We start from the raw sequence: 71909 nt of genomic DNA on the forward strand, positions 1-71909 counted from the left end.
GACTTCCTTAGAAATGGATGTCTAAAGCAGTTGGGATCAAGCTGTCTTTTTATGACATGATTTTGGGGGAGCTGGATCAATTTATTTACATTTCCCTCTTCATAGTCCCCAACTTAAATCTCTGGAATCCAGCTCAAGGCATTCACAGATGTCTGCATCTTACTGGTCACCGCAGGATGGCTTATCCCAAAAAGGAAACAAGCACTTCTACGGCATGGCTCTTCTGCTTAAGAGTTAGTTTCATCAGATGAGTCTTATCCTAGTGGCCTAGAATGACAATGCTGGATCTTGCAAGGCATGCAGAATGAAACTCAGACCCTTACAGCAATATATTCTCCTCAGAGGAGGCTGTGGGTTCCTGGTCACTGGCTGGGGAGAAAGGGTGATGGTACCTTGGATGAAATAAGGAAACAATGCGTCAATGATTAAAACAATAAATCAACCCCTCCTCCACCCCCTTTATGACTGAAACTGTAAAACAAAGCTAACAGAATACATATTTGTGTGGCCAAACTGGTGATGAGGATGTGCAAAGCTCAGTTGTTTCAAGAGAACTGTCTAGCTTGGTGTTATCTGCAGATCTCTGAAGATCTGTGGATGATTTAATGTGCATTTCATGAGGCCCAAGACCACTCGTGCCAAAGGAAATGTGTCTGCTTTACAGCAGAGCTTGTTCTCAGCTCCTGCTAGAAACTGATTGGGTAGTCCCCTTTTGGAGCGAGGTGTCTACACCATCACTTTGACTATGCTCTGGCCAGTATGTGGGATCTTCTCTGATGTGAGCCAAATTGTATCGTCAGCAAAAATGTAAGCACTTCTGATGGATGCTCTGCCTCAGGCAGAGTATATGGATGAAAAGCTTGTCCTAGTTCCTCCATTTGGAATAGTCCTCAAAGATTATTCCAGCAAACTCTGCATTCCCAAATATCCCCACTTTATCTCATGCCCCGTTCCAGGGCACTGAGCACATACTACGGAAGCATACTGTAGTAGGCTGCTATGGGGACACACACACTTCACAGAGTCCTTCTCTTGGTCTGGAGTCCAGAGATGTCACCATGGTATGAAAACATGAAAATACACACTTGGTCTCACAGGAATATACAGAGTGCAATTAATCAGATTTTTAGAATTCCACAGAAGAGATGAAAAGTGTCCACACTTCCTTATATTTATCTTTTGAATATAAAAGGGGATTAGGAATTTAGTTTTGTGCAAATGCTTACTTTGTACCTGTCTAAGTATAGCTAGAAGAAACATCACCCAAGCTGGGCAACAGAAATATATGCTAGTTGAGAATCGTTACCAAAGGTTAAACACCCACCAGATCACTCCAGTGATTCCTGCTGTCACTAGAACAGCCAGTCCATGTAATTTAGTGATTCCCATGTTGTTGGTGTTGAAAAAAAGATTATGAGTCCTGGATTGACAGTAAAGTGACAAAAACACACAGAAAATACTGTAGTTATTAAATCTTAAAAAAGCATCCTGTTTTGGACAGCAAGTCTGGACATAATACAGAGAAAAATTATTCTTCCTAGAGGGAATGTTTTACATCTAGAGATTTATAGATACTAGGTATTTACAAGAGATATTCTACAGACTGAGCTCTCATTTGAAAGTGGTGGTACAGTGTAACATTTTATTAATGTGCAAACAAATAACTCTCAGTTCAGATTTTCTCTGGATCAGATTTTCTTCTTTTTCTGTCCACTCTGTTCTTTATCTTCTCTGTTCCAATCTCTCATTCATCCTTTCTTTCTGTCTAGCTCTCCTTTTTGACCTGAATTCCTTGGGTTTTCTACTATGTCTCTTATCTGTGCAGTTCTCTGTCTTTCTAAATTGAAGGTCGCAATCCCTTTCTCTAGGTCAGATTCTCTTCCCCATCCATTCTGTGGCTGTTCACAGCTGTGGTTCAGTCAAATCTTACTTTGTGCCAGCCTTCTGAAAAGACTGTTTGTAGCATTCTTTGTTTGTCCATATTACCTCCCTCTGCTCTCAGCAGCTCTCAAGTATCCCTTCCACCTGTAACCACCTTTGTTAGACACCATGCCCTAGCCCCAGCCCATTACCCTCCAACCACAGTACTCACCTATGGTGCTTTCAGTGCCTCCACTTCAGCAGTGTCTGTTCTCTTCCTCTTCTGCTTCATCTCTCCTCACATACCTGCTGAACCAGTATCATCACAGCAATTCCTTTCTGTACGTCAACCATGTATCAGCAGCTGGGCTCAGGGCCAAACGATGGGCCTCCACCCAGTTCTTTACCTAATGCCTCCTGAGTAATGGGGAAACAAGAAGAACCTTGCAACAATCAGTTATTCCCTAACACAGCAACACTGGGATTTCTGATGAGCAAGGAGATGCCCCCTTAGACTTCCAATATGGAGTTTTTTTCTTTAGAATGTGGGCATTTTTGTCAAGAATTATTTGTCCTAGCTGCAAATATTTGTAATGTAGACATTTCCAACTGCACTGAATTTAAGATAATTTTTGTAGTCACAGGAGAGAAATAAACATTTTCAGGACATAATTAATTTAATCTTAAGGGGGACCATTAGAGTCAGTAGCCTAGATTCACCAGAGCTAGTGGATGCCTAAGAAAGTCTGAGTCTTTTTGTTCATTTACTGGAGGAAAGGACAGTTGCCTACAAAGAATGATTCAAGTCCTACATAAGATGAGTCTGTTCTGTTGGTGCCAGTCTGTTCAATTCCAGTGACCGTATAGAAAACATGCAGCTGTGAATAGCATTACAGTAGCTGGATGCAACAGCCAGGGTTTTTTGAGTGAACCACAAATATTGCAGGGAAGGTTGGATTGAGAAATATATCTGTGAGTCACCTGCTGTTTCTCATATTTGCAGGTAGGTTCAGACTAGTAACTCAGGATCAGTCAGTAACTTGAAGTAAAGTTCCTTATGTCTAACTTTACATGATGAGCTATTCAACCAGACTACAGTTTGTTTATCATCAATGGAGATAATGACACCATTTTAGGGAGTCTTCATGTGACCTATTCATCTATCTGAAAATGATGTGACTGTGATCCTCACCCTTAACTATTAAAAGAATCAGGCTGTGAGGTTAGGTAGAGGTTTCTATGCCCTACATGCTTAAAATGAAGTGAGATGAATCTCACCCCTAATTTAAATTCCTGAAAGGTGTAAGAGAAATAATGAAAAGTGTAGTCTAAAGAAATGGTAGGGGAATAGTAACAAGAAAATAAGGCATAAAAGTGAAGTGATCACATATGCAAAATGACTTAATGTCTTGCAGAGTTCTCTTGCATCTGTACCGTTACTATTATACCCCTGAAGGTCCATTAATTAAACAGTACACTGGGAAGCAGGAAGAGAGAATGAGAACTAGCAGGTGACAATCAGACTTACAAATACCCACCTTTCCTGAATTTTATCTTCCCGCTTTGGTCTCCAGTCATCCAAAAGTACTGAGTTGGAAGTTGATTATTTATGACTTTAATCCTGTTTGGTACAACTCTAGATGTCTTACTATCATTCCAGCTATGGGCATGTATGCCACCAGTGCATCAATAAACACAACAAACACAAAGTCTGTCTACAAGTATGTTATTAATAACACCCCACCCTGATCCACGTCCCCCAGATCAAGTGGTACAAAGTTACTTGGATCTGCACTGGACAGGATTAAACCCATATAAAGTTGATTGCTACGTACACATCACATCATAGCACTTCACCCAGGTCTTCCCTGGGCTCTGTCTGGTGTCCTTGTGGCTCTTTGAGATTTCTATTTGAAGTAACTCTAAGTTGTGTTACAGTCCAGAAAAGTGTTGTTTCACTTGCATGAAACAGAGTGTGAGTTCTGTGTTCTGTAACTCTGCATGGAGCATACAGGTGTGTTTAATGGACAACACAAGGTTTCCTTGGACTAAGTCAGAAATTGAAGTTATTTGCCAATGTAGATACAGGCCTGCCTAAAAACTTAACTGTGGTCTCTTTTGGAGTGCTTCACTGTTCCTTTGTTACTTTTCTTTGCCCATTCTTTGAAAGAAAAGTTGGACTAGTCTCAGAATTCTGGTCTCTAAAGGAACTTTGTCCCATTTAAAAAATTTATTTGTGGCAACTTTGAACTTTAGCTTCTACTTGGGCCCAAACTTTCTGACTGCCTGCCTGGCTTATGCTTATTTGTACTCTATTTTTAATGAGAATCAGATATCCAGAGATGAAGACTTACCTTCTCAAACCAGTGGGTTTTCCAGCAGCACAAAACTGAATTGAATGTGTGGGCACAAACAGACAGAGGAGTCTGGGATACATCTGCTGTACTTTAGCCACTGAAGAACGGAACAGATGGTTAGTGCCTTGGGTATCCAAGACATCTGCACAGGTCTGGCAGATACAACTCAGAAAATACAGACCATCAGCTGAAGGCTAAGAAGAACATCTAACAGTGTTTGAAAAGACACACATTTCAGAAAATGAATCCCAAACCATTTGTCTACTTTTGAGTGAGGTGAAGCGCTATCCAGACTCTTTTATATTAATTCTTTCCCCATTGACTGTAATGGGAGTTCAGCCATGTAGTTCACATATGGATACTTGCAGTATTGCCACCTGCATTTAGGTATCTTAGTCTTCAAGTTGAATCTCACTCTTGAGTTTGTAGGCACGTGGTGGGAGCTGGATTTCTCTTCTGAATGGTGTCTTACATCTACAATATTATCAATACTTAATATTTGGGCATCACTTTCTCTGTGGAACCTCAAGCTGTTTTCAAGGCCAGTATAATCATTGTTTTATGTATGCAGAAACCAAGGCACTGGAAAGTGGAGAGATCTATTGGTCAAAGCTACAAATTATGATTATGAGCCAACAGCAGAGTAGAAATGCCCTGAGTTCCAGTCCAATGTCTTATCACATAAACAGCATTGACTTTGGAGAAAGAAAAACAAGTATTAATAGTTCTACCATAGCTGGTTAGCACATAAAAAATAAAAGGTAAACATGAAAATAAAAAATCCCCAGATGATCAACCTCTTCCATAAGGTTTAGAAAGAGAAGGTGAATTTATTTCCTCTAATTTTGTTCTTAGTTCTCTTGGGCTTTGAAGGATTATATACGGAGTGATATTTTCCATCCTGGGAAATCTTTCACTCAACGGAAGCTGCAGAAAGTCTGCAGGAACTGTGTGTGCTCACAGCATTTTACAATCCAGCATGCTTTCAACCATTCAGAGAAAAGAGAAGAGGTAAGGTTCTAGCTAAACAAAAAAGAGAAACATAGGCATAGATGCTGATCTCTTGTTCAGACAAAGAATGTTTAATTTCTTTTTCTCTAGTTTTTTTAAGAGGTCTTTCTTGTTGTCTTATCTCATCTACACTCTGAAATTACCAGCATAAGTTGGGAGAGTCTTCGAAGTTAGTAGTTTCCAAGAGAAACAAAGTGTGAGAGAGAAGAAAGAAGGGTTGTTCAGGAAGGAAAACAGAGGTGGATATAATGAGGGTCAAAAGGTTAGAAAGATGGAAGTTTCTTACTGTACTTAATGTGCTTTTAAAATCCTATGACCTCTGTTGAGAGATGGTGACAGTAGCAGAAGCAATAATATATTTCAATGTATTTTGACATTAATATTAAATTTTTAAATTGTTTTTCCCCTTAAATTTAAGGAGTATTCTAGTGTGAGCTAAACTTCCTGTCACCCCCTCTCTGTATTATATGCAACTGAATTTCTTCTGAAGATAGTGAAGGTATTTATGTGGTAAAAATTTGTTTATATTCCACTTTCAGTGGACTAGAATATAAAAAATATTCAGCATAATTTTTACCCAGAGAAAATTCATGTGACATTAATGATTCCCAAAATTAAACCTGGAAGCTATCTTTATATGTCACCTGAGAGTGATCCATTATTTGAAGGCAGCTAGCTGAAATACTCTAATTAATCACCCTTTTTTATTAAATTATTGTCAGTCGATATTATAGGGTACTATAAAGTAGTTTTGGAATTTTTAAAGTCTATATTGGAAAATGTAAACATAATTTTTATTTTCTCTTTTTGAGATGCTTTTCATTCATGCACTTTTCAATTACAGTTTATATTCTATAGCTTGTTAAAATCACATAGGTTAGGGTTTTTTCTTGTACTGCTTAGATCTCCATTGGCTATACTGGAAACCAAGTTACCTCACTTATTTGTCAGCATTTACCGCAGCTTAAACTAAATGCCACAAATCTCATGGAAGTTGCTAAAACAGGGTTGAGGAGTGCCACGTACAGTACAAGCTAGGAAATGTGAAAGACTTAGAGATAAAATTATATTTTATATTCTGTCGCTTTATTTTTTGGCAGCAGTTAGGTGCTTGTAATGAAACATGTAAGTTATGTAATTAAACTAATTCTCCATAGAGAATCCATATGCAAGAAAAAAAGGACTCAAATTTGAAATAGATATTTTAAAACTCTAAGACAAATAAATAATGAGATCAGTAAAATACATATTTCTTTTTCTGTGGATTTTTTTGTAACATTTCATAACATCAGTGTAATTTTTTTCTTAATGTTTCATACAAACAATATATTCTGAAGGACAAAGCATGAACATCATTCTAGAAAGGCAGTTGATTATTGAATATGAATGTGGAAGAATAAGTTAAAAAAGCTTGTTTGAAATCTTCACTAAGAAGTGAAAAAGAGTAAGAATAAACATCAAACTTCAGGTATATTGTAGTAAATCAAGACTAATTCTATCAAGCAATGCAGAAGAAAAATGATGGATGGGTACTGTAATTACTGTAGTCTATGAGACTGTATGAAAGCTCTTATTTGTGAGAAGTCACCTGTTTTAGTCAATCATCAATATATTGGAAATGAGAGAAATTTTCAGGTGTACAGGTCCTTCCCAATTCTGAAAGAAAATAATAAATGCAAATACCATAACCCTAGCAAACTTAATTAAAGTGCTATATTTGAGAGAACAAATACATATTTCCTTATGCATATAGTCAAGAGAAAGGGATAGAGAAAAACTGCTCAAGCCAAATTTCCCTTACATGAGTTCAGCCATTTAGCAAGACTGTGCTTTTTATCTAGCTGTCTTTTGGCATTAGTGGTCATCTGGGGAGTAGCTCGGGTCTGAAATGAAAAGCACATTTAATAATGTTTCCTCTACCCTTTGACTGTCTTTTAAGTGAAGTTAGGGGTAAGAAGGCCTATGAGGAAATTGGTGAAACCTGACCATTTTTTTGGAGCCAGGATCTGAATCACTAATCCTATAACGCTGCAGGACTCAAAAATTTTCAGGAGTGGTTAAATAAGAATGTAAATTAAATACCCAGTGTGAAATGTCTGTTTATATTTGGTATTTACAAGTCTAGTATGGAGAGGATGCTTGGAGGAGATAATACAAGGTGACTCTTATTTCCTTACTTTTTCCTCCTTACACATTCCAGGTCTTCAGGGTCATCATGATGCAGGAAAATGATACCCACATCCATGAGTTCATCCTGTTGGGATTCCCTACTGTCATAGAGCTGCAGGCTCTACTGTTTGTAATTTTCCTCACTGTGTATTTGTTGACTGTCCTTGAAAACATAGTCATCATCACTTTAATCAGAAGAAATCACCAACTTCACAAGCCCATGTATTTTTTCTTAGGCCATCTGTCTTTCCTAGAGGCCTGGTACATCTCAGTCACTGTTCCCAAATTGCTGGTAAACTTTCTGGTGAAGAATAAGAGCATCTCCTTCACAGGTTGTATGGCCCAGCTCTACTTCTTCATTGCCCTGGTCTGTACTGAATGTGTTCTCCTGGCTGTCATGGCCTATGACCGCTATGTGGCTATCTGCAACCCCCTGCGCTACCCAGTCATCATGAACCACAGGGTCTGCATGCAGCTGGCCATGGGCTCTTGGCTGGTTGGTTTTCTGATATCTGTGCTAAAGGTCGTCTTCATTTCCCAGCTCTCTTTCTGTGGCCCCAGTGTCATCAACCACTTCTACTGTGACATCAGCCCTTTGCTCAACCTCTCTTGCACTGAGCGGTTAGTTGCAGAGATGGTGGACTTTGTCTTTGCCTTGCTTATTTTGCTGATCCCCCTCTCTGTCATCATAATTTCTTACATGTGCATAATCAGCACAATTTTGTGCATTCCCATGGCCCAGAACAGGAAGAAAGCCTTCTCCACCTGTGTTTCTCACCTGACTGTTGTCATCATCTTCTTCTCAGCCACCCTCTACATGTATGCCCGACCCAGGAGTGTACATTCCTTGGACCTCAACAAACTGGTTTCCATAATTTATGCTGTAGCCACTCCAATGTTAAATCCATTCATTTACTGCCTGAGGAACCAGGAAGTAAAAGACACTTTATGGAATACCTTGTGTGGCGTGGGTGCTGTCTCCAGAGTTTCTGGGTCCGATCACTAATATAGTACTTTGAAGATAATCTTCCAGCTGAATTTGTCTGAGTCTTATGAATATCTAACAAGACTTTTACTTTCATAGAAATTAAAATTATGGTTTTGTTTAGACATCAGTTGTTAAGGATTACTTTACCTGAGTCAATCTGCATGTTAAGCTAAAATCAATGAATGATAACACTGTGTAAAAGAAGGTGTTTCTACTAAACATATCACACACTATTCCTGACCAGTAGAGAAGGCAATAACCATTGCCTTCTCTTAATGTATGTTTTTGGTCTGTACCAAAGAACACAATTGCATTCTGACCTTGATCGAACTTAATATGAAACTTGGATTCAAAGAACAGTTATGTCAAATTTCTTCACAGGTATTAGGATGGGAACTTCAGTAATTCAGATAATACCAGTAATTTTAGGTAGTTTTTATAGAGGAACATGAACCACCACTGAGAAGTTCCTGCTTCTTTTCATTAACTTCAAATAGAACTTTGGGAACTAGCTGAGATTTACAGAACAAACATTTACGTTTGGTGAAGAGGGCTAATTTACATAGTTTAACTTCTATTTTAAATGCTAAATGAGCCTCCTGATTTTCAAGTGTAATTTTCCTCTGCTCCTTCTGTATTGCATGAGGAGATATAAGCACTAAGAAAAGAATCAATTGTCTAAACATTCAGAAGGAGACGGACAAGAAGAACTTTAAGCAATTCAACAAAGACATATGCAAAATCCTGCACCTGGGAAATAATTACCCAGTACTTCAGTATAAGTTGGGCATTCACTGACTAGGCAACAGCTCTACAGAAAAGGACCTGGAGGTCCTGGCAGACAAATTAACATGAGTCAGCAGTGTGCCGCTGCAGTGATGAAAATCAACTGCCTCCTGGGCTGTATTAACAGTAATCTAGCCAGTAGGCCAAAGGAAGTGATCCTTCCCCTCTATTTGTCACCTGAGACTGCATATATTTGTGAGATTACATCTGCAGTGCTATGTCCAGTTTGGGGCTTCCCACCACAAAAAAACCCACATGGACAGAGTGTAGTAGAGAGTTATTAATAATGGACCACATGGCATACAAAGAGAGACAGATAGAAATAATTTTTAAGTGTGGAAAAGAGAACGTTAAGGAGGTATTTATTTGGAGTCTGCCACTACTTGAAGGGTATTATAGAAAAAATAGAGGCAATTCTTAGTTGTGTATACCTGAAAAGACAAGAGCCAGGAGGACAGTTGCAACCAATTAAATTCAGATTAGATAGTACAAAAAAGAAAGAAAGAAAGAAAGAAAGAGAGTGATTAAGCACTGCAACAGAGTCCCAGAGAGGTTGTGAAATCTCCATCTTTGAGTTTTTCAAAGCCTGACTAGACAAATCCCTGAAAAACCTGACCTAACTGAAATATGCTTTTGACAGCAAAATGAGATAAAACTTCCAGAAGTGGAACCCTTCCAATCTAGGTTTTTGTATGATTCTTTGATCTGGATGTCAGGTGGAAAATCCTGTGGCATCTCAAATAGCAATATAAATTGATGTTTAGGCAACTGAATCTCACTGTAGCTACCTACTGAATAGGTTTCAACATATGACTGAGCAATACATTCAATACAATCTAGGCAATACGTTCAATGGTTTATAGACACCCATTCAAATTTATATAGACAAATGGAGCTCAGTTCTGTTCTCCACTCAGAAGTGTCTAGTGCCATTTGACACATAGAATCATCGACTCAGAAATGTTTTTTAGGGACCTTTGAATATCACAAAATCACAGAATAGTTGAAGTTGGAAGGGACCTCTGGAGGTCACCCAGTCCAAACCTCATACTCAAGCAAGGAAAACCTAGAGCTGGTTGCCTAGGACATGTCCAGACAACTTTGGATATCACCAAGGATGGAAACTCCACAACCTCTGTGGGCAACCTGTGCCAGTGTTTGGTCACCCTCACAGTAAAAAAGTGTTTCCTCATGTTCAGAGAGAACCTCCTGTTTGTGCCCATTACCTCATGTCCTGTCAGTGGACACCACAGAAGAGGCTGACTACATCTTCTTTACACTCTCCCTTCAGAAAGAGTCGTATACGTTGATCAGAACCTGCCTGAGCCTTCCTTTCTCCAGGCTGAACAGTCCCAGCTGTCTCAGCCTTTCCTCATAGTAAACAAGCTGCAGCCCCTTAATAATCTTAATGGCCCTTCACTGGACTCTTTCCAGTATATCCACATTGCTCTTGTTCTGAGAAGCCCAGAACTGGGTGCAGTACTCCAGGTGTGAGTAGATCCATAATTTGACTTCCCTTTTGTAGCACAACACTCACCATCTCTATATTATGCCAGTTGTGGCTTGGTCTAGCTGAGAGTTGAAAACCTTCAAAGGCAGATACTGTAATCTCTCTGGACAACTTGTTTCAGTACTGTTCTGACCTCCTAATGAAGAAGCTCCTCCCAATGGCCTATTTGCAACTACTGACTTGCAAGTCATTATCTTCACTTCTTTTTATAGTATCTGTCATGATGAAGAACTGTTTGGCCCCATTGTCTTTGTAACTGTAGGCTTCTGTTAGACCACATCATAGTCTCCTGTTCATGACATTAAACAAATCTACGTATCTCACCTTCTTTTCATAGTACATGTGCACTAGGACACAACTTAACTTCTTAGTAGGGCTTAGTAAGAACTCTCTAGTTTCTCCACATTTTCCTTGAACTGGGGGAATCCCAAAACTGGACACGGTAGTCCAAGTGGAGCCTGACCAGCCCTAGAATCATAGAATCATAGAATGGTTTGGGTTGGAAGGGACCTTAAAGATTCCAAGCCCCCCTGCCATGAGCAGGGACATACTCCACTAGACCAGATTGCTCAAAACCCCATCCAACCTGGCCTTGAACCCTTCCAGGGACATGGCAGCTAGAGCTTCTCTGGGCAACCTGTTCCAGTGTCTCACTACCCTCACAGAAAAAAATTTCTTCCTTATAACAAATATAAATCTACCCTCTTTCAGGTTAAAACTATTACCCCTCGTCTTATCACTACACTCCCTGATAAAGAGTCCCTTCCCACCTTTCCTGTAGCCCCCTTTAAGTACTGGAAAGACACTATAATGTCTCCATTTCTCTGGGCTGAACAATATTCCTGCTTGACGAACCTGATCTCCTTCTACGACAGGGCTTATTTGATGAGGGAAAGGCTGTGGATGTTGTCTACCTTGACTTTAGTAAGGCCTTTGACACCGTTTCCCACAGTATTCTCCCGGCAAAACTGGCTGCTTGTGGCTTGGATGGGCACACGCTTCGCTGGGTAAAAAACTGGCTGGATGTTCAGGCCCAAAGAGTTGTGGTGAACGGAGTTAAATCCAGTTGGTGGCCAGTCACGAGTGGTGTCCCCCAGGGCTGGGTTTTGGGGCCACTCCTGTTTAACATCTTTATTGATGATCTAGACGAGGGGATCGAGTGCACCCTCAGTCAGTTTGCAGACGACACCAAGTTGGGTGGGAGTGTTGATCTGCTTGAGGGTAGGGAGGGTCTGCAGAGAGACCTGGCCAGGCTGGAGCGATGGGCTGAGGCCAACTGGAGGAGTTTCAATAAGGCCAAATGCTGGGTTCTGCACTTTGGCCACAACAACCCCCAGCAGCGTTACAGGCTTGGGAAGGAGTGGCTGGAGAGCTGCCAGTCAAAGATGGACCTGTGGGCTTTGTTGACAGTCAGCTGAACATGAGCCAGCAGTGTGCCCAGGTGGCAAGGAAGGCCAATGTCATCCTGGCTTGTATCAGCAATAGCGTGGCCAGCAGGGACAGGGAAGGGATCTTGCCCCTCTACTCAGCACTGGTGAGGCTGCACCTCGATTACTGTGTTCAGGTTTGGGCCCCTCACTCCAAAAAGGCCATTGAATGACTCAAGCGTGTCCAGAGAAGGGCAACAAAGCTGGTGAAGGGTCTGGAGCACAGGTCTGATGGGGAGCGGCTGAGGGAACTGGGGGGTTTAGTCTGGAGAAGAGGAGGCTGAGGGGAGACCTCCTGGCCCTCTACAACTGCCTGAAAGGAGGGTGTAGAGAGGGGGGGATGAGTCTCTTTAACGAAGTAACAAGTGATAGGACAAGACGTAATGGCCTCAAGTTGCACCAGAGAAGGTTTAGACTGGCTCTTAGGAAGTATTTCTTTACAGAAGGGGTTGCTGGGTGTTGGAATGGGCTGCCCAGGGCAGTGGTGGAGTCCCCATCCCTGGAGGTGTTTAAGAGTAGAGTCGACATAGCGCTGAGGGATCTGGTGTAGTTGGAAACTGTCAATGTTAGGTTAAGGGTTGGACTGGAGGATCTTCAAGGTTTTTTCCAACCTAGATGGGCTGCAACTCAGTATAGCTGGTTGCTATTCATCTCACCTAACTGTATGAATGGGGTTTGACTCCAGGTTTAAACATATAAGTGGGAGCAGAAGATGACTCAGCTTTCAGCATTATCAAGGATATTCTAGGACTTGAATTAATTGGACAGTCATGGGTGTTTCGTGCCTCTTGGAATGACCTTTCATACCCTGGCTGTCCTCTAGTTGCTGTTTTGGAAGGACACTGGCCTTACACAGAAACTGTGCCATATCTACCAGTGCTATAAGGTGCCCTGGATACCCTGGGGGGTTCAAAATAATAGTAGACATCTATCCTGGACACTGAATAGGTCTCTAAGCAATATAAAAACACTGTCTAGAGATCTGTTGAGATGATTAAATATAAAAGCAAGCATCCAGTTTCCTAAACATAACCATCAGGAGCCATTTCAGTAGAATTTGTGTATCTCACCTTGGCCACAGTTTACAGAGACTGTATTGCCCAGGGCTTCACTGACTATTATCACATCTTAGATACTTAGGATGGAAATTTACTCTAAAGGATCCACTAAGAGCCATGTGGACATATACCATTCTAGTCCATTTGTTCAGGGGAATAGAGATTAATCCCCAAGACAGGTCAAAAGTGCTTAAGAAGCATTACAAACATATATTAATGATTTAGAATGCTTATGTCAAATAACATGGGTTTGTTCCTGTATCACACATACCTTAAGAATGTAAATTCATTTGCAAGGTGCCTTTTGGAACTAAATAATTCTCTCTCAGCCAAAACTTATTAGGGTCTGCTCCTCATAGAATAGATAAAACTATTTTAATTTTGCCTCCTTCCTCTGTGGAAAAACTGTGGATTTTTTCAAGAGTTTCTGGGTATGACACGCTCTCAATTTCATACCATGAAACACCATTTTGGTAGGTTGTAGTAAAGCCTTCATGTTTTTTCAAACACTTTCAACTAAGCGCATTGAGGAAAAATGTAAAATATCACTATCTTCAGAGTTCAGAGGAGAACTGGAGTTTCTTCTCAGAGATTTAGATCTACACCTAACTACCCAAACTGTACTTATTCCTTTATTGAAACTCTCCCTAATCTCCTGTGCTATTGCTTAATTGTGCTAATTTGCATTGGCTCTATTAAATTATTCTCAAAATTTCCCAGCATGCATTCTGTCATACCTGGTCTCCTCATTCTTACTGTCCCACTTCATAAATAAGAGTCAAGCATGTCTGCATGTGTATGTTAATGTTTGCTAACTTCAGAATCACAGAATCATAAAACAATTTAGGTTCAAAAGGATCTCTGGAATTCCAACATCCTTCTCAGAGGAGTGCCAAATGTGCAGACAATTCAGCTTGCTCAACTATGAGGTTGAATTTTTATTGTCTCCAAGGAGATTCCACCACCAATGTGGGCATAAGTTCCATCCTTTCTGTGAAAATATAATCTCCTTATATCTAATAGGAATTTCTGGTGTTCCAATTCATTCTCTATTGCCTCTACTCCTGCCACTGGGTACCTCCAAGAAGAGGCTGTCTCCAACTTCTCTAATCCCACCCCCTCCTCCCACCTAGGGACCTGTAAACAGTGAGAACTTCCCTGGGCCTTGACCTCTTAAGGATAAACAAGCTCTGCTCTCTCAGCCTCTCCCCGTATGTCTTGTTCTCCAGACCCTCAACCAGCTTGCTGGTCTTTCACTAGACTCACTCCACTCTATATGTCACTGTCTTTTTTATTCTGGGGAACCTTAGACTGGACACAATACTGCAGTATTGTGCAAGACTGGGGTCTTGCAAGTGTTTAATAGAGGAGACAAATGTCTTCCACCATTGCACTGGCTACAGTTTTAGAAATACAGCCCATGATGAAGTTGTTTGTCTTTGCTGTAAGGGCACACTACTGACTCCTGTTCAGTTTGCTGTCAACCAGGATTCCCAGAAGTTTTCTGCAAGGTTATTTCATAGTCAGTCAGGCACCAGTCTGTCTTGTTGCATGAGGGGCCTTTTTTGTCCAGATGCAGGATTTTGCATTTTTCTTTAAAATGTCATTAGGCTATTTAAGTGTTAGAATCACTCATCCCAAGACCCCTCTGAAAAACACAGATTTTATCAGTAAGCATAATTTTTCACATGGAAGTAGTTTCTTAATTATAACTCATCTTATTTTTCCAGATCAAAGAACTCTATAAACACTAGCCATCAGCTCAATCCAACTGAGGTAAGAACACTATGAGGGTTTTAATGTACACAGAAGTCTATCAGTGGAGCCCACACTGGACTTGTGATTAGAATTTGAGATTGTCTGTTTCATGTCCTCTTTTAGTCTCTGGATCATATCTCAAATTTCTGACTGAGATCTTAAAAAGTGCAAGACACTTCCTGGTGTGATTTGAAATTAAAACTGCAAACATACTGTGATCTGGTCTCATTCCTTCTGGAGAAGGATAGGAGTCACATGCATATTCATACAAAACTCTCATGAATTTTTCAAAAGGCAATATCTTCTCAGTACTACCATGATTGTTTATTAATGAAGCTTTTTACCTAGTGTGATGGAATCAAAGAGTCTGCAGGCAACATCAAGCTGTTCAAGATACAGGATGCCAGACGGAGGTTAATGCCACCTTAATGTGAATGTTGGATGGAGACTTTCAAGAGAAGAGTTAGGCACTAAATTGTGTTTGAAATCAACAGACATTGGAAAATGAAAGGAAAGCAGGGACATTAGCGTCACTTTTATCCTTCTCTTAGACTGTCAACTTATGACATGAGATTCTTCTCACTCAGTTTTAGCCATTTAAAATTAGTTGTTTCACCAGAAGCCACTAGTAATCAGAGGATACAAATAGCCAAATATGAAGGACAGCTCATTTCTTAAGCAAAATGTTTCAGATGTTTAGATAATTTGGGGAACACATCTTTTGGAGGTAATTCTGTTTTTTCAATAATTATGAAAGGAGGGACAACTAGCTTTGACTTGACTCATAAACTTTTGGATTGCTAAAGTTATTTGAAGAGAATTCCACAAATTCCACAAATTTCAGCTTTACTATATGGCACAATAGTTGTGTGAAGGATCTTTCATGTGTCTTGATATTTGTTTTTCCCTAAATTTAGTATGTTAGGTAATACAGTATTAGATACCAGATGTATAGTGAATATCAGTCATGACTGAAATTAACATGTGGCTAGAGCCATGAAAAGCGCTCAGATTTCCTTTGTGGGATTCATCTACCTAAATTTAGGGACTGTGAGAGACAAGAAACCAGGCCTGTGAGAAACTAAGAAAAACATCCTGAGAAAGCAAAAGTTGAGGCTGATTGAAGAAATGCCTCAAACACTCGCAAGACAAAACTATGAGTCACAGGTGGATGCTGTGGAGGTCGAAGCTGATAAGGCTGCCCTGATAACACAAGGTGCAGCTGGAGGAGGGAGCCCTGTGGAGACAGGACAGCTCTGCTCTGGGGCACCGGGACAAATTTCAAGGGCCATCTGTCCGGTGAATGACCTTTGCTTCATTATCCATGAAATGCATATTAAAGTTAACACCCCTCAATATGCTAACGAGGGCTAACATGATCATGCTAATTACATCATCCCATGAAACACCTTACCCCTCCCCGTACATGGGATACGTGGGTGTGTGGGTCGACCTAGGGGATGGACCCAAGGAAAGTGGGTATAAATCAAGGGCGGGGAAAGAAAGGGGGGGCCCTGGAGAGTGCAGTGAAGCGAAGAAGACTTGGAGACTTGTTGTCCGCTCCACTGGGGATTTGCGAATCTGAGTCACTTGCCTCCCTCATCTGAGTGGGACGTGACAGGGACAGGACTCTGTTGCATAGTCATCTAGTGTCAACTCAGAGATAACTCCAGCTCTGGTTGTAAGAAAGGCGTGGTGATACCTGTGAACCTTATGAAAATGTTTTGAGACAGAGACATATAAGACACTAGAAAGCAACATTTATACTAAATCTTGCACTAGATGTTAGCATATTTTTCTGTCATCATCACAACTACAAGTCTAAATTTTCATTATAGTCAGTGGAGATACGATCAATAGTCAATGAAGTTTAAAGAATGGTTCATCTGAACAAATGTGGTAGCTAATTCAGTTGCTGGCAAATAGGAATTTAATGTCATTTGAGATGCAGTAGATCATCCAGATACACTCCACAAGGGTATAGGCATCATCTAGGTTGAGTATCAAAACTTCCAATTTCATAAAGAAGTCCCAGGTATTACCAGGAATCCCAAACACTACCAGTTTGGGAAACTGAAATGAGTCCAAGATAGTTGTCTACTTTTTGATGACATGAATGACTCTATAGACTCCACTGATGGCATTGACCAGGTTTCAGATGACTATAACAGTTGAGACTACGACATGTCCACTTCTACTGTAGAACTGGAATGGGACTCAAGTGACTGGTGTAGCTTTGGATGATCTTGGGTAATTTGTTGGCCTGTAAGTGTCAAGCTAGGAAAATATGTGTCTTCTAAAGTTCTTGTATTATATGGCAGCCTCACACAAATGTCTCATATAAACTTGGTTGCTTTGGGCCCCAGGCATTTAATTTTAAGTATTTAACCACTAAAATTAAACGTGATGAATTCTCACTGTCTTAGTCTGAACTACTGATTCTAGGTTTACTTTGTGTCTAGTGAAGATGAATACTTATTTTCAGGAAATATTCCATCTCATCCTAAAGTAGTTATATAATATAAACAAGACAGAACAGAACAGATGACACTAGATGACTATGCAACTGACTTTATCACCTGAGATAAAATGAGTTAGTGGGTAAAAATTTTCTATTGCATAACCTCTCCCAATTTCTTCTACAAGATATACTGTTTTAATATTTTACACAGTCATTTCCTGGAACTGTTTATGTCTGTTCATTGCCTATACTGCGATGCTAAGGACAATTACGCTCCTAATTCTTTCCCCAACTATGAGATTACATGACATGGAATTACCTTGAGCCACTCTCTTTTGGGCTAGAAGAGTGAGGTTTATCTTTGCTGTATTTATGCATACAGAAGTGAAATGTGTATACATAATATGTAGGTCTAGACTGTCTTTGAAGTCATTGACAGCAAATGAGACCTCCCAGGGCTACAGATCTGAAAATAATGCCAGATGGAGCATACCGTGGAAGTGTAAATTTCTCTCTATTGAATGTTAGAGCAGACTAGACCACTTGATTTCAAAGAGATACCTATACTGTGCAATTTTAGTTATGATAAATGCAGCCTGTAGATGGGATTTATCTTACCTTGCTTCAGATGTCTAAGGATTACCTAAAGTCTATGCTAATCATCTACAAACTCTACAGCATTAATGAAGAAAAATAGTCAGCTCTCATGTGCGATTTACCCCATCCTTCAACAGGTATTTAAGATAAATTAGATGAATTTACCTTCCTGTTACCAGATAGGAAACATAGCTTATCAGTTCAGACAACTACCTTTTAGATATCTAAATCCAGATGAAATGAATTCCACTTCATTTGACACTGTTTTATATACAGCAACTGGTATCCATGTACCCCCAGTAAGCTTGGAAGTCTCAAATACCTCTCATAAGTCTCTATTATAATAGAGTAAAATTCCTCTGAAAGTAGTGAACAATGTCAGACTCTGTACTAGGTCGAATGGTTATCATTATTTGTTTTAGAGGAGGGAAGGTACCTCTGCTCCATTTCAGTCCACTCCATCCAGCAGAAAAAAAATCATGAACCAGCTTTTTTTTTTTTTTTTCAGAAGACTAGTTTATTTTCACTTTAACCTTACTTGTTGACTCAGTTTTCACAGTTATTTGACAACTTCTGCTTTTTTGGATTACTCTTTCCGATGAATAAAATAGCAATTTTCCCACTATGCCTTAAACTTCAATTAAACTCATGAGCTAAGCAGTTAATACTAAACAGCTGAGTAGAATATGAGGCATCACCAACCAACTTGTACTGCAAAATGTGTACTGTAAATTAAATAGGAATCTAGATTTATTTTCCAAATTTCTTGAATAAATAAAAGAATATAGTCAGATATTAACAATGTAGATTTTTTCTCAATTTTGTAAGTCATAGAATAGCACGAATACATGTATATAGAAAGCATTGAAAAAAATAATATCCTAATCACATGTACTCAGATAAAGTAACAACAACAACGACAACAAAGGATGTGAGTCATCAGAATATGAAAAAATCAGGAAAAGTTCCTCACAGACAGTGAAGTCACTCATCTGTGGGCTGTCTCTGGAGTGCTTGTGGGAGAAAAACACTCTCCTCTGAAATGATACATGTTATTCTAACAGAAGTATTTAAGGATGACTCTACATTATCAATAACTTTACCACCACTTCATTCCCAAATTGTGATTCCCAACTGTGATGCCAAGTCACTGCGAATGTTTATTCATATCTGAACAATCTTTTGGAGTGATATAACCATTTCCAGATCTAGGGATTATATATGTAAAGGCTCCCTCCTTTTAGGCAGTATAGATGAAAATGTGCTGATTTGTTTTCCATTATACTAGACTGAATTCTAGCCCTATTCCAGCAGAATTGATACTCTCAAATATCCCTATATACAATGCATAACACTCACATCATGCAATAAGAAACAGTATACTGGTCGGATGAAACACAATTCTGTAATTATTCCAGGCAACTTGAGGTGGGAGAAAAGAATGGTAATAATAAGGAAGGACTTCTTCTGAGATCCTCAGGTCATCAGAGAGGCTTAAGAGAAGATCTAGAAAAAATGCTGTGCAGAATTGTCCTGGACATTTTATTCTAAGGGGAACTAGTCTTGAGCAAAATGAATGTAATCCCTCTGCACCCCTTGGCCTGTTTTTTGGGAATCAATCCCTTTAGCAGTATAGAAGTAGCTAATAATGAGCAGAACAGATCACTATGAAGATGTCAATATCTCATTGTTGACACATAAGAAGATAAGTGACTTAGCAGCTCAGCTAAGCTTCTGAATTTAGGAAAATATATAGTCATGATTGGGATTCATCTCATCCAACCCTAACAGCACCTAACAATTACCTTCATTTGAGCTAATTGTACAAGATTATTTTGTAATGGCTCAATCCCTTCTAGAGCACAATTCAAGTAATTTTGTCTTAACTGTTTTCTTTGGGATAAGATAAATCCTACCCAATGTTCATTTATCTCCACTGTTTAAGTTAAGACAACCAGCTTATACAAGTACAACCTCATGACAGGTCTTTAAATGTGGGATAATAATATTTTCCTTGTCATATCTGCAGTGTCAGGGAAAGACAAACCCTATAGAGTATGAAGGCCCAAATCCCTTTTTCTCTGCTGAGTAAGATAAACTTTTTTGTTACATGCCTCACATTGATTAGAGGAGAAGCCTTTGAAAGGATCTGTTTAATGAGCAGCTGTACAACTTGTTCAGCAATTTAATCAACAGTTTTAGTCAAAAACCTCTGAAAAAAGAACTCACCAAAATAAGAATGCTGCTTATTTGCCTAATATGCTTCTGGCTACTGGAAGATTACCAGACCTTCTGTTTTCAGAGTTCAGGTGGTTATTTTTTTTAAGCTCAATGACAAATACTATTGCCAAGCTAAGGGAGAGAGAAGAAATAATTTGTTTCTTTAATTGGTCCCTTTGGAAGAACAAGTCAAATGCACAGATGAAGTCTTCAGGAAAGTGAAGAAATAATAAACAGATGTCATGGCACAGTCTCTCTGAACTTCAAACAGTCCATTCAACGTTGGTACTAGGACTCAAATTTGTAAGTGAAATAGAAATATTTACTAATCTAGTATTTCTTATCATAAATATTAATAACATGTTTTTTAAGTCTGCTAAGTAGTACATTGGCTAATGAAGCTAGCAAAAAAAAAAAAAAAAGACAGAAAATACAGGTTTTTAATTAAATCTTTTTAGTGAGAAGCCACATAATAGATCTTATTTCTCACAAAACAACTGTGAATTTTCATGCAACAAAAAGAAAAAAAGGGAAGCAGTATCTTTCAGCAGTATCTTTTTGTCAGTCCCTTCCCTTCCCTTCCCTTCCCTTCCCTTCCCTTCCCTTCCCTTCCCTTCCCTTCCCTTCCCTTCCCTTCCCTTCCCTTCCCTTCCCTTCCCTTCCCTTCCCTTCCCTTCCCTTCCCTTCCCTTCCCTTCCCTTCCCTTCCCTTCCCTTCCCTTCCCTTCCCTTCCCTTCCCTTCCCTTCCCTTCCCTTCCCTTCCCTAATATAACGTTTTGTTCAAATAACTCTTAGAAAAAGGACCTACAGTTACAAAAGACATTATTGTAGGTCTCTATAGTTAGGCACTCGAGAACTAAATGCATTGTTGATGTTAGCATAGTAGACTAAAAGAATAGGTAGTTTTGAAACTTTTTCAATAAATTATTCATGGTATTACTTGCATGATTTTACTTCATTAACAAAAAATTTGTGCTTCAAAGCCTTTAGAAATTAAACATCAAAGTTTGGGAAATCCAACCCTGGCTTTGTCATAGTTAACAAAGAAAACACAAAAGAACCTCAGGGTTGTTCATCCAGATATATGTGTCATTGGAATTTCACTTCACTGGTGTCTCGTTTTCCCCAGCGATTAGATAGCAGTGATGTGATTCAGCTGACAGATTAAGGGTTCTTAGTTTTTGTGTCTCCATGTAGAAGTGTGAGATAGGAGTTAAGATTCAATTACCTACATGTAAGTGTCTAGTACTCCTTGAGATATCCTAGATGATATCCTCCAAATATTGTTTCAGAAGGTCATCTACCAGCTGATGAGCTATATATTGGATAGCCTAGGCTATCTCAAATAACAATAAATAACTATATTTAGACCGAATCAGTCTGTTAGTCTCTGAACTTGTACTGTTAGTGAACGGGATTACATCGGTTCACAAGTCAAGATACCAATTTAATGTAACAAAATGGACTTGAATAAGTCATCTACTTTTGAGATGCGAAAAAATACCTTTCCCAGCCTCCAGCTGTCATTTCAGAAGGACAGAGGTCCTCTATAGATCCTGTGTTATGTCTACCTGGAATTAATTGATAATTCAAGTACCACATGGTATGTCAGCTTCTAGTAGGCAACTATTTATGGGCAAGTGAGTCAATATCTTAACACACAATTCAATTGCCTGAAACAAGACTTAGATCTTAGCTATCCCACTTGGTTTCTAACTGCTATTCCAGAAGTGCACAGGGCTACTGTACATCTTGTGTATATGACATACGTATTTGGACAGCTCAGATAGACTGGGGTATCCAGCTGAATCTTGCCCTTATCACAGGAAAGAGGACTCCAACACTTATTAGTTATTCAGGCTTAAACCCTGCTTACACAAGAACTGAAATATATTATACAAAATGGAAACAAACTGGCAAATTTCTCAAAATTTCTGAAAAATGTGAGACAATGTAGGGAATTTTCAAATTGGATTTTGGATCAAGACCACAATTTCTGGACACATGGGCTATAGAGTAGAAAAGCTTTATTTATGCTTATTATTTAAATGTTGTTAAAGTTACAGTTTGAATTCTGACCTTTATTAAAGTTTCAACTTTACAAAATAATAATGCATTAATGATGATTATGTAAATACTGCTATTGCTGTTGATAATATTTTATTATTTTAAGAAGTATCTATGGTGACAGATTTTCTGGCAACTGTTTGCAAATTCACAAATAAGTTCATGGTACAGTTTAGAAAATTACTAGACATAATAACAGATAATGCCCTCTAGAAGACGTTAGACATGTCACTGAGAGAATTCAGAATTATCATTATTTTGGTGTAAATACCATGACTTAATAGTTAATAAAACTAGTAATTATAGCACTATCAATGCTAATATTGACTGCAGTGTGAAAGAAATGTTAAACAACTGTAGAACAAGAGAAAGAGAGAAAGGTATTCTAATGTATTATAATCACTAATAGTAAGTCATTGATGTCATTGTCTTTACAGAGTTAGACTGGAGACATGGACATGAGCAATCACAGCATGGTCAAAGAATTCATTCTCCTTGGATTTCCCATTGCTCCTCGCTTGCAGATTCTCCTATTTGCAATATTTCTCACTGCATATCTCTTAGTTTTAGCAGAAAATATTATCATCATCCTGACTGTCTGGACAAACTATAACCTCCACTCCCCTATGTATTTCTTTCTGAGTAATTTGTCCTTCCTGGAGATCTGGTATGTGACAGTCACACTCCCCAAGACAATGCTGAGCTTCGTGTCAGTGACAAAGCAAATCTCCTTCATGGGTTGCATGACACAGCTGTACTTCTTCCTCAGCCTGGGTAACACTGAGTGCCTCCTCCTGGCTGTCATGGCATATGATCGCTATGTTGCCATTTGCAAGCCTTTCCATTACTCTAATATCATGAGACACACTGTCTGTGTCTACCTTACTATGGGGTCTTGGATGACTGGTTTCTTAGTTTCTGGATGCAAAGTATTTTTTATCTCTCAGCTAACATACTGTGGACCCAATATAATCAACCATTTCTTCTGTGATGTTTCTCCTCTCTTGAACTTAGCCTGCACAGATATGGAAAGAGCTGTTCTTATGGATTTTGTGGCTGCCTTATTTATTCTTCTGATGCCTCTCTCTATAGTAATCATATCCTATACCTATATTATTTTCACTGTCCTTCACATTTCATCTGTACAAGGTTGCCAAAAAGCCTTCTCCACCTGTGCCTCCCACCTTATAGTGGTCATTGTCTTCTATTCGACAAGCATTTTCATCTATGTGAGGCCCAAAACATTTCCAGTTCATGACACAAACAAAATTGTGTCTGCTCTCTATGCTGTTGTTGTTCCTCTCTTCAATCCCATCATTTACTGCCTGAGGAACCAGGAAATCAAGGATGCTCTCCAAAAGGTCTTGTTCAGAAAAATAGTTTCCTTGCAGAAACATTAGCAGATTTAATGACAGAAATTAAGAGATTATATAAGCAAGAAAACCACACAGAAATAATTGGATTTTATGATTAAGTCACTTCGTGAAAAGCTCTGGTTTGTACTTCAGAAGCTGAAGCAAGACAGTCCAAGTATTATTTTCTTGAAATTTGGAAATTACAGGGAACTGATTGATATGAATGAAATAGACATACATGACCTTCTGTCCTTTTGAGTCCCACCAGAGACTTGTTTTAAGGAAAGAAAAAATTAAATGTTGTTTTAAGTGCCCTTAGTTTTGCTTTAACAGTCAGATCTCCTATATAATCATAGATAAAAGTTTATACAGAAAGACAAATTTAGGCAAGATTATCTGAACTTTTCTCTGGAGGACCTTGCATTTTTTCACTGAATACATGAGGAAACCATTCCCATTTTGTCTAGCTGAGGGTGAGAGCTACCCTAACTTTAGGAGTAGAGTTATCTACATGAAGACAGAAGGAACAAGGCCAGATAGCTATAAATATATGAATATGCTGTCGAAATTATGTCTCTCTAGCCCAGCCTGAAGCAATCACCTCTGGGAAAAGAGGTCTTAGCTCAGATTTGAGATTCAAAGAGAGGATGAAGCACTTCAGGTTTCAGGCAATTCCTATTGTCTCTTGCTGAAGCTGGAAGATGATGTTTGTGCCTGTCAGAGGCATATGCTGGTTGAGGATCTTTGTCAGCACATTAAGGATCTGTAGGAAGAGGTCAGAAGACTGTATGATATCAGAGATGATGATAAAATCGATTGAAAGGATGTTCTGAGAACCTGCAGCTACAAGAACATGAACCTGTACAGAAGGAGGGAGAGCCATAGTGAGTCCATGTCAGGTTGTGTAATGGAAACATGGGTAATGGGAGCATCATGACAATAACGACTGTAACCTTCTGACTTCTGTCAAGAGGAAGAGGGCTGTTCTTCTCCTTGCAGATCTACAGCTACAGAATGGTTTCAATGCCCTCAAAGTAGATAGGTGGCTGAATGCTCTATCCAAAGAAGAATCAGTGCCATCTGAGCCTGAACCACACAGCAGTACCAGAAGGATGTGGCAAGTCACAGTAATAGGGGAAGTCCACTCCGTGGGGCACAGAGGCCTGACCTGTCAACCCGAGGAGCTATCTAGAAAGATTTGATGCTTGCCAGTGGCTCAGTTCAGAGGATGATTTGGAGAGACTGCTGTGGTGGCTTCGTTGGCTGCTGGATGCCTCAGCATTACAGGGGGAGAAAATAAGATGAGAAAGCTTATGGACTGAGATAAAAGGACCGGGAGATCATTTACCAGTTACCCTCATGGGCACATCAGATTTGACTTAGGGAAAATTAATCTGATTTATTGCCAATTAAAAATAGAATAGGATAGTGAGGAAAAAAAATACAAAACTAAAAACACCTTCCCTCTGCCCCTCTTCCAGGCTCAACTTTACTTCTTAATTTCTGACTCTTCTACATCCTGCCTTCCAAGTGGTGCAGTGGGATGGAGAATGGGGTTGCAGTCAGTTCATAACACTCCTTCCTCATACTTTTCCCATGCTCTATCATGGGGTCCCTCTCACTGCATACAGTTCTTCACAAACTGCTCCAGCAAGGGTTTTCTGCACAGTGTACAGTCCATCAGGAACATACTTCTCCAACATGGGTCCTCCACTGACTGCAGTTCCTGCTAGAAGCCATCTCCAGCATGGGATCTCCATGGGCTGCATCCTTCTTCAGTGCAACTCCACCTGCTGCAGCCTGGGGTCCTCCATGAGCTGCAGTGTGGATATCTGCTCCAAAGTGGTCCTCCATGGACTGCAGAGGGACAACACACTTCACCATGGTCTTCGCCAAGTGTTTCAGGGGAATCTCTGCTATTGTGCATGGAGCACCTCCTCCTCGTTCTTCTTCACTGACCTTGGTGTCTGCAGGGCTGTTTCTCTCACCTTTTTCTTACTCTCTCTCTCAAATTGCCACACAGTGTTTTTACCCTTTCTTAAATATATTATCACAGAGGTGCCACCAGCTTTGGTGATGGGCTCAGTTTTGGGCAGCAGTGGGTCTGTTTTGGAGATGGCTGAAACTGGCTCTGTTTGACCTGGGGGCAGACCCTGGTCTCTTCTCACAGAGGCCACCCTGCAGGACCCCCGGCTACCAAAACTTTGCTATGTAGACCCAATACAACTGCCAAGCTTGCCCAGCCCTTCCAACTCAACAGTTCTATGATGCTGTGATTCTGCAGCCTCAGATACGCTCCTCTCTTTAAGTGAAGTCAAAATTTATTTTGAAATTCTTTTAATAAAAAGTTCATCTTTATTTTAACTATTTGAAAACATTTGACTTAAATATTGTAGATGGCAATTCTGTTCTTGCTAGATGGCCCGGAATGCTCAAATTTTATACTGTTCATCACTCATCATTTTTTTAGAACGGTCAAGCTCTGTCTGCATTGCATTACAGGAGTTACAGGCTTGGGATCAATTAATTCCTCAAGCTTTTAACTACTCACTGATCTATCTCCTAAGAAGACAGCTGCATGCCACACACATCATTTGGCTGCTCCACACTTGTAATTTCACCACATTAGTGGTCACTGTGAGCATATTAGTGTTCATTTCCAATTCTGCTTTTTAAATGACAGGTGTACTCCAGCCACAAGAGATGAAGCTGCTCTGCTTTGTCTATACAGGTGGTCACAAAGCTTCCTGCACTTAAAATCCTCATCTTCTGCCTATCCTGGGACTAGAGAAGGTCATAGAACACAATATGGATGAAAGCTTGTAGTTCTAATTCTAACCTCACATGGCCCGTCTAAACCAGAGGCAGTCTGTTAGGAAGTTCAGTTTGTTCTCTGTTCCTTTTGGGAGTTCTCTCATCAGCACTAGAGACCTCTGACAGTGAAAGCAAGCCAACACACATGATATGATCAGAATAACAGGTTTATTGTCCTACACTAGGCTGTACTGGTTAAGTACAGGGCTGCTCAGCATAGATCCCAGAACAGCCCTAATGATATTGATTGCTACCCCTCATAATCCTTTTTACTCCCTTTCCTTCCTCCAAATAAACAAGTCAGCCTTATTTATTTTTTTCAACATTAGCTTTGGTTTTGCTGATTTGTCAAATTTATATGGTAGCTACATCCTTAGTACGTGACACCCTGTAAGCCAGCAGCCCTCTCTCAGTATCTTTTAATATCTTTCACCTAGGGAAGTTCCAGTACTACCTTTTTACTGCCTTAGAATCAGGTGTCTTCCCCCATCATTATTCTGTTGTCTGGGCTTACTAAGCACTCCAAAAGAAGAACAGGCTCTTTAAACTTAAATGACAGACTTTGTTGCAAAATATATAATATCTATAAGCTTTTCTTAGCAGAGAAAGTCTCAAAATGATCTGCATTAAATAGAAGTACAATGTGTTTATAAACAAGTCCTTTCACTGTAGGAGACTATGTTTGTGGGACCATCTCTGTCCTAGTGTTTGTTTCAGGTCATTGTCCCATCTTTCTTCATAGGAAGTCCTTCTGTCCCTGGCATCAGAGGTTAGACTGTGTGTTTACTCCTTGCTCTTCTCTGCAATTTCACAATCTTTGTTACGCTGCAAGGTGTCCCTATGTTTTTTGTTTCATGTCCCCTTTTCCTTTCTTCTCTATGGGTCATTTAGCTGTGTGGAAACCTCTCTCTTTACTGTCCTCACCTGAATTCCATGTCAAGAGGAATCCTCCCCAACATACTGTCTGTCAGAGAGCTTTTCTTAAACAACAGTCCTTACTTAAATAAACACAACATAATTAGCAATAAGTAAAGAAAATAAATGTAATTTATTAAATCAGAATGCCAAAGTCACCAGATAAGTGATGGTGCTAAGATTAAGTTCCTTCATGTTTCTCTTCAACTTTTGATATTTCGTCTGAATACCCACACTTCCTTTACAGTCACTAAAGCAACTCAGGTGAGACACCTCCTTTGAGAGGTGGCATGAAATATCCATAGCTTCTCAGCTGCTCATTTCCTCCACTACAGCAGACACCTATGGGGTATGGCTAGCTGAGAGCTAGGAAGTTATTGTTCTCATCATATGGTAGATGTGAAATAAAGGTAAGACAAATTACATCATAGGACTACTTTTTTCCTTCTATCTTTATCTTCTATTTTTTCCCTCTGAAGATCGAAAAGAACTCTAGAATGATTAATTGAGAGATAAACATCTCCCTTTTAGTACTTTATATTTACCTAGCTAGATCAGAGTTCTCCAGTATAGAAGTCTACACCTAAGCTTAGACACTTACATGTAGGCAATTGAATCTACAGTGTAGAAGTCTACATATAGTTTTTGGTGGTGGTCTTTTTTTTTTTTTTTGTCAATGGAGAGAAGTGAGGGGAACTTCTATGGTGCACTTAATCCTTTCTTTATGGTAGACATCTGAAACTGAAACCTTAACAGTGTGGTACAAGCACATCAACAGAGGTATCTAGCTGAGATGCCCAACCTCAGCTCCTTGACTGGGAAGGTGCATTTCTGCAGAAGGTCCTCCTTCTGTCAGTCTTAGTAGGCATCTAAAACAATGTGGAGGGGAAAAATCTCATTTTTCATCTCAGTCCTTATTGATTTTACCATGGATACTTATGTGGTTTACTACATGTTCTGTGTGAAACTGATCAACAGACATGGTATCAGGGTAGAGATTATATATTTATTTAATTATTTATTTCATATTAGATGAAAATGTAAAGAAGAAGTAGGAATTATTTACATGGTTTGCATAATGTTCTTTATTCCAGGTCTGACTGACTATTCTCACTTAAAAGATGTTCTGGTTATGATGATATAAGCAACAGCATTAATGCTCAGCCACATATCTTACATCATTATCCCAGCAGGTCTTTGATCTGCCACACCATCATGCAATGCTAGTGTCCTAGACAGACATCACAAACTGTAGAACTGTACTCAGAAGCTGAATTACTGTCTAGATCTGCTGTATACATGCCTTTTGCCTATTATAAGAATTCAGATAGGTAGCTCAAACACAGATGAGAAGTAGTTCTGACATAAAAGGAGCAGATGAGTTTATCTCAACATAGACAGTTATTGCTGTGTAGAAGGCAAATATTTAATAAGCTGAGTCAAAATCAGCTGCCCTCCAATCCCTTTATAGTCCAGGTCATAAATAGGTACTTATAGAGGGAAATTCCTCTCATCATGAGGCAAGCATCTGCTTTAAAAGCAGTTTATTTTCCAGAAGTGCTGAGTTGCCCTCACTGACTGTAAAATAAAACCAGGCAGGCATGCTGCTTTTATGAGTTGTCTATATTGCAGACAGATAAAATCAGGTGAGATCAATCCTATGAAAATCTCAGGTTGCAGAGAGCGTAACTGATAATTTGTAGATCAATTAATTTGAACTGCATGTGTGTAGGGATTCTGGCTTCAACTCTTTCACCCATGTATAAGGATCTAGAACCATTTGACTGCTGCTTGTTGTTCTGTTTGGCATCCATCATAACTCTCAGGTCTTTTTTATCAAGGGTGCCACAATGGATTCTCAGCCTAACTGAAGTATGTCGTTATTCTGGCTTAGGTACAGAACTTTGTATTTTCCACTCTGAAAACTCTGTATTTCCATATGAGGTTTCCTTTGCTCCAGTCCTGCATATATGCTACATGCTTTATAGCATCCTTTCTGGTTTCCAGCTGCAGCTGCATCTGTCTTCTGTAGGTCTTGCAGAGTATTTTCTGGCTGACTGGAGATGATTTGGATACCATAGAACATCCAGTATGCCAGTAGACAGCAACATATACTTACCCGATCCAGCGCTTTCACTGTACCTTAGATGTTAGGAGCAGGATTAGTCTAACCTAATTTGAGGGCTCTACAGTGCAGATGCAGATACATGAATGTGCATGTTTACGTGTGTGCTGAGGGTTTTGGTTGCAGTTATATGAGCACAATCCAACTCAGTACAATGAAGAGAGTTGAAATAGATACCTAGCTGAACAAATAAATTAACTGCCTACTGAAACTGCTTTCTGGACTCCTTTGTCTCTATTCTTTGGGACTTCTGTAAGTGGAAGCCAGTAAGAATAGAGAACATCCCAAATGTCACTAGACTGCTGTGTTTAGGCAGCTGAACTCCATCTTAAATATTTACATATTAGGTGTTTAAATTGGGACAAAGTAATCCTATATCTAACATAAACCTAAATGTAAATATATGTATAAAACTCCATTTTGAAGCTGAGGCTTTAGTTGATAATTATTGTACATGACTGTGAGTACTTAAATCAGGCATGCGGGTACTGAACAGAATTTCTGTATGTCAATGTCATCAGTCAAGATAGACAGATGAGGCAACTTGAGAAACTGGTTCAGTCTATCTAACAGAGGCATTTCACACTATTGGAGGAATCATTTCAACATAATATTTCTACTGTGCTATTTTGAAAATACATAGCATGGCTTTTCATAACTCCAGTGTAAGAGAAACTACTTACTCCAAAACTGATTGCCAGTTCAGGTTCTGGATTTAGATTTAGGGCACTGAAACCTTTTTCTAGTTTAGTCTTTGGTAAATGACTGCCATATCTCTGCTTCAGGTCTTTTTGGTTTTGGGTTTTTTTGGTGTTTTTTTTTTTTTTTTCCTCTGCCCTATAAAAATGAGTAGCTATCAGCTGGTGTTATTTCATTGTCCAGTGTCTCAGAAAATATCAGACATTGTCAGTTTCTTACTTCTACACTGTATGGAATCACAGAGGAAACAATAGCATCCCTCTTTCCGTGATTGCTTCCACTGGGAGGCTATCTATAATTTCTAGGTCAAATCCCATGAGACACTGAAGGTAAATAAAGTGGTTCATTCATCTATGCTGGTATAAATCATGCATCTGACACAGCAGTCTACACTTCATCTGTTCCTTATTGATCATATTCTCCAGGATCAACTAAGGCAGTGGATTCCACTCTGAATTCCCACTACAGAAGGTTGAGAACAATTTTGTTTTTCATACTACAGGCTGAAGTATTCTTATTATTGAAGGAACAATCTGAGTTAGTGACAGACAAACAAGACCCAGAACTATAATTAGCTGCAATTACACCATAACCGGAATGCTATGTGTACCTTTGTACCTCAATAAGGTTTATGTAGATGTAAGTCTCTTCAGAGCTAGCCATAGAAACCTCTGATGGGGTCCTTCAGATCTGTTTGGAGGTTTTTAAAATCAGATTGTATATATCCTTATGTTACATTGCATTTCCCTCACAGTTCTTGGGATATACGTGATATAACTTTAGAAATGTATAGATGTAGAAACTAAAAGTTTGGTGATGTAAATGTCTATGTATTAGCTCATAATCCAGCATTTCTTTATACTGATGGACAATATGATAGTATGATTCATCTGGCTTATTTTAAGCCTGTGTCTTAGATGAGATAGGACTGCTAGTGCCTATTTATCTCCATGAAGTATAAAGTAAAAAACATTTACCTTTTTACAATGAAAAATTCTGAATTGATTAGATGAATTTCACAAAACTAATTTCTAGAAACCCAGCAACAAAGCATCTGGACTTTTAGAATGTCTTAAATGGTGGTGTAACCCATTGCTATGAATTTAAGCCTGTCTGGATAGGTTTCATTGTATTAGTTTATTGTAGGTGGATAAGGTTCATCTTTCCCCTACAGAATGGGTGGGAGGAATGAAACCAGTGTCATGTATTTCATTCTCCTGGGTTTTCCCACCACTGCTGAACTGCAGCTGCTCCTCTTCTCTGTTTTACTTTTGGTTTATTTATTAACTGTGTTGGAAAACTTCCTTATCATTCTCATCATCCAAACTAACCACAGTCTGCAAAACCCCATGTATTTCTTCCTAGGAAATCTGTCTTTCTTAGAGATCTGGTATGTTTCTGTCATTGAACCAAAGATGCTCATAGATTTCCTTTCTCAGGACAAACATATCTCATTCCAGGGGTGCATGACACAGTTGTATCTCTTCGTGACTTTTGTTTGTACTGAGTATATTCTGTTAGCTGTTATGGCCTGTGACCGTTTCTTGGCCATATGCAAACCTCTCCGATATTCACTCATCATGAATCATCAGTTCTGTGCTCAGCTGACAGCTGGCTGTTGGATGTGTGGTTTGATTACTTCTTCCATCAAGCTGAGCTTTATAGCCCAGCTCTCGTTCTGTGATGTAGACAAAATCAATCACTATTTCTGTGATATTTCACCTCTACTGAATATGTCCTGCAGCGATTCCTCTTTGGCTGAGCTAGTGGACTTCATCTTGGCTCTGATTGTCATCATGGTGCCTCTGTGTACTGTGGTCACCTCCTATATTTGCATCTTATTCACCGTGTTGAAGATCCCTTCTTCTCAGGGGAGGCAAAAGGTCTTTTCCACCTGCAGCTCCCACTTAACTGTAGTGATATTGTTCTACTCCACCACTCTTTTCACTTATGCCCACCCTAAGGTCATGTATACCTACAGTGCTAACAAGTTGGTATCACTCTTGTACACAGTAGTTGTGCCACTTCTGAATCCTCTCATATATTGTCTTAGAAACAAAGAAGTCAGGTTTGCCCTGAGGAAGACCTTTACTTGCACAAGACACACCTAAGAATGGGCTTTGCTCATGAATATCAATTGGCAGTGCTGATGAACTAAAGTCAGGAGTCCAGACCTTATTCCATGCTGAAGTGAAACGCTCCTATTCATGTACCCAGTAATCATATTTATTGAACTAGACCTTGATAAATCTCAGTTTGATCTATGTATATACTATGGGTTTGGGTTGGGAGGATTTTTTTGCTTGTGATTCTATGCTGTCTACCTTTCTTAGAAGTCTTCAGCTGAATGACTGCTCCAGTTTTAGAGAATGTTTGGCAATGCTAGAAACTACACCCCAGATTTTGTTTGCCTTAGATAGATTACTAGGTCCAGAAAACATTGGGTGGGATTGTAAAAGCCATGTAAAATTCAGATATCTACATCTGATTTATTTACCCTGGGATTTTGTTATTGTCCCTGGAAAGAAATAGGCAGCAGAAAAGGATGAGTAATCTTAACTGTCTTAGATACCTAATTTAGGATAAAATGAAACATCCTCTGAAGGAGACGACTTTTCTAATATAACAATAGAGGGAGTATAATGTGAGTAGTGCATGCTGTGGTGTAATTACAGTGTAACTTCGACTCAGTCTGCTTCACACCAGGACCCTGGTACCCTGAATAACTTTATTGTGCCCAGGGCACACCAAACAACTCACTCCAAGAAGAAATTCAGACACAATCCACAGGATAGATCACTTCGATGTTTCCTTCAGGCTGCATGAGTTTTGGATCCAACAGTATACCAGCAGGACTTAAACTCTGACTCACAGACTACGGTCCAAGTCTTCCCATTGACTATGAAGGAGTCTAGAGACACACCTGATGCATCTGAGTTAAATATTTAATATCTGTGAGAAAATCTGATTATTAGTTAAAAGCCTGCCTGCATAAAAGGTGCCTCTAAGAAATCTACTCCATGCTCAGAATATCACAGTGATTCAAAATGTTTAATACTCTGTAACAAAAAAATAAAAAAGGTAAAAAACTGTCAGCTGAGTGCATATCTATATGACCATGTTAAATATGGGTTTGAGTTTATAATTGAGACCATGGTATGTGGTACATTCTATACCCTGTACGAGCAGACAGCCTTTTCAGATCTTGCAGTTAATGAAACACCTAGCTTTCCAGGGAGGAAACCTTAAGACACTTGCTGGAATAACTTGTTCTGTGTATACTGCTGCCATGGGTACAACTGCTTCAAACAAGATCTTTTGAAGACTTAAGCACATTTTAAGAATCTGAAACTCCTGCTGTCTGACAGTGAGTTAGGACGATTAGGAGCTCACTAACTGTCTCTGAAGCTCCTGTTGCCTGGAAACTTTATCTAAAACTCCTGTTGTCTAGATCATAGCCCACTTTGGAAGATACCAGAATTACCTGACAAGAATTGTGGCCAAAATAGCAAAATACTGACCAAGAGAACACTGTGGCTCTTTATTTTGGCTGCTACAGCTTAGTTTTCTGTTAACCTGTTTAAAAAAGCCATTTAATTAAATGAGTAGTAATTGTTATTTCAACAAAATGATTTTTAATAGGATATAGGTTACCTTTCCACTGCAAAGGTGTTTTATTATGATGAAGTTTTTCATGTTTGTCTCTGTTACATTTAAATCATTGATGGTTCCACATAAAACCAGAGTAAAAATAAAGATTTAAAAATAAGGACAATTAGGTCAAAGACTACACATCCATGAAATGGTTGGCCATACTGACACAGTTTTGACATTTTCCTTTACATTGTTATGCATAAAGGTATCTCTTTTTTCTTCTTGTTTTCTTGCTAGCTTGATTCCTTTTCTAATGAAGATAGATATCTCTAAGGGACTTTTCCCGCACCCTGTTTTAAACAGGTATGTTAGTACTAGAAGAATAACACTGTGGATGCAGCTATTTCTCTCTTTTGACGACAGAGGAAGATTTGACAATAGAAGAAGCGATAGACAATAGGCCTAGACTGGATGAGACCTTGACTGTCTAAACTTAGGTTCTCTGTACCTAAATCCTAAAGGAAACTAGACAAAATATTTTATGAGCAAGGTTATGCAAAGAGAAGTTCTTTGAAGTTATTTCCTTTTCTAAGATAATTGAACAGAATAAGAACAAAGAAGAGGTAAATTGTGCTTCTGAGGGTACATTTCAAGGATTATAAAGAGACGGCTGAAGTAAAGTGTTAAAAATTCATTCACTGTTTTAAAAATATTAGGTACATGAGGGTTATAATGAGGGTGTCTAATGGAAATGAAACAGAGCAAAGAAAATACCAGTAACTGGATGGATATTTGTATCACTCAGCTTTATACATCTATATACATCTTTATACATACAGAATAGACAGCTATGACCGAGGTGGACGTCCCTTTAGGTCAGTGGAGAGAAACAGAAAATCCTAGAATGTTATTCATACTTTCTATGGTAAATATTCTGAAGTGGGATTGTTTATTTCTATCCACTGAATTTAAAGGTAATCTAAATTATTAGTTGTAATATAAGCATCAACCCACTGTATATATCCAAGCCTCGGTGAGATGACACCTAATTTATGGAAACAAAATGACTAAATGTAATTGATAAGGAGTCACTTGAAATGTTATGTCAATTAATATTATTTTCAACATACTGTGTAAAGTAAACATTTTAATAGAGAACATTTAAGTAAAAATCTCAACATTTGAGGGTTTTGTTCCCAGTACTTTTAAAAAATAAAAAACCCCTCAGTTTCTCACATAAAGAAGTGTTTCCTTTTTTCTTAATAATAGGTGCTTTTATTTTTTCACAATTATCCATGCTTCTTTTGTGCATTTCTTGGCTCATATGGTTTTTTAATTGTTTTGTATCAGCTGAAGAAGCATATTCATTTGTTCTTTTGTTGAGGGGATGGCAGCCTTTTGTAGGTTAGCTGCAGTCTTAGGGTGAGATTTTGCTCCCCAGTTACATCTGAACTAGTTGTTTAGACTAACTTTAGAATTAAATGCCTGGTTCCCGATTGATTGTAAAGTAGACCTTTAAACTAGTCTGGATGAGCTGCATGCAATGTTCCTTTACACTGAAGAGAGTATAACAGGGTAATTGGTTCATCTGCAAACTAATACATTAGAAGAATCTTCAGATATGTCAGATGAATCCCTTTTCTGTTTTTTTCCATCTGTCTTTATTTTTCATTGTTCTTATGTTTCATATATCTTATTGCTTATCTTATTCTTCTAATTGCTTCTCCAGACAAAGTATTAAGTCCTACTTTCTTATTTAAACATCATCTGAAAGGAAACATGGAAAACCACACTGAGGTAATTGAGTTCATTCTGGTTGGGTTCAAATCTCATCCAGGATCACAACTCCTTCTCTCTTCTGTTCCTAGTAATGTACGTTGTCCCTGTGGTAGGAAATGCCTGCATGATCCTCATCGTTAGAATGGGCTCCAAGCTGTACACTCCGATGTACTTTTTCCTAGAGAACTTCTATCTTGGACATCTGCTATTCCTCTGTCATCACTCTCAAAGCAGCACTGACATTCTCATTGGGCAGAAGAATCATTTCCTACAATGGCTGTGTTTCTCAAATGTTCTTCTCTATTTTTGGCACAACGGAAGTCTTCTTCCTTGCTGAGATGGGTTATGACTGATTCACTGCCATCTGCAATCCACTGCTGTAAAAGTCGTTATGAATAAAATACTTCATGTTTTCACAGTGGTGGGCTCTTAACTGTCAGGCTGCATCAATTGCACCATCCAGAAAGGCTTTGTCCTTTTGTGGGCTCAAAAAAATAAACCACTTCTGTGATGTTCCTGCAGTGATGAATGCCTTCTGCTCAGACACACTTTTCAGTGAAATAGTAATGCTGGATCTATGTGGATCAATTATTGTGGGCACTGCCTTTGTGCCTTTTATCTCCTATGGTTATGCAGTCATCACTACTGTCCAAATGCCTTCAGTCAAGAGCAGATGCAAGGCCTTCTCCACTTGCTCTTCTCACATGGTGGCCATCAGCTTGTTCTTCAGGACTGTTTTCTTCATGTATGCTCAGCCTGGGAACACATCACCTCACAAAAGCAACACCCTCTCTATCTTCTACACTATTGTTATTCCCATGCTAAATCCTTTTATCTACACCCTGTGAACCCTGTGAAACAAGGAGGTAAAAGGGTGTCTGAAAAAACACTTAAAAAGAAAAGGCTTTTTTAAAATACCTTTGCGAAGGATGAGAATGACCATGGTGTCCGATTTGCTACAGATATTTAGAATGTAAAACAACAGATATCAAGGGACATCAGGGCTTGCTTTCAAGAGACTTTTGGGATTATAAATGGTCAGTGTCATGGATGAAAGCAGGAGGTATAAAAGAAATCTAGGAGAGTTAGATCAGATGAAGGTGTGGATTCACTTAATGAGATTTAGACATTTACAATCTATCTGAGCTGTAAGACAACCATTCAAAAGGCACAAGCATTTTAAAGCCATAATTAATCCAACTGTGTAGTAGACAGCTAAAATAGGACATAAAAATTGGACTCTGGCAGTGCCTTATTTCTATGCACTGGAACACAGCCAGTTCAGGTGGAGACATTCTCACTGTAAACATCCAAAGATAAATTAGGTCAATAAAGAGTGAACTGAATTATTTATTTGTCCTGAACTCCTCATTTTTTGTAATATATATCTGAATACTGGTTTCATGTGTTTGTGTGCATCTTTTCATGAGTGTTTATAACAGGATAGGAGCTATTTCTCTGTGATAGATAAGCTTAACAATACAATCTGACATAGTATGAAGATAATATGTTTAAGTTCAACTTCACAGTTGCTTGCAGTGGTTCAAAATTCTGGTAAAAAAATGCACATTTCAAAAAATACCAACTTGAAACTTTTGCATCAAGTGTCTGAAGCATGACTTCTTGAGTTATCATGGAAGAACTATCCTACCAGAAGATTGCTCAGTTCTCATTATATTACAACATAAGATAAATGCCAGGGCTGACTAGAAATCAGAAATTACCTCTCAGAGAAACTAATTCTTTAAATGAATTACTTGCTCACTTCCTACTCAAAAGAAATTATATCATTTTAAAATAAATGAATCACTATCCATAGTTACCTCTTTCTCTCTTTTGATACAGAAGGTATACTATAAGCTCAAATGCAGACGCTTATATTCCCATGCATGCAGAACCATCCTAAACTGATGGAGAAAATACCAGAGCAATATCCCTCTGTGTAGACCATGTACCATAGGTATTTCTATGAGCGTTTCCTACTGGTCACTATTTTAACTTCAGTGACCACCAGCCTTCCAAAGGATCTCAACTAGTAGAAAGCATCTGTAAACTGTGTATTTAAAGGCATTAGGGTGGAATGCAGCTCCACTTTCAGGTATCTATGTTCAGGTACAATGGAGGTCTCTGCACCTGAAGGTTAGTATTTTCTAGAAGCTATTTGGCTCACGCTGCTATAGACAAGCCTCAGCCAGGGATCTTTTCTAGTTACCCCTACATTTCATAGCTAAAAACCATGAAGTGGTATGCACAGTTCATGCCATTTGACTTAGGCACCACAAACACTCCTGGTGTTGTTTAATTTAATAATACAAATAGAGCCTGTGCACACAAATCCTAAATGCTACTTCAGTCAAAAATATGAGGTTGGTATTTTCAGAAATCTGATTTTTGACTGATCCTTTGCCAAATAGTAAGCTGTTGGTCTAAACTGAATAGTTTTTAATAGTATCTAAGCCATTTCAAATCATAGTACTGTGAAGGAGAAGGATGCTGATGAGGATGTAGGATCCTAACTGGGAAATATATATATTGAAATTTCAGAAGAAAAGGGCAGTTAAAATTTCTAAAGGGGCTTTAGTGCAGCTGAATGATGGAGTTTAACATGCTGCATATTACAATTATATGAACCAGGGACACTTCTCTAAAAAAAGGAGTCATGTATCAAAGAAATGTCACAGATTATTCCACTAAGACTCAGAAGGCCTTCACCTTTTGATCGATCAGAAGTCTGTTTGACAAAGTCAGGTTCCTCCTGTGTGGCCATCAAACAGCTGCCCCGCCTCTGGTTATCTAAATGATACATGAATCCAACCTCATCATTAGGACTCTTTTCACAGTGAATGGAGAGAGACAGTTTCTCATAAGAGTGAATCACTTCTATCATCAAATGTATCTGGAAACAGTTGCTAGACTCTAGAGGACTTTTTTTTTTTCCCCTCAGATCTGAACATATAAACCTTATAATACTGACCAGAACTTTCTTTCAAGACACTCTTATAGTCCCTATGTAGAACTTTCATTAAAAAAACTAAAACTCGGATATTACTCTAGAGTTTGTCAAGGCCAGGAGGTTTAGGCACAGGATTCATCTTGTGTTTAGATAACATCCCAGTGCAAATGCATTATAGTGATGTTTTCTCATGAAGTAACTAAGATATAAGAAGTTAGAGAATAAAAGAATAAAACCACATCAAAGCTCCAAGTTCAGTCAAAACAGTGAGGGGAGACTTCAGTCTCTTTAAATTCAAGGACTTACTAAAAATGCTTAAAGTAGAAGTGTATGATTCACTTGGTTTGGTTTGGTTTGGTTTGGTTGGGTTTTTTTTGTTTTGTTTTTTTTTTTTTAAAATACATTAAAAAGTTATGTACTTTCCCTAATGTAACCATACAGCTTTCACTAATAGTTAAAGGAAAGACATAAGCATGGCCAGTAATACATATATAGCACATAATTTAGAGTCAGCTTTTCTGATGGATTGATTTCTGCTGTGAATGTAGTTTTAGAATCATAGAATAGCCCAAGTTGGAAGGGATCGCAAAAGATCTGGTCCAGCCTTTCATGGGAAAGGGAGCCTAGATGAGATTATCTGGCATTCTGTTCAATCACATCTTGAAAACCTACAACAATGGGGACTCTACCATGTCCCTGGGGAGGTTGTTCCAGTGAATGATTGTTCTTACTGCAAAAAATTTCGTCTTTATGTCAAGATAAAACCTCTCCCAGTGCAACTTGTGTCAATTGCCTTTTGTCTTCTCCATGTGACTCCTTGTGAAGAGAGAGCCTCCATCCTCTTTTTTGCCTTTTAAATACTGTGATGAGGTCCTTCCTGAGCCTTCTTTTCTCCAGGGAGAAAAGGTCTAACTCCTTCAGTCTTTCCTCAGGGGGCACGTTTTCAAGCCCTGTGATCATTGCCCTTTTCATTGCCTATTAAAAGAAGCTCAGACTATAAAACCAACATTTAAAAAGATGGAGAGTAAGTTGGTGTAAAATTAAGACAACTGAATTAAGAAAAAAGAATGTAGTTACGTACATGCTATATGAACATCAAGAGAGACATTTCAAAGAACAGAGATCCAATTTACCTCAGTGAAGGTGAACTCAGCTCACTTTGAAGGAAATGCTTATAAGCTGATAAATTTCTCCCAGAATTAAACTGACCGTATGGACTAGATATGACAGGTTAGGTGCTCAGAACAGCTTCCACACGTAGATGCCACATTCACTTTGGCATGCCTTAGGGAATATGGGACATCAAGATGGCATTGCTGGATGTGATAGGAGTCCTGTACCTTTCTGCAATGACAGATGGAGACCAGTTAAGATATCCAAGGTACTTGAAAGATCACTGAGAACCGACGCCTAGGTAACTGGAGCAAGTCTCATCCTCAGATTTGTTAAGTTAGGTGCCTTATTATCAAATGTCTCTATAAGTCAGTTAAGTCAATGTAATTCCCTTCCCCCATCTGCCCACTCCCAATTCTCAGTCCACAGCTAAGATATCTGTGCAGCTGCAGCACTCAGGAGATAGCCATGTCCTTGAGAAGGATTTAACCTGTGATAACTTCCTGGATGTCACATGAACTGCTCCTGGCTTCCACCCTAAAGTAAGATGTGCTAGGCAGAGCCTACATTACTGCAGGAATGACTGAAGCTTTGATACAGTCTCAGTCCTCCAACTTAATCTCATCCTTAGTTTCCTGCATTTCCATGCAAGCCTTTGCATAGACCATGATCACCTGTTCCCTGTGAAGGTAATTCCCTGAGAGAACATCTTTAAGGAACAAGTCTGTTTCCTCCCCTAGAGGCAACTTGTCAATTTCTCCAAGGAATTCTCGCCTCTTAGTTGAAAGCAGAGGAAGCAGAAATAACACTTCTCACTACAGGAGGAAAGGTCTAGGCACTAGAGCTTTTCAAGTAGTCTAGCAGTGGTAGTGATATGGACAGAAAACTATTTTCTATTTCTGATCAAAGAGAAGGTGTGCTAGGGCAACGCCTCTCTTTCTTCCACTAGATGCTCAGCAAGAATCCTGTCTTTCCCTCATCTCCCAGTGTCAAGATCTTACCTTTTCTTTCCTTTCACATAGGTAGGTGTGCCCAGTGAAGGGATGGATGACAGGACTCTGGACTTAACTGTGTAAGGCATTTTCCATGGATTCTGTACAGTTCTAACTTTCTCTGCTGTATGTTGGAGTAATGCTGTGCTGTCTCTGCTTAACATTTATTATGTCTTTAAGAGCTGCACAGGGGAGTCCTTTTCAGTTAAAAGCAGAGACAGAATTCTCCAAAACATTCCTGAAGATTTTATTCCTGTGAAACATTTCTTGAAATGCTGTTTCTGTATTTATTTGTTTTGGTTTATTTCTTTTTAAGTGGAAGTGCTCCCTTCACCAAACAAGCAAACCAAAAAGAAACAATCCAATAACTGGACAGACAGAATATTGAGAAACCAGACTCTAAGGGACAGAAGAAAAGACAAGGAAAGAGTGGAAGGAAAAGAAAAACTCTGTATGTGGGAGCACAGGGACCGAACAATTACTCGGTTCACTTGGCTTGTGTCTGAGATATGTATTGACAAAGGGTTAGTGTGGCGGGATTCACCAATCTGAGTGGTTTGCAATGTGAACATCCTCAGCTGAGACTTAGGTCTTGTTTTGTTATCTAAAATAAGAAACGGGCACTCCTTGAGGGTCATTCATTTGATCCTAAAATGGCTTCTACAAATGATAAAATAATTCATGCTCAGTAATGTACCTGCTCCTCTCCTGTGAAGAAGGTAGATCAATCTGTTGAAAAGAACTTTTTGATAGACATCAGCTCTAAAGTCCCCATGTCTCCATGCTCCACCCAAGAACATCCATGGTTCTGTAGCACTGCTTTGATTCAACTTCTGTCAGCAGATTATTGAGCTGCATTGAATCAGGGATTTGTGTTCTCAAAGGAACTTTCAGGAAGTTTACATTCACTCATTCTGGAAAGTTCAAATGAGTTACACTGTTGCTTAATGTGCAACCTCCACTTCAAGGACACCTTAGATTAGCTTTTCCTTCAGTAACAATGTCATCTTGGATCATCTCTTTGTGCTTAAAATTAATTTATCTACATCTCTCTCTCACACACTCATACCAAAACACAGTTCATCCAGTTCTCTAACTAGATAGATGTCTTTCTCTGTTAGTCTGTCTGTCTAAACTTAGAATCAAATAGAAAATCACACTACAAGAGAATCTGACTGTCACAGACATCTGCTTTAAGGCCATTGCCATGTCCTGTCTGAGCTCATAATTTTTTTAAGCTGTTCTTAGACACCTGCATTCATGGCAAGAACAACTTTTCCCCAGTTTTACTGTAATTTCTTCCCTGTAATGATAGTGTGAAGGATTTTGTCCTGTCCAAGGGAACAAAGAGAATTGTGATGTCCATTTTTAGCAGCAAAAATCATCTGACATTAGTAAAGGATCTAGCACACTGCTTCTCCCAACTATTTAAGAAGGGAAAGTGGGTGTTTTCAAGTGGGCTTCTACAAATTATTTTTCCATCCCTCCAAAGTCTGTCTTTAAATTGAAGTTGGAGATGATCCAGTCCAACCCCAATACATTCTGGAGGTGTTTGTTTCTTTTCTTAGGTGGTCAAGATAACTAAAATGGTTGTGCATAGGCAATCCCTTCTTTGACGTGAAGGGAGGTGAATGGGAGCAAACAGTGCATTCTGCTCAAAAAAACCCCAGTATGCTCAGATCAAAAGAGAAGCAGATATTGCTATACCCTCTTCCTGAGAGGAAGATGGGCCACAGCTAAGAAATCCTTTTTTCTCTTTGGTTTAAAGGTAGTATGGAGCCTTGCTGACTCAAGGTTTCTCTAGGCAAGCACTTCTAGAAGTCCTCCTTTCCAAGAAATACAGGTGTATAGGGCTAGATCTGAAGAGGGTCATCAACTCAGATCTCCATATTTATGTTTCTTTCTGCATTCCTAGCCCATCTTGGAATTAGAATAGTTGTGCATGTCACCTTCAGCCTGTAACAATTTCACTTCTCCTCTTCTCTGGATTTTCTGCTGTAAACCTGCTCACTGTGGAGAATCACACTACTCCAGAAGAATTTGTACGTCTGGGACTACCCCTGCATGCAAGTTCTTACTTTCTTGTTTATCTTGGTAATCTATACTGCAGCCATGGTGGGGAATATGGGCTTGACCACAATCATCATCAATCCACAACTCCACACTGCGCTGATGTACTTCTTCTTTGGTAATATTGCCTTCATACATGTCTGTTATGGCAGCAGTGTTGCCCCTAAAGTCCTGGTCAGACCACAAAGGCATTTCCTATAATGGCTGTGCAACTCAGTTTTTCTTTGGAAGATTCATTGTTTCCACTGAATGCTTTCTTCTTGTGACAATGCCTTATGACTGCTTCACCACCATCTGCAATCCTCTGCTCTACCGGATTATCATCTCTCAGAGGGTGTTTCCTGCTGGTTCTGGTTTCCTACCTTTGTGGCAGTTTAAACACTGCAGTACACACGAGTTTAATCTTTCAGCTGAATTTCTGTGGGCCCAATGAGATTGATCACTACTTTTCTGAGCTCCTATCACTCCAAAAGGCATCTTGCAGTGAAAATTATGTCAATAAGTTTGTGCTGTTCTCCTTTCTCTTTCTTTATTATCACTTTATGCTGTGTGATCCTGGTATTCTACTGCAACACTACTTCCACCATCCTGAGGATCACTTCTCAGGCAGGCTGGAGAAAAACCTCTCTACTTGTGCTTCCCACTTTACGGTAGTAGCAATGTATTTTCACACAACATTTGAAATGTATGCCATTTCTTCTGACTCTTCTTCACCAGACCAGATCAAATTATTGTCCACTGTCTTTTTCTCCTCATATTAAATGCCATCATCTCTAGCCTGAGGAACAAAGATGTGAAGGATTTTCTGAAGAAAACACTAGAAAGAAAATTATTCTAAGGAATTACACCTATGAAGTCACATGCTTTCAAAGAAAGCATTTTCAGAAGCAGAGAGGAACAAAGAGGAACAAAGTAAAAGTCTCACAATGGATTTTTCTAATCAAAACTCAAGTTCTCTGTTCATCTCATTTTGAAAATTTTCATCACAATTTCAAGCATATTTTCTTCAAAATTAGTTTGCAAAATACTGCTGCATATTTCCTTGAAGTAAAGTAGGTTTAGCCACTACTAGAAGTGCTTCAGTACAACTAAAAGGTTGCTGATACTTTGTAATGAAGTATCATTTTGTAATGATTTTGAGAAGCTTGCAGCCTGAAGAGTCGTTAGTCAACAATTTCTTTCAGTTCATTTGATGTGGAAACATAGGAGAAGGGGGCAATTGCTGCTATATGCCTCCATATCTCTTTTATGGCACCTAATATGGTGCCTCTGGGTGCAGGAGATGAAAAAGGGAGGTCGATGGGAGAGAAAACTTCTGAACTTCAGTGGTTTTGATGGAAAGACAAAAACAGTTACAGACAACAGCTGGGGTTTTTTTGAGAGTGGCTATATCTACCATTTCTCTCTTCTTCATGACCAACAGCAGAAAAATATTCCACTATTTTGTTTTTCCAAGGATGTAACAACAATTTTTGGGGTTTATTGATAATTGCAGAACCAGTGCAAGGATTTGTCTCCACTTGTATATCTCCTACTCTTTAATTATTCCCTGGTTGTACAATATCAGTGTCTGAGATTGTAACTTTACTGAAAATCTTTGATTTATCGAGATTTCTGTTTGGAACATTTGGTATGTTTAAGCTGGGAGTCAAACTACCATCTGGTTTTCTAAGTCAACAAAAGTAATCTCCCTTCAGTTAAGTCCTGCTGCTCACATGCTAGGCTTACACTGTTCCTTCAAGCTTCAGAGAGAATTTGGTCCACAGAAAAGGAAAATGAGGCCTAAGATAGACCAGTAAAGCTTCAAGCTGTGCAGACTGACTGCAGCGAGTTTAATCCATTTGGGTCTGGAAAAGTGAGCTTGCAGAAGAGAGAAAAAGTAGCAAAAATTATAAATACATAACTGAAAGAGAAAGAAATTTCCCAAAACTGTTTCTGTTGCCAGAAAGGTGACTCATAACCTGGAAGTGTCTGTCAGTTACCACTGTACATGAAGTGAGATTATATTCGTAAACCAAGCATAATTATAAACCTAGGTAAAAGAATGTAATTGCTGAACACCACAAGTACTTTTACAAAAAAAAGGTATTCTTTCTTTGATTGTTCTTTTGGAGATGACACAATAGGAAGTACACTAAATACTGTACTGATTTTAAGGTTTGGTACAAATGGTCTCACCCTTTGCTTATAAATCTTCCACCAAATCGAGTTTCACCAGTTCATCATTCCTAAGCAAACAAAATCTGAGCATTAAACACTTGGTGGGGATGAAACTAAGCCAAAAATAAATTGCTGAAATTTATGGGGGTAATGTTCTCCTGCATTTGCAATAGGAATCACACAATCACCATTGCATGGAGTCATTGGAATATTCTCCATATGAGCTGCTGAAAAAGTGGATATTTATTTTTATATTTACTTAATGATTTATTAATTTTCCCCCAAAAATATATTTCTAGGAAGAAACAAACCCAAGAAAATTGCACAGGCTAAGCTATGACACAGGATCTAGTATTCTTGAACAGCAGCAGGAGTCAGACAGACTACCATACAGCCGTAAAATGCTATTACACCTTTGTATTTTGCCACCTCTATTGGCCCCTTTTAAGTAACTAAAGGTAGGCAAATGCAAATTAATTCTGAGAAATATAAAATTCAAATTGGTATTATCTGTTTACATCTAGATACCATAAGATTACATCTGAAGCTTTCATGTACTTCTACAATAAATTTGACATTTCTTAAAATCACTACACTTCTAATAAATCAGATATTTACATAACTTCTCTGGAATTGCCTGTTTCTCTCTAATAGCCATACAGGGAAGCCAGACAGTTGCCCAAGATATGAATGTTAACAATACAAAATATACATTAAGTGGATATACATCCACTGTTCTACCTCACCAAGATGTCAAAAGAGATGCCATCAGCTTGTGTTGGCATCCTACACCCTACAGACTGCAGTTCTGTATGGGCAGCTTAAAGAATCACTTCTTTTGTCATGTCCCAGCTGTTATGATTTCTGCACTTAAAGGCAATTTAATTGTGTCCATCAGCATGGCAGTGATAATCACCTCATACACATAAGTTATCTCCACTACCCTAAACTCTGAGATAAGTCTGAGTAAAATGGGCAGCAAGTCAGGAAAGACCCATCAGCTGGGGCTTGTCTATCTCAGTGTGGGTATTTATAATACAGACATCTCTGTCTGAACTTGTTTAAAATTACCTTTGTATACATACACTTATTGCAGGATAAAATTTCAGGTTCTATAGCAAGCAAGTGCAACTCTGGCTACCAGATGAGGTGAACAAAAACCAGACGTGCTTCCTTTGCTACAATATATTTTGGGTGTAATGTGAACATCTTCAAAGGACAATGTGAGAAACTACAGACCATTCAAGCTCCTCCCTTCTGTTCCTGGGAAAATCATGGAGTAATTCTTCTTAGAACACACTTTTGGTCACATGAAGAAGAATAAGGTGACTGGGAGCAGACAGCATAGATTTATGAAAAGTAAATCATTCCTGGCCAGCCTATATCTGTCATAAAATCACTGGATTTGTCCAGTGAAGGAAGAGAAGCAGGTGCTATTTACATGAACTTTAGCAAGACTTTTAACACTGTCTTCCATCATATCGTAGCCAAGTTATGACTTTACAGTGTGGATGGATGGACAGCTAGGTGGGTCAAAAGGCTGGTTGGATTATCAGGCTCAGAGAGTCGTGATCAATGGGTCATACTCTACCTGGAGTTGTCAATGGGTCTACTCTACCCTGAAATACTGCAGCAGGAGGTGAAGGAGTGCTTACCCATCAGGTTTACAGATGACACCAAACTGTGGGAGGGAGAGGGGAATGGCACTCAACGGCATAGATTGGCTGGAAGATTTGGCCAATAGGAACTGCATGAAATTTAACAAGGATCCAAACAAATGCAAATCCCTGCATGTGGCGAGGAATAACTCCTGTCAATGACACAAGCAGGGGACTGACCGCTAGGTAGAAGCTCTGCAGAAGAGGCTCCAGGAGTCTTGGTAGACAACAAGCTGAACATCAGTCATCAGGGTGCCCTGGCAGCAAAGCAGCTGAACTGTATTCTGGGCTGTTTAAACAGCACCATAGCCAGTAAATCAAGGGAAGTGTTTATCCCCCTCAACTTAGCATTCATTAGACTGTACCTGCTTTGATCAAGAAGGTGTACTTCAGATCTCCTGAGGTCCCATCCAGCATAAATTACTCTATAGAAGGTAAGGATAGGGTTCATATGCCTATATGACATTAGGTACTGACATCTTAGGTGCCCCAGAGCATCACACGTGGCTCTTGCTCCCACTAAGGAAGGGTTTAATTTAATATATGTCTTGTACAAAAGTGTCAAATATCCTAAGACATAGAAAATATTACTGTATGCCTGTGTTTAGACATCTCGCTTGCTCCTTTAGTATATACCTGGCTAATCATGGTAGTTTGCTTTCTAGTCAAGGGACAGTCACTACAGTCCATGGATTCTAAGAAGTAGTCAAATTCATTGTAATGCACCTATTCAAAACAGAACAGATAAAGGGAATTCTTGGTTACTAGGTCATGTAAATACACAAACAGAGGAGCCAAATCCTGCCTGTTGTAAGTATAAGCTAGTGTTTTCCCCTTGGTACAGATTCTGTGTGGATCTGATTTGCTTATGAGTTCTCAAAGTAAAAGTTCTTGTACCGCAACTTTGGTCTAGTTGAAAACAATGAAAGCAGTGTCACTAACCACAGGAGGAATGATTTTTTATGCTCTCATGTTGGAGAATGAGGAGCAACTCAACCATACAGAACTCAGATTGGTCCCTAAAAGACAGAGCTTCATTTTTTCCATGCAACAGAAGAGAAAACAATGCTCTCCTAGCCTTGTCTAATTCTTGATCTCTAATTTCCATAGAAAACTATTTCAGATTTTTTTTACATGAAACTTCATTTTTTTTCCTGCAAATTTCTATTTTCATGCTTTAAATAATATTTTTCAAATGTCTTTTACACATTTGTAAAGAATAGAAGCATCAAGAAAAAACTAGGCTGGTATGTTCATCTTCATCCTCTTCTCTCAAGTAAGTATCGGTTTGTGTTTTATCATTTATGTTAATGCACATTTATTACAGAAATAGCTTTTCTCACTCTTTGTCCTTCCAACCTTCTTTTCTTCCTCCCCTCCTTCCCTCCTCCCCTCCTTCCTGCCTTCCCATTTTTTAATTTTTCATTTTTTTATCGTTTCCCTTCTTTCCTTTCTTCCTTATTCCTCAGAGTTGGGTACTATGAGATTAATTTCCCCTAAGTGTATGTAAATACCCCTAAGTGTATATAAATACCACAACACATCCCCTTTCAATAGTTCATCTCTATTGTCAATGTCTCTGTTGTCAAGTGCTCTTTGAATACAATTCACCTGGATTATTTTAAAGTCTACTTCAGGCACTTCATGCTGAAGAGAAGAATCTTCTGTAGAATTCATTGATTAAAATCTGCAGTTAATATTTGGATTGGTGAGACTCCTCTTATGAGTAAAGTTTATCCATCTTGAAATTGACTTCACATGAGATTTTCCCTGCCTCTGACTTACAATAGAGCAGGCTGTTATCAAATCTCTCTGACAGTTTCCCCTGTGTAGAGGTTCATGGTTCATTGACACTGTAATGATTTTGAGTACAGTGGGCAAAGTTTTGCCTAATTAAGGGATGGAATCAGACCTTCTGATCTGAAATGGTACTAATCTATGAGAATCACTTGTCATTTTTTGACAATCACATTTCCTTAAAGTGTCTTCAATTGAGAAGTAAAAAAAAAAGACATTGTTAAAGAAATATTGCACACAAATATTTAATTCTAGAACATACACACTTACACATACACATATCTATATTCACATGTAAGGTATGAAATACTATTGCTTTCATTTCTTTTCACAGCTATGCATATAGATAGACAGATAGAGATATGGAGGAACAGTAAAATATTAAAGTGGATAATTAAGAAGTCATGGGAAAAACCAGCCTTCCCACCATGGAAATGTAGATATGTTCAGCCTACAGTCTGTTAGCACAGCATATCCCTTCCTGTCTGCCCAAATCTGATATTAGAAACATATATATAATACATATATAGAAAGATTATTATCAGCTAGACAGTGTTGATATGTTGGTGTAAGCATAGATGAATGGGTGGGTAAATGTGTGTGTGGGTATGTGCTCTCATAGCACATTTGTGAAAGGGATTAACCTCACAGTTTACTACAAATATATCATAATAGGTGCATGTAAGATTTAACAAGCTATCTGCAGGTGAAACTGCGAGTTTGTGCATTTATGTTGGTTGTGTCTAACCATGGGATTTCTGTCACCTCATTTAAACCATCCAGAAGACAGGTCAGATTCACTGTAGCTAATCTTAGTGGCTCAATACAGTTACTAAAAATAAATGCCTTTTGCAGGTTATCCAAGACATCTGCACAGTGCCTATAAGTTTCTTATACCCTTCAGTTTCTACATCCTTCAGAAGCAAGAGCTGAAAGGTGGGTGGCATAATCTTCATCATCCCTTATGGCAACAAAAACATATTTTTAGGCAATCCCTGCTATTTCACTTCTTAATCATACCTAGCAACCAAAGAGGAATTCAGGTACTTAAACACAGGCATCTCTAGTGTTATTTTGTGGTACCCTGCAAGGACACAGATCTTCTGCAGGTCCCATGTTATATCTGCCAACTCCAGATGAGTGTCTAAGATATCGCTGGCAGCTAAAATTGCACACATCTATCTCACAGTATAGAGGTGCCTGAATATCTTCATGAGTGCCTGGAGTAACCCACACGCCATGCTAGCTGTCTAAGCTCTGATCATAGTCACATAATTATACATAATAAAGTGGAAGTGTAACCCATATAGATAACAGTGTCCAGAAATATTTAACCCATTCGTAACTAGAACCCTATATGAGGCCAGATGAATCACTGTTTAGAGTCACAGATTGTATTAATTAGGGATTTGATTTGCTTGTCCATCTGATGTTTTGAGAGGCCCTTTTCCCCACCTGGCAGATTTCTCTCCAGAAAGTTCTGAATGTCCTGTAGTTTTTGTGTCCTAATTTTTTCTCTGTATGAATGACCCAAATAACTACAGCATGCAAAAGGCATTACACATGTCCACAAGCTCATATATGGACACTGAAGATGAGATTCAGGAACCTAAACACAGACATAGGAAAGCATTTGAGATATCCTAGAGTGTTTCACAAATTCCTGCAAGATATGACACAGAACTTATGGAAATCTCATAATCTTGTAGACTGAGAGGTGGAAGGCCAGAATATGTACAGCATCTCAAAACATGCTTATGTTTAGGTACCTGAATCACTAGCATACAATTTAGCCACCCACAGTGTGATTAATTCCACACTGTTTAATTAGAACAGGTTAACTTCATATCTGAATGTCCTTTTTCAGTCAAAGGAGAAAGACCAGCACTTCGAGAATGTGGATTCGTTCATTCTATTGTGCTTTATGAGATATTCTCACTTCTTAACAATGTTTGTGTCTCTCCATTAATTTTTGCATATTCACTACATTGTAACAAGATTATCCGCAAGAAGATCCATCTAACATATTTAAGCAGACAGGTGCCTGTCTCAATCTTAAAGACTAACAGTATGAGAGATGGAAGTACATCTAGAAATGATATCACAGGTATTTAGAGGAAATGCATTAATCACTGTGAAGATGCTAATTTACACAAGGATGACTAACAAGATCTAGTGAGATGACTTAATTAATTGTGTCCCCTAACTAATTATCAGAGGCACTAAAGATCAGTGTCCAGAATAGTGTTATAAGAGTAGCTGGTTGAGTCCTGGGTGAGAAGAACTGTGGAGGTTGGGTGAAAAACTCATGAAACCATAGAGTATGGAAAAAAAATAATATCCTAAGCATTGCACACTTTCATGTACCTGGCACATTTCAGATTATGCTGTGTTAGTGTCAGGAGATGCTTGAGATCTGGATCAGAAATATAACTCACAGTTTTGTGAGCCTGATCCTAACTATTTACAGAAATGGTCCTAGAAAAATTCTGCACTCTACTTCAGAAAATCCCCCTTGTGTCCCAGTAGTACTTTGTGAAGTTGCTATGTTGTTTCCATTGACTGTTTTTTTTTCATTATGAATCACTCATTGCAACTTTTTTTTTTTTTTTTTTCTCAATCCAGACAGCCCTAATTACAGACACAGATTTTCAAGTCACAGTCTGTGCATTCAAGCTAGCTTGAGTGGATGTTCAAACTGCTGCTACATCTGCTTCTCCTGCAAAGTCTATAGCAGCTTCGTATGATTCTCAGCATGCCCTCAGATAACCTGACCCATGTGGTTGAATTCATTCTGGTTGGTTTTCCAGGTAAACAGGAAATCAAGCTTTTGCTCTTTTTTATATTCTTCTTGGCTTATGTACTGACAGTGACAGAAAATGCAATAATTGTTGTGCTTGTTTGGACAAATCTCCAGCTTCACAAGCCAATGTATGTTTTCCTGGGCAATCTTTCCTTTCTGGAGATCTGGTATGTCTCTGTCACAGTGCCCAAAGTACTTGTGAGCTTGGTGACAAAGAGACAAGGCATCTCCTTCACAGGCTGCATGGCTCAGCTATTCTTCTTCCTGGCATTGGCCTGCAGTGAGTGCACTCTCATGGCTGTCATGGCCTACGATCGCTATGTGGCCATCTCCAACCCATTGCATTACCCAATTATCATGGATCACACTCTTTGCACCCGTCTGGTCATTGGCTCCTGGATGAGTGGCTTCCTGATTTCCACGGGGAAGGTTTACTTTATATCACGTCAGACCTACTGTGGGCCCAACATCATCAACCACTTCTTTTGTGATGTCTCCCCCTTACTGAAGCTAGCCTGCACCAACATGTCAGTAGCTGAGCTTATGGATTTCTTATTGGCCCTGTTAATCCTTCTTGTACCACTCATTGTGATTATGGCCTCCTATGTGTGCATCATCTCTGCTGTCTTGGACATCCGCTCAGCCCAGGGGCGTCACAAGGCCTTCTCTACATGTGCCTCTCACCTTTTAGTGGTCACAGTGTTCTACACAGCCTCCCTGTTTATCTATGCCAGGCCCCAGCCTATTGATTCCCTCAGCTCCTACAAACTGGTTTCTGTGGTATACACTGTCCTGACACCCCTCGTCAACCCCATCATCTATTGCCTGAGGAATGAGGAATTCAGAAATGCTTTTAGGAAAACAATACACTGGAGTATTACACTGGAGTAGGAGTCAGGCATCAAATCACATCACTTCTTTCCCAGCATGCAATCCATCTGATTTGGTTTAGGACAGTCACAGCACAGAAAAGGATAACAACACTATCACCCTGTTAGGAGAGTGAAATTAAGCATTTCTATGCCTGGATTCCTCTTTGTTAAGGTAGCCATCTAAAAACTGTCAGCTTATTTGCACTCCAAAAGGCATCTTTTTTTGCGTCAGTTTTGAAGTGTATGTAGGGCACTAACTTACATGAAAATAAAATAAATCTCAGCACACCTAATAGGTAAGCATTTGAAGCACTTACCTCTTACACTTAAAGAGGCTCCTAACACCTGTGCAGACCTAGTCAGTGTACTTTTAAACTTTGATGCTGCTGGGAAAATGTCATTAGCTTCAGTTTCTAGCAAACCTTATGTAAGACTCACTGGAACATTCCTCATTTGGATAAATGAATGAAGACTCTGCTAAATCATTTGTAAAAATGAGCTTTGTACAAGTTAGGATTTAAATTTTCTTCTTTATATCAGATTAAGTGTGTTGGGGAGAGGGGTTAACAGATGCACTGTTCTGTCAAAAATGAATGACAAGTCTTTGTTTATCAAGTACAAAATGGCTTCCGTGGGTATGCCAGTGATACGAGTACAAGGGCGATAAGGATGTAAACAGCAACAATTAGACATAATAGATAAAAGTAGAGTCCAACAGGTAACTGTCTTGATCTCTTATAAATAGAAAATCATCATGTAGTCTTTGAATTGGCCTAGAGGACACAAATCTATGCCATTGCCTTATTGGGAACATTAGAAAGAATGTATGAAGGCCATTTCATGCTGAATCCTTGCCACCAAACTAATCCTGCATCCGTTTTTTTATGAGAAGAATAGTACTGTTGTCCCCTGACTGAAACTGGCAGCTCTGAGACCACGGTACAGAGAATACACACACCGCTGAACAAAAGACCAAAAGCTGCAACGTGCGCTAGCGCTTGACAAGGGCTATTACATGACTGGGGGGGGTGTCCCCATGTGTATCTGAAATCTGCAGCTACTGCAGCTTTAACTTCTATGAGAAGAGTCTTTGGGACATTTATGTCTCATCACATTAATGACAGAAGGACTCGGGTTTCTAAATGTGACTAATATAGCCACTTCAATTAAGTGAAGTAGAAGGAATCCAGAACAATTATGATTATTTTTTTATTATTCATACTATGATCAGAAATTCCACCTCTTGCTATGTTTGGAATAGTTAAGAATTTTAAATGTGGAACTGGAGAGTCTACCTCAACCTCAAAGCTTCCTGGCTAGAGATGTGAATTGAAAGCTTTGTAAATGACTGAGCATCACTCATAGAACAAGAAATGTGCCAGGGAGAATATCATTTGACACTTAATTCTATTATAGGCTCTGGCCAGATCAAGACCCTTATGAAGTGACTGCATCTAAAAGGACCAGCCTGGGGAGTATCAGTGACTGCAGTTACAACTGCATCAAGGATTCTCACATTTGCACTTGGAGTCCCCATTGCTTGTAATGAGCCCCAAAGGGCCAAAGCGTTCTCTGCTGTAACGACCTTCTGCAGCTGCTAACAGTGTTTAAGTGTCTGCAGACAGAAGAACGGCACAGCTAAAGCTGTTGTACACTCATACAGTTAAATGTTTCCAATCATCAGCATTTGCTCTGTTTAATGATGGAGTCCAGCTTTGTAACATCCCAAATACATCTGAGATATGAGTCACTGGTCATACACACTTAAAATAAATTGGGAAAGGTGAGGGGAGTAAACATAATACACATGCAAGAAATTCTTTAATTGTATTTCTAAAAGTAAAGAGATCATATAATGGCAATCTTTTTGTAAACTTACATTATGAAACAGTTTATTAATATTGGTAAGAAACTGGTATGCCGGTAATGTTATAATATCTCAGGCTTCAAGAAGAAACAGGCCTTCACAACACTTTACTCCCTTTTTAGCAACATAAAAAAGATATTGATGGTGAATGGGGCTTCATAATACAGGCAGTATTCTCTTGGAATCCCAAGGGAACTGAAAGCCTTCAGTGGCCTTTGAAACCAAGTGTAGAGTTAGGACCCAGGGCTGAGGTTGAATTTCATTTTGAACTTCATCTTGTTACTGAATTAATGTTTTAGAAAAAGTTAAATAGAATCTAATTTCCTCAAACTACTTCTATTTTATCTGTTACAGCACTTTCTGATAATGACAAGACACTGTCCTTCCTTTGTTTCTGTAAATGTTTTTTCTGCCAAAAGTAATGGTTATCCAGCTGATGTATTATTATCCCCTTTTTTCCAGAAGTATCAGTTATTTACCATATTATTAATCAGAAGCGTGTCAAAGAGGCAATGCTGCAATATAGTTATGCACCTCTGTACCAAGAGAACCTGAAATAATATGCAACATTGCTGTCCTGCTCCTGTATTTATCTTACCTGAAGAAAATGAGGAAGATGTTAAAGAGAAGACAACTCAGAAACTTCTACTTGTGACTAAGTCATTCCAGATCGGTGGGAACACCTAACAAACTCATGAAATTTTTAGCTGATATCAAACTAATTCTATCTCCAGTTGCTATTACACTGGGTAAAGAGCATAGAGAGATAAATTTCCAAGACAGAAACCCTTCCACGTACATCACGTATCTATGCTGACTACGTCTATGCTAGCACGTACAAGGATCCCAAAGCTATTGAGTGAACTTGCGGACGTGTTGCATGCCTCTCCATGAACTAGAAACACTGAATCACTGTATTGCAGACATTTATGGGATGTGCAGAAATGTGTACTGTGTAGTCCAGAACTGGACGAAATACTACAGGTATGGCTTCACCAGTGCTGAATAAAGGGGAAGGATCACCTCCCTTGATCTGCTGGCAACACTGCCCAATGCAGCCAAGGATTCCAATCACCTTCTTTGTAGCAAGGGCACATTTCTGACTCCTGTTCAACCTGGTGTCCATCAGGACCCCCAGGTCCTTTTCTGCAAAGCTGCTTTCCATCTGGAGAGTCCCCAGGCTGCCCTGGTGCTTGGAGTTGTTCTTCCCCAGGTGCAGGACTTTGAACTTCTTGTTGAACTGCATAAGGTTCCTGTCAGCCCATTTTTTCAGCCTGTCAAGTTCCTTCTGGGTGGCAGGACAACCGCCTGGTGTATCAGCCGCTCCTCCCAGTTTGGTGTCATCTGCAAACTTGCTGAGTGTACACTCTGCCCCATCATCCAGATCATTAATGAAGATGTTGAACAGAAATGGACCCAGTATTAATCCCTGGGGTACTCCAGGGTTTCTGGGCTCCAACTTGACTTCATACCACTGATCACCACTCTCTGGGCCTGGCCATTTAGCCAGTTTTCAATTTACCTCACTGTCTGCTCATCTAGGCCATACATCATCTACTTCTCTATGAGGATCTTTTGGGAGACAGTGTTGAAAGCCTTACTGAAGTCCAGGTAGACAACATCCACTGCTCTCCCCAGATCTATCAGGCCAGTCATTTCATCACAGAAACTGGTTAACAAGTTTGTTAAGCATGACTTCAACTTAGTGAAGCCATGCTGACTACACCTGATAATTTTCTTGTCGTTCACAAGCCTGAAAATTGTTTCTAGGATTAGCTGCTCCATCACCTTCCTAGGGACTGGGAAGCTGCCTGGCCTGTAGTTCCTGGATCCTCCTTCTTGACTTTGCTTTTCTCCAGTCTTAGGGCACTTCTCCCAGTCTCCATGATCAATTAAAGATTGCAGTGACATCTGCTGGCTCCATCAGCACTTGTGGTGCATCCCATGAGGTCCTACAGACTTACATATGTGCAGTTTACTTTGTTACCTGATCTGATCCTCTTCCAGCCAGGGTACGTATTCCTTGCTGCAGTCTTTCTCCCCGTTCTCTAGGATGTGGGCCTCTTGAAGGTGAGTCTTGCTAATAAAGACTGAGGCAAAGAAAGCAGTACTTCTATCTTTTCCATGTCCTGTCCCCCATTTCATTCATCAATGAGCCCATATTTTCCCTAAGCTTCCTTTTGTCTCCTATGTACTTATAGAAGCCCTCCTTGTTTTCTTTGACATCCCTGGCCCAATTCAATCGCATTTGGGCTTTGGCTTTCCTAACTTCATCTCTGGATGCTTGGATAATATTTCTGTATTACTCCCAGGTCCTTGCTTCCACCTTCTTTATGCTTCCTTTCTGTGTTTGGGTTTGGCCAGGAATAATTTGTTTATCTATGCAGCTCTCCTGGTATTTTTGCCTGACTTATTGTTGGGGTGGATGGCTCTTGAGCTTGGAGGAGGTGATCCTTGAATATGAACCAGTGTTCTTGGGCCCCTCTTCCCTCTAGACCCTTACCCTGTGAGACTCTTCCTAGCAGATCTTTGAAGAGGCTGTAGTCTGCTATCCTGAAGTCCAAGGTTGTGAGCTTGCTTTCCACCTTTCTCCCTGCCCTCAGGATCCTGAACTCCACCAGCTTGGGGTCACTGCAGCCAAGGCTGCTTGATCGTCACATCCCCCTCTTTCTTGGTGATGGCAAGGTCCAGCAGAGCACCTCTCCTTGTAGAATTCTCAGTCACTTAGAAGAGGAAGCTATCATCAATGCCCTCCAGGAACCTCCTGGATTTCTTATGTGCTGCTGTGTTGTCCCTTGGGGTCATTGAAGTTCCCCATAAGGATGAGGGCCTGTGAACGTGAGGCTGTTCCTATTTGTCTGTTGTCATCCACTTGTTCTTCCTGGTCAGGTGGCCTATAGCAGACACTCAGTACAATGTCACCTTTACCTGTCCTCTCTTTAATCATAACCCATAAACTCTCAGCTCCTCTTCTATCCCAGGCAGAGCCCCATGCACTCCAGCTGCTCTCTCACATAAAGGGCAACTCCCTCTCCTTGTCTTTCCTTCCTGCCCTTCCTGTAACAGTGCCAATGAAAGTGATAAAAGGTGCATTGCTTTCTCCAAAACCTTCCCCAAATACTAATTATTCACATGAAGACTCATTAACAAACTGAAAGCTGGTCATACAGAATTTGCCAACTTCTTGCAATAACATTTATGAAAAGGAAAACAATCAGTTAAGAGAAACACCAACATCATAGAAACATCTGGCTAACCCTACAAATCCAGAACATTCAGGATACGTGAAAGAGAAGGCAGAAACAAAAAGAATTTCAGACAGCTGCCTCACATCTTCCTTTGGGATTTAAAATGTTGTGTAAGCAAATTTTCTAGAGGTGTTCACATGCATTGACCTTCCTTGTGGTTGAGGCACTTTTGCAGTAGGGGAAAAGTATGCTTATGAAAGGGAAGCTGAAATTTACATTCATAGCATTCGCATTCATAGAAACCTTGGTGTCTAGACTAATCTTCTTCTTATAATGGTCATCAACACTCAACCCCTTCTAATAAAGGATGCCCTTTCTCCCCATAATGGGAGAACAAGACTCTAAAAAAAGTCAGGAGAAGTGTATATAATGTGTATATATGCACATATCTAGAGGCTGAGAGAGTTGGGGTTGTTTAATCTGGAGAAGAGAAGGCTCTGGGGAGACCTTATTGCAGTCTTTCAACATATACAGGGGGCTTATGAGCAAGACAGAAAGACTGCTTAACAGGGCCTGTAGTGACAGGACAAGGGGCAACACTTTTAAACTGAAAGAAGGTAGATTTAGATTAGATATAAAGAAGAAATTTTTTACAATGAGGGTGGTGAGACACTGGAACAGGTTGCCTAGAGAAGTTGTGGATGCCCCACCACTGGAAAGGTTCAAGGCCAGGTTGGACGGGGCTTTGAGAAACCTGGGCTAGTGGAAGGTGCCCCTGTCTAAGGCAGGGGGGCTGGACAAGGTGGTCTTTGAAGGTCCCTTCCAATCCAAACTGTTCTCCGATTCTATGATTCTCACCTATCTAGACAGCAGTTTTGGGCAGGCTTTGCCCTGTGATGGAAGCAGAAGTGTGGGGCTTCCTCAGGTGCTGGCGCTGGGGCTCTGTTATAGCTTGGGACTGATTGCTGGCATGTTTTTTTCCCCATCACATCTTGTTAGAAGGATACAGTGTGGTTAGGAGGAGGAAGTGAGACAGGGCATGCTGGATTTTGTCTTTCTAGGAAGTTCTATCCAGTGAAACACCATGAGACAGACGGAGGTGTGAAGAAAACACAAGTTCAAGACATATCCAAAGGTCCCTTATAACTGTCTTTTTTTCACAGTTTGCAATGAAGGACCAGGTGCAGCCATCTGCCCTTTACGGAGGAGTGAAAAGAGTGCGTGTACAGCACCTCGAGCTGACATCACCACCGTGACCCATCCAGCAGACAGAGGCTGAGGAGACCGCAATGCATATGGAGCTCCAGGACACTGCTCGCCTGCCAGCACATGCCACACAGAAACCAGCTGTTCAGCTCCACCCTTCACCCTGTGAACCACGGGGATGTCTCTTCCTGTGCAAATAATTCCCAGTCTCTTAGATTTCCAGCTGGCTCCTCCTAGAAACCCAGTTCCTTCTTTGCTTAGCCACAGGACTTGTCAAACACTTTTACAGGGCTGGTGGCAGGGAGGATAAGAACACCCAGAGCGGGGTGTGAGGGAAGGAGGATGGATGGATGGATGGATGGATGGATGGATGGATGGATGGATGGATGGATGGATGGGTGGAGCAGTGGCTATGGGTGTGTGTGCAGAGAAGGATGGACTAACTGTAGACAAGTGCATAGAAATAACGCCAGCATTTATCCCTGCTTCAGAACAGCCACCAATGTGTAGAGATCCTGCCTACATTTCGGTATCACCCTCTGCTCTTTACAGGACACAAAATAACAGAGGCTGACAATGCAGGCAGCTTTGTGAAGCAAAGGCTGCCCCAGCTGCCTGCAGGTGGAAAGTCTTGTCTTTCAATGTGCGCTTCATCACATCTGTCACGTCCTGCTCAGACGAGGGAGACAAGTGACTCAGATTTGCAAATCCCCAACGGAGCGGACAACGAGTCTCCAAGTCCAAACATTTATTAACTACCCACAATGTGCTAATTGAACACACAATAATTGGCTAAGTATATAGCAAGTTGTGGCAAGCAATACAATATGCCTTGCATTGCTTAATGGGAAAGGGAAAAGTGAGAGATAGAGGAAATAGGGAAATACAGATCACCCGTCTGGGTTTCTGTGCTGATCCCGCCGGTGAGGGTTCCAGGAGGCAGCCGTCTTTTTTGCTTCACTGCACTCTCCAGGCCTGCCCCCGCCCCCCCCCTTCCTCTCCCCCCCCCCCCTTGATTTATACCCACTTTCCTTGGGTCCATCCCCTAGGTCGACCCACACACCCACGTATCCCATGTGCGGGGAGGGGTGAGGTGTTTCATGGGATGATGTAATTAGCATGATCATGTTAGCCCTTGTTAGCATATTGAGGGGTGTGAACTTTAACATGCATTTCGTGGATAATGAAGCAAAGGTCATTCACCAGACAGATGGCCCTTGAAATTTGTCCCGGTGCCCCAGAGCAGAGCTGTCCTGTCTCCACAGGGCTCCCTCCTCCAGCTGCACCTTGTGTTATCAGGGCAGCCTTATCAGCTTCGACCTCCACAGCATCCACCCTGGGACTCAGAGTTTTGTCTTGCGAGTGTTTGAGGCATTTCTTCAATCAGCCTCAAGTTTTGCTTTCTCAGGATGTTTTTCTTAGTTTCTCACAGGCCTGGTTTCTCGTCTCTCACAACATCTCAGAAGAGACATCTAAAGTCCAGTGGCAGAATTACATCCTTGAAATAATTTCTTTTTCCATGACCCTGAGGAGCCAGAAGGTGTCCAGCGGGAAGGGAGGGTCAGGGTCAGCGACAACGACCCCGGGCTATTCCCAACTGCACAGTTCTTCATTCTCGATTAGAAACATTCAAAAACGTTTCACTGGCATTTAACTCTTAACTAACGGATTAACAGATTCCTGAGTTGCTTTCTCACCGCCCGGTGTAACGGGCACAACCTGTGTCTCGTTCGGTGTCGGATCAGACTCTGCCCACCGCGGGGGTTCCCGCTCCCCTGGGCGCCTCCTCGGGCTTTGCTCGTTCCTCCGCTGCCCCTGCTCCGTTCCGGCCGGTTTACCGGCACGTTTCTAAGCGGCACCGGAGCCACTTTCCCCCGCCGTCCGCCCCGTCCCCCCGCGCTGGGGCGGGACCGGCTCCTGCTCTGGGCGCGCTGGCGGCAGCGGCCGGGGGGGCGGGGCGGGGCGGCGCATGCGCACCCGGCGGGTCAGCGCGCGCGGCGCAGCGATGCGGGTGCTGGTGGGTGAGTGAGGGAGGGAGTGAGGGAGCGCGGCCGCGGCGCGAGGGGCCGGTGCGCAGTGGCCGCTCGGTGGCTACTCGGTGGCCGCGGCCGTGGCCGTGCGCGCTGTGGCCCAGGGGCGCTGTGCGGGTGCGGACTTCAGGCCGGCAGCTGCCGGCGGGGGCGGGCGCGGCTGGTCCTGAGCGGGGCCCCGGGGCGGCGCCTCCGGGATGGGGCCGCGGCTCTGGCGCCGGGGCCGGGCCTGCGCTGAGGGTGCTGCGGACAGAGGTCGGGGACAGCCCCCCGCTTCCTGCGGCTGGGGATGGGCCGTGGTGCGCGGCGCCCGGACACGGGCCCGCAGGCCCTCGGGGCTGGGTGTTCCCCAGGGCCGCTGGGGGGGTGTCTGGGCCCGGAGTGGCGCCCCGCGGGAAGCTGGGCACGGTCATGGGGCCGCCTGTGCAGGCCTTGGGCTGCCGGGCCGGGTGGCAGATCCGTAACGTCCTGTCTTTCCCCCAGGCGGTGGGACTGGCTTTGTGGGCAGAGCCCTGACCCAGCTGCTGCGGAGCCGGGGACATGAAGTGACCCACGTCTCTCGACAAGGCGGCAAGGACCGGATCAGCTGGGTACGGGACGAGAGCGGTCGCAGGAGGGAGAACGTGTCAGGGCTGAGGAACAAGCCTGCTTACCCTGGCCTGCCACGGCATACAGGGAGTCTGCGGTGGGGAGTGGATGTACTCTTGAAACAAAGAGCTTCACTCAACAGCCAGAACTGAGTATAACTGCTCAGCAGGGATTCTTTATTCACAGCGCTGGGCAGCACTGGGGATCGCTCCACCACAAGTGCCACACTTACTAACAACACTCTGACTAATATACACAAAAAGCATACATATGCATCAGATTTCTTAGAAAAGGCAGTTTTATGCTAATGGGTTCTTAGAATTCATTTACATAGTCTGAGCATGCGTAGTAAAAATAGAGTGAGGGTCTTCTCCCCTCCTTAGGGGTCCCCACAGCCTTTCTCACACTGTCCGTTAGTGAACTTTAGGTTTCTTGTGTCCATATCTGGTCACAGAGTGACCTCATCTGTCCTTCAGCTCCTGTTTGTTCCAGCTTTCAGTCACTTATCTTGACACTGGTGTCGTCTTAGGCACTTGTTTTCTTTAGGTTCCTGCTATTAGGGATGTACTCAGGGAGTTTTTCAGACTGTCCAAGGTCTATCTTACGTTCACTAGACAAGGAGTTAAAGGTTTCAAAACATCTTACAAGTGGGTAATGACTACAGAGGGTAGTTAGGAAAAAGTATAAATGAAATTACATACATTACAGTAAAATACAGGAAAAATAAAAGCTAGTAGAACACAAGTGATGTCTAACGTTAAAACTAAATGTTTTATTTTACAGGCCCCTGTAAATTAGCAATTTCAAGTATATTTGTAGCAACTTCCCTCAACTCTTGGGCTCCTGGGTGCTCCGTGGGTCTTAGTCATTGGGATGGGTACTGCTGTAGCTCCAAGGAGAAAAACCTTCTCCATTCATGCTTGTGCTCCAGGCAGAGTTGAGAAGGAACTGGCTGGAGTTCATAGGAGCCCACACTGCTGGCTGTTGGAAAGGCTTGAGCAAAGGGGAGGCTCAGTGTGTGATGTCTCTGTTATCCCTGCCTAGGAAGAGTTGTCCCACTCTGGACTGCCCCTGTGCGACGCCGTGGTGAACTTGGCTGGTGAAAATGTCCTCAACCCTTTCCGCAGGTAACTTGATCTCCTATAGTGCTCATGGGACAAGGTGAAGGCAAGACAGCCTACTGTGTCAGAGATTGTGAAAGGGATCTGGGGAGGAAACAGAGTGTCCAGGAAGCACTTGGGTTGCCTAACTGTTACTGTCTGGATCCTCAAGTATCCAAAATATTTCTTTGGGCCTGTTAAGTTCTGAAAGACTTTTGGAAGGCAGGTTCCCTTCTGGATTGTCAGACAGAGGCCAGGCAAAGAAGTTCCACATTTCCAAAATGACACTGGATGCCTACATTCAGGTAATGCAAAATCAGAACCAAATTTGATTTCTGTGAGGGTGTTTTTGGAAATGCCTTCACCAGGTGTTTGGGAAGAGTTCACTGCACCCAGCTCCTCTGCTACCTTTGTCATAAGGCAGTCCAAAAGCCAAGCCTTTTGTGGGAAGTGGAGAGCCACCATCTCCCAAAGTCCCCATGCACTTAGGTAGTAAGATCCCATGTCATCCCCTTGCTCTGGGGACCTCTCCTGTGCTTGTGAGCGGGTGTCTGCTGAAGCCCCCTTTGGTGCTGTTGTTTTCTGAGATGTCCTTGTGGGGAGTATAATCAGTGGCTCTCCTTTTCCCAGATGGGGTGATGCCTTCTGCAGGGAAGTCATCAGCAGCCGGGTTGAGACCACCAAGACCTTGGCCAAAGCCATTGCTGATGCTGAACAGCCGCCCCGTGCTTGGGTCGTCGTCACCGGCGTAGGTATTGGTTGGACCCGGCCAAGGCATGATGTATGCTGACCTGGAGAGGTGTACCTCCAGACAGAAACATGCTTCTGGAGGGACACACGTCTTGCCTTGAAGTGCCAGCTTTATTGCTATCAATGTCACTGTGTTTAGGCAAGCGTTGATCAGCTTTTTTGTACTGCTGGAGAGGAATTCGAGTCCCTGTGCTTTCCCCTGGTGTCATTAGGACAGGACCTTTTCTCCATTTTCTTTTGAAAGCCTTTAGGCATCCTGTAGAACCAGTTTGTCTAAGCAGGGCTTCAGCTGAATCCCCCTGCACTTTGCTGCTTGCTACAGTCTTTAAAGCTGCCACAGTTTAGGATCTGTGATGACCAATTTTAGAGCAAGCACCTTTCTCTGCAGCCAGATCAGTGTGTTGGTGCTGCTATATTTGGTTCTTGGGGCTGCCAGCTCAACCTGAGTATTGGTGCATCTTGCTGAACTTGCAGAGTGCATTGGTAGTTCAAAAACTTGTCTGCATTGCCATCAGAGAGATCCTGTGCTGTTCATTTGAGGATGTCCCTGATGGAGTGTTTGAGTTCTGGGTGCCTGGATGCAGGAAAGAGGGGGGTGGTGGCCCATTTTGTGGGGGGTGGGTGGGGTGGGGGGGGGGTTGGTGTTGTGATTCAACTCTGACACCCTTTCTGCTGTTACACCCACAGGCTATTACCGCCCTAGCCCCACAGCTGAGTATACTGAGGACAGTCCTGGGGGGGATTTTGACTTCTTCTCGTGCCTGGTGAGCTCCTGGGAGGCTGCAGCTCTCATCCCTGGGAGCCCAGCTCGTGGTGTTGTGGTGAGATCTGGTGAGATGGGGCATCATGCCTGTTCGGGGTGGCTCTGCTTTGGTGCTGGGGCAAGAGGGGGGAGAGGAGGGAGAAGGACATCAGGTCTTGTGCCTCTCCTTTTTGGGGTGCTGTTCCAGTCCAGCCCTCTAAGGATTGTCTCCTGGTTGTAGGTCTGGGGCTTTTCTTCCTTTGGGGAGGGGTTCCTGGTCTCACTCTGTTCTCCCCACAGGGGTAGTGCTGGGCCGAGGTGGTGGTGCAATCTCTCAAATGCTCTGGCCTTTTCGTCTGGGACTAGGAGGCCCCTTGGGCTCTGGGCTCCAGCCCTTCCCATGGATCCACATTCGGGACCTGGCTGGGATTGTCTGTCATGCCCTGGAGAGTGAGTGTGTGCAAGGCGTCCTTAATGGTGTCTCCCCATCCTCCCCTGCCACCTCCAATGGCACCTTTGCTCAGGAGCTTGCTGCAGCCCTGGGGCGCCCAGCCCTGCTGCCAGTACCTGCTTGGGCTGTGCGGGCTGTCTTCGGGGCAGAGCGGGCCATCATGCTGTTGGAGGGACAGAGGGTGGTGCCAAAACACACCCTGGAGAGCGGCTACCATTTCATCTTCCCTGACCTGTCTGGAGCTCTGAAGGACATTCTGGCTTGAGGACTCCTTGGCTGGGCTGGGTTGGGCCCTGTTTTTGTGAGCTCCCTGGCTTACATGCCATCCCCTGGGTGAAAGAGGGTGGCCCTGGCCTTTCTTGGCGCTTCCCCATCCCCATACAGAGAGAGTGAGCTTTCTTTTCACCTTCTGTGTCCCTTTGTACATCCCGAGTTTCAGAGTCATCCCTCTTACTGCCATCTGCAATCTCCACATTACCTGCTTTTGGGGAAGGTCACAAGCCCCTCTAAGAACTGTGATTTCTGAATCTGCCATCTTCCCTTTTCCACAGTGTGCATGTGAGCTGCTTGCAGAGCAACTGGGGGCGTGTAACGTCTCCTCCCATGAGAGACAGGGGTGACAGCAGGAAGGAGGTGTTCAGGTGTTGTAATTCTCCTCCATGTTACTGGAAGTCCCTCTATCTGTTTCTCCCCATGTCTTTCCCCCATGGTCACACAGAGACCTAGTTAACACTCTTCTGCTTTGCCTGTCTCAGTCTCATAGGGAATGGAGTTGTGGCCATGGGAGAAGATCCATCTTGAGGGGGTGCAAAGGGTGCTGGATACGGATAGCTTGGAGACTTTGTCATCTCCTTTCTTGTGGTGGCTCTGTGCTGGTACCAACTTACAGTGTCAGAACCTCCAGTTGAGTCTAGGCCCAAGAGTCACACCCTTCCAGGGTTGCATAACACTGATGAAAGAGAACACTGCTTTGCCAGTGTGTAGGGACAAGGGTGGCAGTGGGGCTGTTGCCCCTGGACTGCTCTTGAGGCCTTGGGTAAATGTCAACTACATCTGAGCCTGTGCTGGGGAGAAACTGGGTGGTTGGTTCATCTTGGTGTGAGGTAGTGCAAGGCACCGCTTTAGTCTAAAGGGAGCACTTCAGCTGTTGCCTTTGTTGTAGTTACCTAATCCCAGACAGGGTGGTTTTCCCTTATTTGTCCCATGAGGTGGTATTTGTGTTCAGGGGGTTCCCACTGATTGGGAGGTGAGAATATCCAGGCTGCCTGGGCTGCCTTGGGAAGCGGTACCACTTCTCTTGTGCAGAACATTGCAATTTCATCATCTCATACTGTAAGAAAATGTGTCCACGTGCTTCCTTTAACCCATCCATTTTCACAGGCCAAAGGTTGCGGGGCATGAAATCTAGAGAGCGGCTAAGTTCATTATAGCACTGCTTCTGGAGAAATATTTGTAATATGATGTAATTTGGGGCTAGAAAAATATATTAAAAAGCACTTCAGGCAGTTAAAAAGACCTGCTCCATTCCTGAAATAAAAAACCTTCCACAGCAAGAGCAGTCCATATGTTTCTGGTTTATGTCAGGTTAATGTAGTTGAAGGGTCAATGTTGGTGGAGTCTAGACTTCCCACTCACCTGCCTCTTTGCTTAGGCCCTACTGGAGACAGAATGGCAGTTTGCTGACTTCCTGAGCAGGAAAATGAGAGTGGGACTGTCCAGCTGGAACTGGAGATAGTCCTTGCAGTCAGCGTGAGCACAGCCAGGTGAGCTGAGGCTTTGGGAAGAGCTATGAAAGCAACATCACTTGCTTGGATTGCGTCTGTGCTGCCTGTAAGTTAGGTACAGATTCCCTCCTCTTCCCATGTGCCTCAGTTTCCTGTCCTCGAGAGTGGGCTGACCTGCTCTGGGTTACAGGCCCAGTTCGTTGTGGGGCAATACAATGGGGACAATCAGCAGTGCTTCGTCTTTAGTTACTCCAGCTGCCTTTTTAGAGCATCGGACTTCAGGCTGCTTCCCCAGATGCTGTGGGCTACAGCATCCGTCTATCAGGCAGGCTGCCTAGGTTGTTAGGCCCAGTTAGGTTGTTTCTGTATCTGTATGTACCTTGATTGCAACAGCTTCAGGTTGTGGTTGGAAATAAAGACAAGTACAACTGGAGAAGCACTGGCAACCCACAGCTCTTCTGAAAGATAGTTACATATCCCATGAAAGGCTGCTACTGAGCAGAGTTCCCAGGCCTCAGACTGCCTGCCTGGATGTGTAACTCGCTCAGGATTTTGAAGGGTTGTTTCAGCATGTTTGCTTAAACACATGTCACAGGACTTAAAGGAGCTTCTGACACCTGCACATCCCAGTGTGGGATCTGAAAACACTGGCTGCTGGGTCTGGTAAGGACTTTCCATCATGATAAATTCACAGACACACACCATTACCCCTTTGTCTACTGTGGAGTCAGAAAATGTGTATTAGGGTGACAGCAAGCTGAGATTTTGGACCAGTGTCTATTTTTGATGACCATAAGGAAACCCTGTCCCAGAGGCTGCAAGAGTTTGTGATCCAAAGTACAGGTCTTAGGCTATTGTAATGCTGGCACAGCCCATCCTGTAATGCTCGGTGCTAGCAGAGTGTTTCTGCAAGCATGTCTGAGCCAACTGCAGTGCCCCAGATGCGCTCTGGAGATTTACTCTGATCTGGGACAAGTCTCTGCCCTTTTAGAGGTGAATGCTTATGATTGTTAAGATGTGTCAAGAGCAGCAGCTGCCTCCAGCAGCCCCAGCCCAGGGTCCTCCTGCCTGGGCACTGGCCTCCCATCCTGGTGCCCAGGTAGCCAGGGTCTCTGCCCAAGCAAAGGGACACAGCTGCTGCTTTCCTGTTTGCAGGTTTGGTCAAGCTGGAAGCTGAGTAACCCATCAGAGGCGTGTGCATGCACATGCAGACAAGTGGCACTCGGGCAGATGGCACTGACATCACTGGTCACGCAGACTGCCCCAGCCAAGATGCTGCTGTGAGCAGCTCCCACACATGGGACCCACATGACAAGCACAACCAGCTGTGTCCGTTCCCACTCTGGGGCTGGCAAACTCATGTGACACCCTCAGGGTTCACAAGCACGTGCGCACTCATGAGTCCCTCAAGCACCATCATGACTCCTCTGTCTGCCTGGTACCCCTACCTGGACCCAAACCCTCTGACCCCCCCACAGTCCCTTACTGGCTGGCCCAGCTTCATACACCAAATACGCAACATTCACACACTTGTCCTGCAGGCACCCCACACTGACAGGTACCCCCAGATACCAGCATGGATCCCCTGCCCGCCTGATACCCCTGCCTGGACCCAAGGCCTGCTACTTGCCAGCTGTTCCAGCCTGAAGTTCACCGGTGGATGCACACGCACCCCCAGTTTATGGGGGACACAGACACTCCTCCCCCAGAATCCAGCAGCAGGCACACAAGCTGTGAGCTGCTGTCCCACTCCAGCCACTGGTGCAGAGCCCTTCAGGCCCCTCACTCATGCTCCCCCCAGTAACTGGTCTTGTGGACATTCAACAATGGTTGTAGGGTGAGGGCCCACTGGCTCCAGGAGCTGACACCACTGGCCAGCGGTGTCTGCTCCCCCAGTCTGACTTCAGTACCTGGCACCAAATCCACTCATGTGGATCCCTCAGTAGCTGGCGTTGAGTCCTTGCAGCACACATACACGGGGTAGAGTGAGATTACACAAAGTTATGAAAATGTTTAGTAAGAGGACAGGACAGGATGTGGTGGTGAGGTGTAGAGCTCAGCGAGACCAGCACTGACTGGCCCAGGTTTACACCTGACCAGCCTCTTTTACACCCCTTTTCTGTCGACTGCCCTCTTTGTTCCTCCCATCTCCCCCTCCCCTGCACATTCCCTCAACAGCTGACATGGTCCCACTGACTCCATACAAAATACCAGACACAGGTTTGCATCCTTACCAGGTGCAAAGTCCTGGTTGCCTATAGCTTCTTGAGATCTCATCAGTTAGTGTGATGATGTTTGTTTCTGCTTATTGTCTTTGTTAATGCTAATTGGTCAGGTTTTGTGACTGACTGTATCCCTCCCTTTCCTTAACTTCCTAACTGTAAAAATAAATGTTCTCAGACTCATTCCGCACATCCTTCCCAGTTAGGGTGACCAGGATTTTTCTCATCACAACCTCCCTTATCATATATTAGGTTTATCTCTGTATGTTCTTGTTTATGGCTCCTTTGACCAGATATCTTTAAAAGAGCAGACATGCTCCTTCCACATCCCCTGACACCACCCCACTGACTGGTAGTAGCAGAAGCAGCTGCACCACTCCTCACTCCCATAGAGCCTCAGTGGGTCTCCTTATGGGCTGCACACATTAGGGGCAGGAGTCTGACTCCTCTGGGCATTAACAGTGGAGGAGGGAGGGTGCAAGGGCTGCAGCTGCTGGCCACTCCATCAGAAGCAATAGACATGAACATACTGAGGCACTTAAGATCAGTAACACTTCTCTAAGCGTAACAGTTCACATAGGTAAGTCCAGTTGTTTGGCTTCGATAGCTGCACCTCCCCAGGCACTGGGTCATGGCATGTCTGTGGCCAGGTAGATCCTGCAGGTTTGGTTTCATCCGGCAGAGCTGAGTGATCTGCACTGTTGACCTGCTTCGGGGTTAGCTCTGTCCTCACTGTCGAGTCGCATCTCAGTATCAAAGACAGCTAGGCTTAATTCTTAGATTTTGGAACGAGTGGTAGTTCTGCACCATTTGTAATGTTAGTCCACGTTGCACATTCTTTCAAAAATTGTAAGACATTGCTGTTTTCCTAATTAAGGTTGGCATTTCTCTTTCTGTACCCCTTCAATTCTGGTGAACCTTGGCTCAGACTTGACTGGGACAATTTTCTGAGATTTTAGGAGCATATGGTGACTACCGCTCCTATAGATTTCCCAGGCTAACCCAATGTCCCTTCTTAAAGCAGGAAGAATTGTAAATGAGAAGCTGGAATCCAAGGCAAGCTTGTACCTTCCAAATTCCCCAATGTAGTGTCCAGTCACATACACATACCCTCCTCCCCCCGACCTGCATGTAGGGAGCATGCGTTGGTTCAGGACATACACACAGATGTTCACAGAAACACACGGACAGAGACATGCACATCGCTCCCAACTGAAATTGCCAGACTATGTATTGGGGGCGCGGGCTGGGAAGGGAAAGAAAAGCTGCTGTCAAGGACAGCTGTCACTCAATCTAGTTATTTCCTTTTCAGGTTCTGGTTCTTCAAAGGATTACTTGTAAGACAAATTGAAAGGATCTAACAAGACCATTAGTTATGATATTTCAGGATACTGGTTTTTCATACTTGGTAACATGTTCGTCTGCCCCCGTGGTTCATGGGTATTTGATGAAGGTTAGCGTGGACAGGTGTGTGTTGTTCCTTTCTGTACTCCCAAAGGCATTTTACCTGCAATTTACACCTGACTGTCCCCTTTTATACCCCTTTCTGTAAAGACCCCATCTCCTCTTCCCCTGTACATCCCTCATGGGTTTGTACAGCTCTAGCTGTTCCCACACCCCTTCCAGCCCCTGTCTGCATCCAGGGTCTCCCTGTTTCACTGTTTCAATTGCAAAGCCCCTGCTGATCTTCCTGGAAATGGCATCTGTGGTTTCTTGATAGCCCATGAATTAATGTGAGTGGTGAGGTTTGTTTCTTGTCATTGTCTCCATGTTTGTTTTGTCAGGTTTGTGTCTGTATTTTGGTTTATTGTCTCCATCTTTCTTATCATCCCATCTGAGGAGGCCACCGATCAGATAAACTCACTGGACTAATTCTCACACTCTCACATGCCCTCATCAGTTAGTGTGACTGACCAGGTTTGCTTCTCATCACTGCCTCCTTTGTCAGTCAGGTTTGTGTGCCTGTATGTTCTTGTTTATGGCTTTCTCCGTTTCTTATTATCCCTTTTTTTGCATTGAGAAAGTCCTTGACTAGATACGCTTAAAGCAGCAGATAATATCCTTCCACATAGCCTTACAGAAGGGACCAGTGTGAGGCAAGTGAGGGGCTCACTGCTGGCAGTTGGAGCAGGACCGCTGGTCACAGCCTGTGTGCCTGGTGCCAGTTGCTGGGGGGGTGAGTGTCTGTATCCCCCACAAACTGGGTGTGCATGGGGTGTGCGTGTGTGTTCACCAGTGAACTTCAAGCTAGACCAGCGTTGAGTAGGAGGCCCTGAGTCCGGTCAGGGGTATCAGGGAGGCAGGGGTCCCTGCTGGTATCCGGGATACCTGTGAGTGTGGAGTGCCTGTGGGACAAGTGTGTGAGTGCTGCATGTTTGGTGTATCAAGCTGGACCAACCGGTGAGTAGGGAACCCGTCGGGGAAGGGGGTCGGGGGCTTGGGTCCAGGTAGGGATGCTGGGCAGACAGAGGGGTTTTGCCAGTGCTCAAGGGACCCGCAACTCACATAACTCAGATGGCAGCAACCATTACTATTATTACTTGGGAACATTACTTTTAATTTCTTCAAACATGTATTTAAAATGCATTCAACAGAAAGATTGAAAGACAAAACACTTAATTCAGTCTTAATTCATTCAGCTTCTAAGCAAAGAAGACTGGTTTTAGTCCTCTAGAAAACCTGTTGAGCGAATATATAAGGGAAAACAAAGACAGCTGTTTGGCAGGGAAGGACTGCGTGCAAGGAAATGCCCAGTTAGCCAGCAGTCACACTTTGCTGCAATAAATGAATGCATTGGATCGCTTATGTGCCTAACCCCACCCCTTTAAAAAAAAAAAAAAAGAGTATGTATGAATGTGGGTGCAGTTCAGGATAAATGTATGAGCCACTTCTAGGCCACTTCTGGAGATACTGCCATTGGCTGCACCTTTATTGCTGGCTAGGAGTGACAGTCTTCTGAGCAGCCTGTCCTGTGAATGAGTGTAATGCCTGGTGCTGTTTTAATCTCTAATAATTGTAGGGCAATACTGTTCCTGAGAAGAGATGAGAATCCTTGCATCATCATTTGCAGTGATCAGCTAAAGGCTGAAGTTAGTTATGGCGGACTGGAGTTCGTAATGATGTTATAATCTGGCTGATTTCTGGGAAATGATACAGTGGGCAGGTCTATGGCAGAATGGTGACCCTCCGTGAAAAAGCCATTCTAGCACCTGATAGAACCTGTGCACCCTCACAGACAGAGCTCTTGTCAGAGCATGCGACCACCCAGGCTTGGTGTCTGGGTCTTCCCTGGGAGATGGAGGGCAGTAACAAGCATGCTTGGAGGAGGTGTGCCCAGGTAGACAACTGCTCTGCCTGGTGGCTGAGCTTCAGGAGGAGGTGGGCAGACTGAGGAGCAGTTGAGAGTCTGAGAAGGAGATACAGACCAGTGGAGCTGTGCTCTGCGATCTCTGGTACGCACAAGCCAGCTCAGCATGGCCACTACTGAGGGATGTCCAGTATCTATTTTGTGCCAGGATGAAGGCAGTGTTATGAGGGATAGGGAGGAGTGGAAGCAAGTTGCTGCAGGGAGCTGTAAGAGGAACCCCTCCTTACCCTCTCAGCTACCTTTACAGAATAGGTATGAGGCTCTGAGTATGGTAGACAATGGAAATGATCACAAAGAAGAGGAGGAATCTGCAAGTACTCTCACCAAGTTCAGATCAACCAACTCCTCACATCAGAGCTGTATTAAGACCAGTGCTGAGAAGAAACAGCAGTGAGTTATGGTCATAGGTGATACCCTCATGGGCAGAATGGAGTAACCCATCTACAGACCAGACCCACTTTTCAGGGAAGTTTGCTGCCTCCCTGGGGCCTGAATCAGTGATGTCAACGGACAAGTGATGAGCTTAGTATAGCCTTCAGATTATTACCTACTCCTGCTCTTTCACTTGGGTACTAGTGATATCACAAGAAGTCCATGTCAATTAAAAGAGATTTCAGGGCCCTGGAAAGAATGCTAAAGGATTCAGGAGCACAGGCAGTATTTTCCTCAATCCTGCCAGTAATGCTGGAAGAAACAAGCATGCCTA

The 71909-nt window shown here is 41.8% G+C and overlaps 5 protein-coding genes and 1 pseudogene across 7 annotated transcripts in view; all 6 read left to right on the forward strand.

Moving 5' to 3' along the window:
• Positions 1-7443: 7443 nt before the first annotated feature.
• Positions 7444-8403, forward strand: LOC141933966 (olfactory receptor 6B1-like). Its single transcript, XM_074849111.1, has one exon. It carries the CDS (start codon positions 7444-7446, stop codon positions 8401-8403), a length of 960 nt encoding a protein of 319 aa, XP_074705212.1.
• Positions 8404-22721: 14318 nt separating this feature from the next.
• Positions 22722-23669, forward strand: LOC141933967 (olfactory receptor 6A2-like). The gene has a single exon (XM_074849112.1). The coding sequence runs from the start codon at positions 22722-22724 to the stop codon at positions 23667-23669; it is 948 nt and encodes a 315-aa protein (XP_074705213.1).
• A 7683-nt stretch (positions 23670-31352) lies between these two features.
• Positions 31353-32288, forward strand: LOC141933969 (olfactory receptor 6Y1-like). Its single transcript, XM_074849115.1, has one exon. It carries the CDS (start codon positions 31353-31355, stop codon positions 32286-32288), a length of 936 nt encoding a protein of 311 aa, XP_074705216.1.
• Positions 32289-35550: 3262 nt separating this feature from the next.
• On the forward strand, positions 35551-36398 carry LOC141933970 (olfactory receptor OR9H1-like; annotated as a pseudogene).
• Positions 36399-51048: 14650 nt separating this feature from the next.
• LOC141933971 (olfactory receptor 226-like) lies at positions 51049-51987 on the forward strand. The gene has a single exon (XM_074849116.1). It carries the CDS (start codon positions 51049-51051, stop codon positions 51985-51987), a length of 939 nt encoding a protein of 312 aa, XP_074705217.1.
• Positions 51988-60199: 8212 nt separating this feature from the next.
• The window catches only part of SDR39U1 (short chain dehydrogenase/reductase family 39U member 1), a 17036-nt gene continuing 5326 nt past the window's right edge, over positions 60200-71909 (forward strand). For 2 of the 3 annotated variants that reach the window (XM_074849450.1, XM_074849449.1), the window contains exons 1-6: positions 60200-60250; positions 60743-60849; positions 61892-61974; positions 62578-62699; positions 63385-63528; positions 63740-63889. In XM_074849450.1, the coding sequence (XP_074705551.1) occupies positions 60235-60250; positions 60743-60849; positions 61892-61974; positions 62578-62699; positions 63385-63528; positions 63740-63889 (622 nt within the window). In that variant the 5' untranslated portion in view covers positions 60200-60234. Of the gene's footprint in view, positions 60251-60742; positions 60850-61891; positions 61975-62577; positions 62700-63384; positions 63529-63739; positions 65444-71909 lie in introns of those variants that run through there. The other variant, XM_074849448.1, reaches the window with a different exon arrangement.

The sequence above is a fragment of the Strix aluco genome, chromosome 24, assembly GCF_031877795.1.
Source record: "Strix aluco isolate bStrAlu1 chromosome 24, bStrAlu1.hap1, whole genome shotgun sequence".
NCBI lineage: Eukaryota > Metazoa > Chordata > Aves > Strigiformes > Strigidae > Strix > Strix aluco.

What these genes read in the sequence shown, in the direction of transcription:
- LOC141933966 (XM_074849111.1), top strand. Translation starts at nt 7,444, where the DNA reads ATGATGCAGGAAAATGATACCCACATCCATGAGTTCATCCTGTTGGGA.
- LOC141933967 (XM_074849112.1), top strand. Translation starts at nt 22,722, where the DNA reads ATGGACATGAGCAATCACAGCATGGTCAAAGAATTCATTCTCCTTGGA.
- LOC141933969 (XM_074849115.1), top strand. Translation starts at nt 31,353, where the DNA reads ATGGGTGGGAGGAATGAAACCAGTGTCATGTATTTCATTCTCCTGGGT.
- LOC141933971 (XM_074849116.1), top strand. Translation starts at nt 51,049, where the DNA reads ATGCCCTCAGATAACCTGACCCATGTGGTTGAATTCATTCTGGTTGGT.